This window comes from Lactuca virosa, chromosome 5 (assembly GCF_052849685.1).
Source record: "Lactuca virosa cultivar CGN04683 chromosome 5, Lactuca_virosa_CGN04683_v6, whole genome shotgun sequence".
In the NCBI taxonomy this organism is placed as follows: Eukaryota; Viridiplantae; Streptophyta; class Magnoliopsida; order Asterales; family Asteraceae; genus Lactuca; species Lactuca virosa.
Window position 1 is genome coordinate 415,129,047 of NC_136430.1, and position 72,089 is coordinate 415,201,135.

General features: G+C 36.7%; 3 protein-coding genes across 4 annotated transcripts; 1 reads left to right on the plus strand and 2 right to left on the minus strand.

The window, feature by feature from the left end:
* The first annotated feature begins 1,875 nt into the window (after nt 1-1,875).
* LOC145112116 (Leucine-rich repeat protein kinase family protein) lies at nt 1,876-4,964 on the plus strand. 2 transcript variants are annotated; one of them, XM_079048328.1, is made up of 2 exons: nt 1,876-3,348; nt 4,056-4,964. In XM_079048328.1, exons 1-2 carry the CDS (start codon nt 2,043-2,045, stop codon nt 4,691-4,693), a joined length of 1,944 nt encoding a protein of 647 aa, XP_078904454.1. In that variant the 5' UTR covers nt 1,876-2,042; the 3' UTR covers nt 4,694-4,964. The 2 variants fall into 2 exon arrangements, with proteins under 2 accessions (XP_078904454.1, XP_078904455.1); XM_079048329.1 differs by having other exon boundaries at nt 4,062-4,964.
* Nucleotides 4,965-9,287: 4,323 nt separating this feature from the next.
* On the minus strand, nt 9,288-13,811 carry LOC145114013 (DNA mismatch repair protein MLH1-like). Its single transcript, XM_079050037.1, has 11 exons — nt 13,767-13,811; nt 12,967-13,036; nt 12,745-12,874; nt 12,532-12,626; nt 12,331-12,439; nt 12,001-12,166; nt 11,728-11,889; nt 11,506-11,656; nt 10,916-11,018; nt 10,530-10,638; nt 9,288-9,317 (listed from the first exon to the last, which is right to left on the minus strand). Exons 1-11 carry the CDS (start codon nt 13,809-13,811, stop codon nt 9,288-9,290), a joined length of 1,170 nt encoding a protein of 389 aa, XP_078906163.1.
* A 10,966-nt stretch (nt 13,812-24,777) lies between these two features.
* Nucleotides 24,778-27,978, minus strand: LOC145112121 (FT-interacting protein 3-like). Its single transcript, XM_079048332.1, has 2 exons — nt 27,727-27,978; nt 24,778-27,336 (listed from the first exon to the last, which is right to left on the minus strand). The coding sequence occupies exon 2, from the start codon at nt 27,334-27,336 to the stop codon at nt 24,994-24,996; it is 2,343 nt and encodes a 780-aa protein (XP_078904458.1). The 5' UTR covers nt 27,727-27,978; the 3' UTR covers nt 24,778-24,993.
* Between the last annotated feature and the right edge of the window lie 44,111 nt (nt 27,979-72,089).

Below are 72,089 nucleotides of genomic sequence, written 5' to 3' on the forward strand. Positions count from 1 at the left end.
AAACCGGCTAGTTTTGTGGATCAAACTTTTCCTTATCATGAGTGCTTACTCAAAAAGTTTTTGTATGAACTTAAACAAGCTTACCGAGCATGATATGCCAAGCTATCCATGGCACTATTGTCTTTTGGGTTTACTCAATGTGTTACGGATACGTCTCTTTTTGTAAGTTCTACTCCCAATTCTACCACATATGTTTTGATTTAGGTTTGATAAAATAATCTATCACCGTAAATATAACAAAATGTTGGTGAATTAATTCAACGACTTCACCGGAAACTAATTTACTCTTATAATAATACTATATTAATAGATGATGGAACCTGCTAGTTCCTTCCACTATCTTGCCATGGTATTTATTATTTAACCTAATTTGGTTAAAAACAAAGACGATGAAAACTCCGAAGAACAAATATCAAACACCATGAATAAAAGATAAAATGAAAACCCATATGTCTAAGTTTTATAAAAACTTACACACAGTAAACTAAATTGATCTCGAACCCAACACATTATAAAAAGGTTTGAAAGCCCATGCTTATTGGCATTGTAGCGTACTCGTGTCATGCTTTTTGGTGGGTCGTACTTCATAAGAATTCAAGTGGAAACTGAAAAGCATGGTTTCTCTTGTCCTTTTCATTGGCTTTTTTCCAACACAAAATCAAACATTTATATTTTTCAAAATTTTCTAGTCAATTAGTTGTCTGACTAGCTTTATAACGTTCGAGTTCATATCATACATATCTTAATTGTATTTTTTGTAAAAGATATCGGGGCAACCCTATGTTAAAAAGTCAATGTTGTTGGTTCCAACTTTAATCAGTTTCTAAATTTTAATTATTTGAATTCATGGGATTTTGTTGATAACTCTTTTCATATAAATCTTTGATGAAAAATGTCCAACAATGCCCTTAAATAAACGTTTTCGGGGTCAATGTCTTTGGTTTCTTAAAAGTTATGCAATTATGATTATGTTTTGTAGATGAAAAGCTAAATAATACGTGAAAAACTAGTTGTCAACTCATAAAAGGTAATTTTAAATAAATATTAACCGATAAACTAATGAAAAATATAAAAATAACTTAAAAGATATATGGAAAATTATTCAATATGATAGGATAAATAAGTGATAGATTTTGTTAAAAGTAAAAATAAATTTTAAATACTAATATTTTTCTAATTATTTATTTTTAAGTGAATATTTTTGTTCATAAAAGTAAAGTACTTTCAAATAAATGCTCATAAAGTCAAGGATTGGAAAGATGAGACTTCATTGACGAGTTTTCAATGAAGAAATAGTATATATCCTTTGTTTTGCGTTTTTTCAATACATGTGTCGAATTACAAAATACTTTAATTACGTTTTTTGTTTTTGCTCTCTAAATAATATTTGATTTCGAATATCTAAAATATACGTGCATATTCAAGCAGTTTTAGTCTCTAATTTCTATTCTTAAGGATATTTAAAAAAAGTAGATCCATTTTTTTTGTCATCTGTTTTAGTTTTAACGTTAACGACGCGATCACTTAAACACCTACATAAGAAGACATCCACTCTATATGTTCATCTAGACCCCCTCCATTTTTCTCTATTTGCAAATATACACGACTACTTATTAATGTTTCTCGTAGATGCACGACTACTTATGTTGAGGTTTGTTCAATGTCCAAAATATTATTGTTTTGACAAAAGATAAATTATCTTGACTTTATTTAGATATATGAGAGCAGCTATCATGTGGTTTCCTAACATTAGAGGGGTAGTTTTGATAGTTTTTATAATCAAGGGGTTTGTATGGAGTTACAGTAAACGTTTAGGATCTAAGTGAAGTGTTGCCACTTATCCCAATGTTCTTTATAAACACCAGAAAACCATTAAAATTCAAAAACTTCTTAAACCCCATGTTACTTCACCACCAACCTCGATTAATCCACCAATAAATTCAAATTTCTCAGATACACACTCTTCTACCATCATCTTCCTCCGATTCATCGTAACCCCTCGTTGCATTATGAATCGATGATCATCAGTTGAATCCAACGCCATGATTCCCATCAAAATTCATCTCTTCTTTCTTTTAATCTGTTTTTCTGTTTCGTCTTCATTGAACTCCGATGGGCTTTCACTGCTGGCACTCAAGGCCGCCGTCACAGATGATCCTACTAAATCACTCACCACCTGGAAGGAGACAGATTTAACGCCGTGCCGCTGGACTGGCGTCGCCTGCAACTCCGACCACCGTGTCACTAGCATTTTTCTACCCAATAAGAATCTCACTGGCTACCTTCCATCGGAGCTCGGTGCAATCGTCTACCTCCGCCACCTCTCCCTCTCTAACAACAACTTCTCCAAACCCATCCCGGATCATCTCTTCAATGCCACCAATCTACTCTCTATAGACCTCTCCCACAACTATCTCACTGGACCAATCCCGGAGAAAATCACAACTCTCAAGTTTCTCACGATTTTGGATCTATCTTCAAATTTCTTAAACGGGTCTCTGCCGGAGTCTCTCAGCAACCTCACAACCCTCTCCGGTACGCTTAATCTGTCCTACAATCAGTTATCCGGTGAGATTCCGGCGTCGTATGGGTTGTTTCAGGTAATGGTTAGTCTAGACCTCCGTCATAATAACCTCACCGGAAAAATACCACTCGTAGGCTCTCTGCTTAACCAAGGGCCAACGGCATTCAACGGAAATCCATTTTTATGTGGGTTTCCATTAGAAACACAGTGCTCTGATCCGGAAGCTCAGAACCCTAGGGTTTTGTCCAATCCGGATACCCCCAAAGACCCGGGTTCTTCAGTCGCTTTACCAGGCAAAACCAATGACAGTTCTGGGTCTGTTACAGTACCTTTAATCTCCGGCGTATCCGTAGTTATCGGGATAATGTTTTTCTCCATGTGGGTTTACCGGAAAAAATGGAGGTCTCGCGAGGCCAAATTAGGGCAAAAAGAAAAACAGGAGAACGAACAGATTACAGTGATAACGAAGGAAGAAGAAGGACAAGATGGTAAATTCGTAGTAATGGATGAAGGGTTTGGTTTGGAATTAGAGGATTTACTGAGGGCATCAGCTTATGTGGTGGGAAAGAGCAAAACAGGGATAGTCTACAAGGTCGTCGCCGGACGTGGTTCCGGTGCGGCGGTGGGTGCGGTGGTTGCCGTGAGACGGTTGAGCGAAGGCGACGGCACATGGCGGCTTAAGGAGTTTGAGGCGGAGGTAGAAACCATAGGGAGGGTTCAACACCCTAACATAGTTAGGTTAAGAGCTTATTACTATGCAAATGATGAAAAGCTCTTGATTTCAGATTTTGTCAGCAATGGGAGCTTGTACTCTGCACTTCATGGTAAGTACCCTATCTTCTATCCAACAATTATAGATAAATAATATATTAATTGTGATTTTACTTAATTGACCAATAAGAAATAAAAGATTTGGTGCATCTTGTTTGGGTAAATTAGGATAGACAATGTTGTTCTTTTATGAACTTGTTTGCAGTTTATATGGTATTTTACTAAGTGGAATAATGCTCTCAATGCCAAAAATGTACTACACTATATAAGAGCTAGACAAGACACAACTGTTGTACATATATCATTTATTTTGTAAAGACAGAAGTATAGTTTTGAATGAATTTTAAAACATTTGATATGTTTTTTATAGCCAAATTTGTTAATACTGTATGATAAATAAAGAGTCTGAATAACACCATTTCAAATTGCACCTTCTAGTGTTTATTTGGTAGGAATAATTAGGTGATTTGATTGACATAAAATTGGACCCCTTTTGAAATGATGGTAAATTATGGGCATGTGAACCACCACATTCACAGTTTGAAAGAGACACAACAGCTAAAATGGTAAGTACCACTTGTTGTACACACATCATGTAGTGGAACTTGTACCTTACCACATAAAATTCATAAAAAAACAACTATCATTCTTACAAAAAGTGCAAAAATAAAAGTATTCTAGAACTATCTTTTATTTTATTACTTGTATAAACTTTAAGGTTACCTATGACATTCTGTCTAATTGTATATTCGGGTATAAGATGTAGGTGGGCCCGCGAACCCGTTGCCGTCATTGTCATGGGCCTCAAGGCTCAAAATTGCTCAAGGAACCGCAAGGGGTCTGGCCCACATCCACGAATGCAGCCCACGAAAACACGTACACGGGAACATAAAATCATCAAAAATCCTTCTCGATGAAGATTTACAGCCTTTCATATCCGGGTTCGGGTTGACCCGTTTAGTAACCACCTCCATCACAAAATCCACTTCTCGAAAGCTAAGCGGGTCGAGCCAACTTTCATTCACTAGCTCAAAAAGCTCTTTTTCATCAAATTATTATGTGGCTCCAGAAGCCCGAATTTCAGGCCAGAAAGTTGGCCCGAAATGTGATGTCTACTCTTTTGGGATTGTGTTGTTGGAAATGTTAACGGGCCGGGCCCCAGATGGAGTCGGGCTCGATAACGATGGGAAAGGGTTGGAGGGGTTTGTGAGGAAAGTGTTTCGAGAGGAAAGACCGTTGTCTGAGATTATTGACCCGGTGCTTTTACAAGAAGTGTATGCTAAGAAACAAGTGGTGGCTGCATTTCATATCGCGCTTAATTGTACTGAAATTGACCCGGAGGTTCGACCCAAGATGCGGATTGTATCGGATAGCCTTGACCGGATCAAATTGCAGTGAGTTAGGTTGACCTAATTTTAGGGGGATTTGACTCGAGAGTAGGAGTATGGATTAAAGAGTAGACTTTGTTCTTGAAAGGTTGATTTTTTGGATGTTAGAAGTTGCTCTTTGTTTTTTGGATACTCTTGGGATGTTGTAGACTTTTGGTTATAAGTGGAGGAAATATGTATGTTTTAGGTTTTGTAATTAGGGTTAACTTAAGGGATGGTAGTTGTAATTTTGTATCAGGTAATTTGATCTATTATTCTATAGATGATTTTAGTATTTGTTATGTTATGGTTTCAAATGTTAGAAAGTTAAGAGGCAAAAGATTGCTGATTGAATGGTCAAAAATGTTAATAAGTTGCTATTATGCTAATAACCGACTGAAAATAAAAGTTTTTAAAATTAGATAATTGATGTAATACCATATTTTTTATGATTATATTGAATATATTATAATATTTCTATAACTAAAAAGGTGTTTTGCGGGTCCTTTTAGTATTTTTACCATGTTTATGGAATGGTGATTGTTATTTTGTTAAAATATTTTGAATTCTTTTTCTATATATGAGGACAAAATTAGAACTTTGCTCCGTAACTGAAATAGGGACAAAGTGGGCTTATCTCAGATCCAAACAACTGGAAGATGCGATGCCAATTGCAAATTGCCAAGGGCCCAAGGCCCTACCTTCCAGTCTTGTTACTGGCAGTAACCAGAGGGAATTTTTATTATGCGAATAGACTGTAGAGTAACCCGTTATTACTTTTATAATAAAATAAATCATCATTTTGTAAAGAATATTTTTCTTTGTTGTGTAGCAGGGGTTAAATTTTTGTCGTCTGATACGTTTATTTTTAAGTAAATTATATTATTTGTTCCTTTTAAAAAATACAAAATCCAAACAAAATAAAAATATAACGAAATTTCAAAAGGAGTTTAAAAAAAAGGAAATATAGAGATGTCATTTTAAGTCAATTATTTTATTTCGTTTAATCAAAAGTATATAACCTGTATAACTTTTGATAAATGTTTAATCACTAAAAAATAAACATAATAAAAGCAGTTGTTGCTCAGAAGGCATGTGGATGGTGTGGTCGTACGGAGCCTCCTAGCATAAATGGTCTTTGAGCGTTTTTTTTTTAATGTCATATTACAAAAAACTTAGAAGACAAAAACAATAATACATTCATTATAATTATAGTTGTATACTAATAACCTAATTCATGTTTGATTAATAATTAAAATTATTTTGTTAAATATATTATTGATATAACTTAGAAATTTAGATACCAATATAAATAGATTTACATATCCATGCCATTATCGAAAGCGTAAGTTTGAGAGCTATAATTTCTGATTGAGGAATTGATGCAATATTTGTTTACAAAAAATTGAGAAAAAAACATTTTGACAAGAGCGACAACGAGTTATTGGTATTAGTACAAAAACTTTCATTTCAAGAATCATTAAAGGTTCAATATTTTTTGTATATAGTTGATCAGGACGTTGGTTCATTAGAGTGAAGGTTTGAGCAATACAATTAGTATGATGGCATTTTTTGGTTTTTTATTCATTACATATTAATTAAAGTCGTTGAATACTAACGAACCAAATGCAACATGCAAAAATCTTTGAGAGGTTACAAAATGGTAACATTGATGGTGATGATTTACAATAAACTAAATTGTTACAAAAAATTTCCAAATGAAGATAATAAAAGTAACAAAATAATAAGTTTCTAATTATAAAAACTTATTAGTTTCTTGTCTACTATACAAAATATTGTTGATTGTTCTTATTATTGTTACATCAACGGAAATAAGTTTTTCAAAAGTAAAATTTTTAAAATATTATTTGCAATCTATACCGTGTTTTAAGAGATTAAACATTTTTACTTTGATTCAATTGAAAAAAAATTCTTTGAAAATATTGATTATGAAAATATAATGGATAAATTTGTCTAAATAATTTTCTAGAAAATAATAATGCGTTCGTTGTTTTGTTGTAGTTTTTGTTTATTAATAAGTGACTACCTCCATATGATGCTTATCATATGCATAGGTAGGGAATTTAAGTGATGTTTGTTGTCAGTTTTTAGTTTCAAATTAACTGGTAGATAATTTTTACAAAAAAATAAATATGGCTCCTCAATTTAATTTTGGGAAAATGGTATATTAGCTCAATAATGTATTTCGAATTTGCCCAATCAATCATTTAACTTATTTGTGTGGAGTGGCGGACGGAAGGGGGCTGGCCAATGCTTTGCCCCCCCCTAACTTTTCCAATAAAGCTTTATATATTTCAAGGAAATCAAATCAGGAAACTCCTTTACTTCCAAAATATAAAGGAGAAAAGAAATCAGGAAAAAAAATGGTAATAGCAATTACTAATTATGTGGAATTTACAAAGATATAGGGAATCGAATTCACAAAATAGAGGGAATAATCGTATTTTGACTTTTGAAAGGAACATTGAAAATTTTGAAACATCTAACTTCTAAAAAGGTTTAAAACCCCCAAACCCAAAATCAGTAAAAAAACTAAAAATCGAAAAACCTTTCGTCTCCGTCGTCACTCCCCAGTCCGATTCACCCCCTTCTTCGCTTGACAGCCCATTGTTGACTCTCTGAATGTCCGAGTGAAAACTGTAACAGAGTCGGCTATGCCTCTTGCCTCCGTCAGCCTGACTATGGATCAAGCTCTGTCGGTCCTCGATTGCCCTCTCCGTCGCCGGTGACCTCTGCATCTCTGCCTCTTGTTGTGTATTACATAAATTTTCAGGCTAGGCTTACTTTTTCTCTTGTGACTCTCTCTCTCTCTCTCTCTCTCTCTCTCTCTCTCTCTCTCTCTCTCTCTCTCTCTCTCTCTCTCTCTCTCTCTCTCTCTCTCTCTCTAACATAAGTACTTACATAGTATATTTATTCAAGATGTGTCTTTTTTACTTGAGCATATTTTTGCAATTTTGTCTTTATTCTTCTTAACATAGTTTATTTACTTTTGTCTATATGTGGTTGAAAATCATTTATATTATTAGTTTATTTGCCACTCATTCAGATAAAATGATAAAATACACATAATTAATTCTATTGAACTTTATTGATTTTTTGAAGGTTAGAATATTTTAGTTTATTAGCTTCTTATACGTTTATGAAATTTACTTTTACTAATTTGAGGGCTACTCTATTAGTTTTTTATATGTCTATAACTATATCTTTATTAATTTTGGGGCTGATTGTATGTGCTAATTTTAATTATACAAGTGACATCATTATCATTATTTCACAAGGAATGTTTCTTTTGGGTTTAAATCTGACATAAAAATAAAAACAATTTTGTGTATAATTTAAAATCTTCAATATATGAAATAATGAACCTCACAAGACCAAAAAATAAAAAACAATTTTGTGTATAATTTAAAATCTTGGATATACGTATATGAAGATACAAACTAACGCTAGTTAATTAGGTTCGATATACGTGTGCATGAATTTTCGATTCGCCGATACCTTTTATATGATCAAAACTAGTTTTAATGCGTTTAACGTAAAGTGCCCCTATGTATTTGAACCCATTTGTCCGATTTCAGTTAATTGTTAAGACGCAAGCCCCCTTTAATATAAAATCCTAGCTCCACTCCTGTTTGTGTGCTTTATGAGGGAATAAAATTGTTTGTGTCAGGTCTAATTGGACTATTTTGACAAAACAAAGGGGTAACCCGGTTACCCTTTATGTCAGCTCATTTAATTGGTCTAATCATTTATTTGTTTCTTATAAGGGAAATGACACGTCTCTCTCTCTCTCTCTCTCTCACACACACACACACTCACCGGTCAAACTCTTCTTTAAGAGGGGGTTCGTCTTCATGTTCTCTAATCCCTTAAGTTCATCTTCAAGTTCTTGAATATTCATTGCAGCTCTATCTAGGGTGTTCATGGTTTGGTTCAAAACCATGAAACTGGACATCGGTTTGGTTTCGCGGTTTGTATTTTTCTTTACGGTTTGGGTTACAACTTTAAATTTTCGAAACCGTAGTGAACGGTTTGGCTTGCGGTTTCAAAATTTTCTAGCCGTATAAAACCGAACCGAACGGTAGGATATATATATATTCATAGTGGTGAGATCGGTTGAAAACTCATAGTTTTCCGAGAAGCCGACAACTAAAAGTGGAGCGTTGGATCAAAATTAATTCATTAAGGTCATGATCGTCATCTTACCAATCTCATTTAATGTTTAATTTTTTGTGTTATTGATCATATTAATATAAATGTTTAAAAAGTTACATAATAAATCAAATTTTCGGATTTTTTTAAAAATTGAATTTATTGATTTTTTTAAAAAAAGTGCAGATTTTTTAATTTTTTATAAAAAACATGAATTTATGAAAAAAAATTGAAAAAAATATTTTTTTTCAAAAAACTGCAATTTTTTTTAAAAAACCGTATTTTTTTCAAAAAAACTGCATTTTTTAAAAAAAAAATTGTATTTTTTTTCAAAAAAACTGCAATTTTTAAAAAAAAAACTACAATGTTTTCAAAAAAACTGCAATTTTTGAAAAAAAATGCACTTTTTTTAAAAAAAACTTCATTTTTATATAAAAAAATTGTAATTTTTTTCAAAAAAACTGCAAGGTTTTTAAAGAAAGCTGCATTTTTTTCAAAAAAAAAAAACTGTATTTAAAAAAAACTACAATTTTTCAAAAAAACTGTACTTTTTTTAAAAAGTAAATTTTTGAAAATCAATAAATTAAAAAAAAAAAGAACTAGAATATTTAAAAAAAATACTCTTGTTTTTTTAACAATAAAAATCAAAGTTTTAGGTGCATATATGCATATTTTTTCAAATGCATATATGCATATTTCTGATACTATAAAATTCGTAAGTAAATCATAAAAAATCTCATTTTTATTAATTAATCTATAAACATAATATCACAATTATTTTATTCGATACAAAATAAAATATAAAAAATAAAAAATGCTACAAATTTCAAAGTGTTTTCATGTCTTCGTGTCAATATTTCCTTATTTTCTTTAATTTATCATTTTTCACATCTTCAATATTCATCAAAATTTCTTCCAAATCTACAAGAAAATTTAAAAAAAAAATGATTGATGCAAAAACACTCACAAAAATACATATGTGATTTTCATGTGATTAACATATGAATCACATGCGATTCACATATGAATCACATTTACATATGTCATCATATATAAATCACATGTAAATCCCATGTGAATCATATTTAATTCATATGTGAATCACTTGTGAATTACTTGTGAATTACATGTGATTCATATGTAAATTACATATGAATCACATGTAACTCATATGTAAATTACATATGAATCTCATGTAACTCATATGTGATTCACTTGTGATTTACATATGAATTACATGTGATTTACATGTGAATCACATGTAATTTATATGTGAATCAGTTGTGAATTAAATGCGATTAATATGTAAATTACATATGAATCACATGTAACTCATATATAATTCACTTGTGATTTAAATGTGAATCACATGTAATTCATAAGTGATTCACTTGTGATTTACATGTGAATTACATGTGAATCATATGTGAATTACTTGTAATTCATATGTTATTCACTTGTGATTTACATATGAATCACATGTAATTCATATGTGAATCACATGTAATTCATATGTGATTCACGTGTAATTCATATGTAATTCACTTATGATTTACATGTGAATCACATGTAAGTCATATATGAATTACATGTGAATCACATGTAAGTCATATGTGATTTACATGTGAATCACATGTAATTCATATGTGATTCATATATCATTCACTTGTGATTGTTTTTTTTATACCATTTACATCACAAAAATCTTTACCACATAAAACTAAAGATGAAAGGTTAGGATCAGCAGCAATAAGTCCATCTTTTACTTCATTTCCAAGACTAATGGCATCCAGACCACTCAACCTAAAAAAGGTCAAAACATTATCTAACAAGAGTTAGTACTTAACAGATCTAAGTTCTTCACAATATCACACAGAATTTAGAACCAGATTAGCCAATCATAACAACTAATTAACTAGATCATACCAATAAAAACATATATATGTCCACTATGAGAACCAGATTAACCACTGCACTATACTTTTATATGAATCAAATATGCATTAATATATTTATGATTCACATTAAATTCATCACTGCCAACACATAAATAATAGAGATCCATTTAGAAAAATAGGACCTATTCTTTTTCAAACTAAAAAATAAAGCACCAATAAGAGATGTTGAATTTGTTGAAAACTTGCATTCTTCTAGAGAACGGAGTAGCAATTGATGGTTTGAAACTGTTGCTCCATAAAAGAAGAGTTGATTTAATATACATAAGAGTTTCCATGTGAAAAATTCATAACAGAAGTTCTTTGAAGTGTAACCTATTCTTTTTCAAACTCAAAAATAAAGCACCAATATTTTCTAGCATTAATATTTTTGTTTAGAAATCGCATTATATTGTTCTACACAAAGTTTCAAATATATCGATTACTTTTGGTATTTTCAAACTGATTTTTTTTAAAGTACAACGCAACAATAGAAAAAAATGGCCCTCTCTAAAATATATCCCTATCTTTTGCATTTGTGCCGAAATCCCCCTGTGAAATCCTTACTTCCACTAAAACGAGGGAGATGGACCTTGAATGGGAAAGGTTGAGGGGTATTTAGTTTTGTAGTTGCATTTTCTCAAATATCCCTTCTAAGGTCTTTTAACTCAAAAATGGATGTAATGTACACAGATCAAACAAGTTAAAGGAACTTAGAGTGCAAAAAAAAACGTACCTCCTGAAACATTTCCTTTCCCTTGTCTTTTATAAAAATCTGAAACTCCTTCACCTGATGGATTTGGCAATAGAGATGGATGCATAGCATAGAAGTTTCCAAGAGCAGCAGCAATTGTTTGAAAGCAAACTTTCTCATCATTCCATGTCACCTAAACAAGATATAATGATGTATTTATATTTGTGCATAATTGTATTATATACATTTTGGTGTGTAGCTTACATCATTTCCCAGACAAAGAAGAAATTCTGGAGCACGGTCCATGTCAGGTGTGTACTGGTCAAGTATGACAGGAAGCCTTGACAAACTGGCTTGTGGATCCACATGAATGCCAAAATATTCATCCAGCAATTCAGATTTCTCGCTTAGTAGCTTAGCATTCATCTGTATACATATGTAATTAAATGATGATAGTAATGCTAAAACCAGAGACTCAACATTAGTAGCTTAGCATTCATCTGTATACAGGTAATCGTGATCCACTGAAAGACTTACTTGAGCAATCTTTCCTTTTAAGTCATCATTCTCAACGCCTTGTGAATCTGGATCTTCTTCAGTTAGTGCCAGCATGATTAGTTCTTGCAATGGAGCAGGCTCACTTAACTGTATTGCATTGAAGTAACTAAATCCTTGCAGAACCAGTTGATACATGAGCTCTTTGCTACAAAAAGAAAAAAAAGGAATTTAGTTCCCACCCTATAGGAACTCTGCAAAGCTAACTATTATATATATATATATATATATATATATATATATATATATATATATATATCAAGTACTTAGCTGGAACAGATCAGAAAGGAGAGGTAGTATGTAGTATATTACCTCAAATTTACAACATTGGCAAGATATAGATGAGTATTATGGTGAAGGAGAGCAAAATCATCATCAGCCATACCAACATATGTGCAGTTCCTTACAGTGTCCAAAAGACCTAACAGAAAGAACCACATCAGTGACCAGACATCAAAAACACAAGAAGATTATGCATATATTGTTCATAATGAATGTGGTGATGAAGGGTACCAGAGTGACAACCACGTTCAAATTCATCAATAAGTTCCTGAACACTTGTAAGATCAGCAGTTTCCTTAGGATTCCTTCTCTGTCTGATGGAAGACCTGCATTGCAGACACCTTTGATTGTAACAAGTAGTAGGGCATGAATACTATGGTCCAACTTCATGAGGAGTGTTACCGATTGTTTATATGGAAAGATAGAGAGAGATCCTATTCCTACTTCAAAGAATTCAAACCAGAATTGCTTTCATGGTGTCTAGAAGGCTTAGCTTGCAAATAAGCATGCATTCTCCCAGAAGGATCCTGTGAATCTGTCTGCACCATCTTATTTACAGGTATTTTTTGCGACCCTTGAGAATATAAGAAAACAAGTTAGAACATGAAGAGATATTTCAAGTGAAAGCAAAATAAAGAGCATCACTTCACTTGCATAGTTGCATACCATAAGTTGATGTATTTACAAAAGAAGCTTTGTTTGCAGCTACTGAACTCACAGGAGAGCAATCCACTGCCTGTTAAAATTCGGTACATTAACCCAAGAACATTATTTTCGGGCTAATGCATGTCAATTAAATCAGATTATAATGAAACCCAAAACTAGAAACAAATCTGTACACAACAGGTGAGATTATAGTGTTCTATGGAAATAAATTAGATAAGTAATGGCAAAACCTGAGGTGGAGCTGGAAATAAATGAGGTTAGATGAGAAGCGGACATCCCATGGTCGTACAGTTGCAGGTTTAGGGCAATAAATTAGATTACCGACTTCTTTTAAATCTAGCGATTAGGTTTTCTGATTGTTAATGTGCGGAGGGAGGCGAGCAGAGAGGGGATAATCGATGAAGAACACGAGAGCGAGAGAGATCGTTAACTGATCATTTAGTTTTTATCATATCAAAAATCGATGCCATGGATGAATGGAAAACAAATGGCGTAGCCATGACCAATAAGGATGAGCTTATAGTTCTAATTAGATGAGATCAACGAACCATAGCATCAAACGATAATGAAAAAGTCAACCTCCCAACATAATTGGGAACTAGATTATACTTTTGAACACCATTTAGTGATAGAATCAATATCAGAAGTAGTCAATTTCACCACAGAAGTCAAAATTAGATCCATATCAGATGCATAAACACTTAGAAGAATTAGACATTGATGTGTAGATGATGCAAAAAAACAGATTGCAAATAATCGATCTATTAGTGGAGATCTAGTAGAAAATAGAGACGACTTACTTTGGTATCGAGCATAACTGCACAAAGAATACCGGTGTTATCCATGGCAGGTTGGAGATTATCAAGCGTTTCATGATGATACTCATAAGATCCATGCGAGAAATCGATTCCAATTTCCAGATCAACGACGACCAAAGATAACGACGATGAGGAAAAACATTAGCGAAGGGCCGTCTTTGGAGGCGATGTGACGCTAGGAGGTGGGATGAGAGAGAGAGAGAGAGAGAGAGAGAGAGAGAGATGGACAGGGTTTACCTGATTCAGGGTAATTCATCACTAAAATGCCCCTGAATCATTTAATTATCATGCCCCCGTGTTGTTTTTCCCAAGTATTTACAAAAATGCCACAGATGATCCTAGCCTTTTATTATTTTGATTTAACGGCCCTGATTTGGTTCTCGGGTTCTCGGGAAACTTTGAGTTCTCAAATGATCATTGCTCTCTCTCTCTCTCTCTCTCTCTCTATATATATATATATATATATATATATATATATATATATATATATATATATATATATATATATATTAAATTTTTTTATATGTAACCGTATATAGTTTTATTACATATTAAATTTTATATATAAATAGTAATAATTTAAAACCCACATAGCTTATGTCTTTATTCTTATAAACAAAACTTACACAACTTAATCTTTGTGTTGTGAAGCACAATCGTTGACACATTTTATATGGTAGTTTTTTTTTTTTTTTTTGATAAATTAGTCTAATGGGCTCGACTCAGATAGGTCTAAGAAGCTCCAAACCGTGAAACCAAACCGGAGTCAAACCGTTAGTAATGGTTCAGTTTGGTTCGATTTTAATTTTCAATGGTGCGACTTCAGTTTTCGATTGACACAAAAAAATAAAAATAATAATAATAATAAAAAGAAACCGTGACTAACGGTTTGACCTATAAACCGTAAAAATCGGACCGTGAACAGCCCTACCTCTATCCATCTACTCAACATTTTTGAGATTAGTTATACACCAAAAACAAAATAAAAAGCTCTTATTTTGATCCCACGAGCTAACCCAAGAACAAATCTTGCAACTATTTTCTAGAAAGTTTCTATGGGTATAGCGTTCTCTAGGAGCTATCTTATTAAATACTTAATTCTGGTCTTGATCCCTTATGCAACTTCATTTACCTGTTTGCCAGATATCGGCCCAAGCGATCAGAACATTGAAATAGTAACGGAAGGTGACGGAGCTTATATCTCCAACAGTGGAATCCATGTAACCTTAGATGAAAATGGTGTTGATCGGAGCCAGAAAGCAGGTCGAACCATATACTTCAGACTGTTTCATCTTTTATCTTTTGGACAACGAATCTAATGAGCTCGCAAGCTTCTCTACAAATTTCACCTTCGTTATTAATTCAAAAGGGAGTCAAGATTATGCCGATGGCCTCACATTCTTCCCCGCTTAGAATAATTTTGTCATAAGTTTTAACAAATATTACTATTGTTGTATTATTATGGCTTGGAATTGGCATTAACGGAAGAAGTAAGGAAAACATCGATTTCTCTAACAGCTTGATATTCTTCATCTTTTTTACTTATCAGTGTCTATTTCCATATGGGTCGCTTCGGTATCCATTTTGACACTAGCATTGGCATCATGAGCATGAGGGATAGTGTACGAGGGTTGTTCAATGTTAGTCCTTGTAACGTCCGCGTTTCTGGCTAAGCATTAGTATGATGATGTAATAATTAGGGTCAACAATTGTAACCTCTTTTAAAGTAATGAAGAAGAATTATTTGAGTATTATGTGATTTATGTGCAATATACATGCTTATAACGATGTAATATAATAATAATAAAAATATGTGTCAAAAATAAAATAATAGATAGACCCAATATCTATGAAGAAAGTTGAAGTGGTCGTAACAAGGATTTCAGGGATATAAGAAACGTTGAAATCCCACTTCTAAGGAAGAAGTTATGACCCGTCGAAGTTTTGCGACAAAACCGACACGATGCTGTGTATCATAAAAAGTGAATTTGGATTAAAATACTTTCTAGCCTTACCGATCTAAACGAAATTCGTAGTGTACGTTAAAACGAGAGCGCACATATAGAGAACGTCCAAATCTGACTTCGTTAGAGGAAGTTGTGATTTTTCTAAGATTTAGCATAGTAGTGCACAGCCCGGAAATCGAATTTTAGATCGATCGATTTTAGCCGACACAATCTAAATGAGAATCGAATATCTCATTAATAGGAGTTCAGCGATATAAAGACAGACGAAAACGGACGTCAGATAACAAAGTTATGAATTTTTAACGGACTTTATTTGTCTAGGCCTGTTTAAATATAACTTCAAAAATAAAGTCAAAATTAGCCGACAGAGTCTAAACGAAAGTTGTAGATCACGTCGCTACCTACGCGTGGATATAAATAACGTCAAAAACGGAGCTCGTATGCAAAAGTTACGGAATTTAGAAGATAATTAAGTTTTAGGTTAAGCTCCAAAGCTGACACGTGGCAAGATATGGACAGTTGCTTCCTCCCCACGCCTTGCCACTGGATTGCAACACCTGTCCCGCGTACGCCCATCGTACTCTGAAGTTACGCCCCGCATACTCATGATTTCCAGCCTATAAATAGAGGCGTAAATCACCTTATTTGCTCACATCTTTCCCATTCTTTCTCTCTTGGATACCCTCCTTAGCTCCTCCCCTTCCCTAGCACTTCCCAAGTGTTAGAGGCGAAGCCCGGAGCGTCAGAAGGCTCCGAGAAGAAGAGTTTTCGGCTCAGAAGTTCTGGCCCTGCAGAGCCCGACTCCTAGCTAAAACCCCCTTGGAAGTGAGTTATGATTACCCTACTTTAAGTATAACTTATGTTTAAGTTCATTATCGTTATTTTGAACCTATAAACAATACATGTGCTAAGTATCATAAATTATACAAGATGTTATTATAATACATTTTAACTGCTCACGGTACGAGGAATCTGGTTTGAAGGGCCGCATAGAGTTGTTGGATTTCAGAACAGCTTAAATGCCAAAATGGTCCTGCCCTCCGGTGTGTCACACCCCCACGCCATGTCAGACTTCGTGGTCAATGAGTCCCTGGGCCAGGTGTTTGGCGCTATCGAATGTAGTTGGGTTAGAAGACAGTACATCACCTTGAATCGGGGTAGATAAACCCCAGATGTATCTTTCTATCTTCTTACTCTCTGGGGTAACCATCCCGGGGCATAGGTTGCCAGGTCGCTAAACCTGTCAGTGTAGGTCACTATGTCTAAGCCGATCATGGTATGCTCCCATAGCTCTTGTTCCAGCTTTTGAACTTCGCCTCTAGGGCAGTATTCTTCCAACATCATCTCTTTCAGGTTCTCCCAACCTATTGAGTTAGCCACTGATAGGGTCAGTGACTTAACATGGCTATTCCACCATGTCAGGGCTCTGTCGGATATGGTGCAGGCAGCAAACTTCACTTTTCTCCCTTCTGGGCACAGACAGATTTCGAAGACCGAATCTATTTTCTCGAACCATCGCATCAGAGCAATGACTCCCCCGTGTCCATTAAAGGATTTGGGTTTGCAGTTCATGAAGTCTTTATACGAACACTCCCGTGGGTGTCCGTGGGTAACTCCAGGGTTGGTTAAGTGGGTACCGCTACCAATTCCGTAGGTACCACTTTCGCTGATGTGAGTTAGAGCAGTTGCCACTGCGGCTGATATCGCTGCTTGGAGAGCAGCAGGATCGAATTGTGGAGGAGGTAGTGGAGTTTGAGTTGGAGTTATCGGAGTAGTGCGTCTCGCTGATCGACGTGGAGGCATCTTGTTAAAAAGAATACAAAGATGAGATGGAAATAAGTCTATAGTATTGGTTATAAGCCAAAAGCTGAAAGACTAAGTTGTCCTAGTTCTGAGTGTATATGGTTCTGACTTTCATAGGGTTCTGGAAACAATTCATAAAGGAGTCTATATAAAATAAACTCTATGAATCAGAAGTGGCTATCTTCGAATGAGTATCTGTGAATTGAATAACTGTTATCAGTTTCATGAAAAGAAGAAAATAACCCTAACACATAGTGTGAGTAGTGTATTCACTAGCTCACTAAGTCATTCATGGGTATTATTTATTAGTGTGACGCATAATACGTTTTAGTTTCTCTGGCTGATCACTTCTTGGAACTCATTTTGAATCTCTTTTTGTTCCTCCTTGACTCCTCTGCTGACTGCTATGAGGGAGTGGTTACACCTATCTGGGTTTGTCGTGCGAGAATGGAAGTGTCTAAAGAATCTATGAGATTTAGGTGATACATTATGGAGTGATCCTTACTGGGTCCTCCTATAATTGCGCAATGTATAGAAGTTGTATATAATTTAAGATTAAATAGACCTTCGAATAAGTGATCCTACTCCAAAACCACAACCAAACAAGGAACAGTTAGTGAAGCATAGATCACAAATTCTAAGTCTATAAAATCTCAATTATATAAAACCTTGAAAGTATACACTCCGGAATCATAGACCTACCAGAAGGGTCTTTAAATGATCACATAAGTTATTTATATAGTACCTAAAATACTCTTATAGTATTTTAATATAATGTACTTGGTATGTTTTAAACTTGTTGTTGTCTTATAGTATCATAAAATACTCCCATAGTATTTTAACTTTATGTTCTGATCTAGAAATCCTTTGAATAGAGTTAGGTAAGTTTTAAGACTGTTGCAACACCACATCACTCCCAAACACATGTCGGTCACATCTCGAATAAATATAGTTGATCAGGCTATATTGATCCCAGATATGATTACATAACTGTCCAGGTTTGACCGCAGTGTTCAACCTTTAAATACTTATGTTCTGTTCTTCTTGTGATACTTGTTCTAGTATGTATATATGTATAAGCACGTAGGTATACTTTTATAAAGTATTGTTATATTTTTAAAATATATTATTATCCAGAGCACTTCGGACCCAATGTATTTATAGTTGTATATCTTTTATGGGTTGATATACTTAGTTCACTATAAACAATGCTTTGATACCAATCTGTCATACCCCCAAACCGGAACGGCAAAAACGTTCGGGGGCGGAGGACTTCATGTTTAGTATCACAACACATGCATCATAGTAATAAAAGTAACAAGCAACCATTGTATTAACATTAAAGTGTTTACAAAGTATGTGGTTCACATAAGATAGACTCCAAAAGTAAATAATAAAACAAGACATGAAGCTACTATGCTCCATCTTCTGATTCCCAGCGTGCGTACATGTCTACTAGTTTCCTGAGAATACAAGTTATTTTGAAAGCGTAGATCAGCATTTAAGCTGGTGAGTTCATAAATATTTTAGTGATGTAAAGTAAGTTGAAAGTTCTTTTAGAAAAGTTCGCTTGTTCCTCCAGAAGATCCTATATCTTCCGATATGATGAAAGATAAGTAAAAATGACTCTACAATCCTTTCTATGAGTACTAAATGGATACAAGTTATATAGAATCCAGATCAAACAAATAATCGATTGTGTGAATCTGACCTAAGCCCACAACCAAACAAGGAACAGAGAATGAGGCGGAAGTCACACATCCCATTGTTTGTTAGATCTTCATTGTATATAACCCTGGTGTATTCATTTGGTACTTACGGAGTTAATTGTAATAGTTCCTTTATATTTGATGAAAAAATTCTTTAAGAAAAACCCTTATTTCCTTTAGTAAAAATGGTAACCACAATAGTTCCTTCTATAATCACTTAGTTTATACTAGCTATGTATAATCTAATATCGAACGGATAGTTAGTTGTGTGAATCTGCCCTAAGCCCACAACCAAACAAGGAACAGGAAGTAAGGCGGAAAGCACACATCCAACTGCCTATCGGATATTAATTATATATAATCGTGATGTATAAACTAAGGTATTATAGAATTAACCACCAAAGGTCCTTTTAGTTATACTGGTTTAATAAAATGGATTAAACCCTTTACTGATAAGTTTCTAGTTTAGCCTACTAAATGTTCTATCTGAAAAGTATGTTTTTGTACTAGAAAACAGTTTATTGAATTTGTATACTATGACCTGACCCATACTTGGTACTCCTTATGATTTATGGGTGTATACGGAATATATATTTAGCTAAGATCGAATAGATAGTAGCCTGGGTGCATCTGCTCTAAGCTCACAACCAAACAAGGAACAGGAAATGAAGCGGAAGGCACACATCCTACTATCTGTCGGACCCGATTAATATATATCCCTGATGTATCTACCGATAAATCATAAAGTTAGCATTATAGGCCCCCTTCTAACTGAATGTACTAAGACTCGACTGTTCTGTTTGTCCTTTGTAATAATGAAAGTATTCAGTAATGTTGTAAAAAGTGACTACTGAAGCACTAACTACCTTAAAACCAGTTTGTTAATTAAGGTTAAAATGTGATGTGGTTATAACCATACTGATACGACACGTGTTTAACACGACGACCTAATGGCGCCGAAACTGATGTGATATTTGTCACCCATAGACTTGCAAGTCCCACTGTAGCTAGCAGCAAGGTGTGGGGTGTCAATCCCGTATAGATCTATACACAAACTCATGCTCTCCCTCCAGGAGACTCTGGTTACAAAACGCGACCTAACAAGTATATTGCTAAGTCGTGAAGTAGTGGTTTCACATTATTGTTGTAGTATTCTTGTATTTGTATAGTATGTTCCTCCCTGTTTCTCTTTATAGTATGTTCCTCCCTGTTTCTCTTTATAGTATGTTTGAACTCCTAAACTATACCTATTATAGTTTACTAGTATGTTTACTTGAACTGTTTCTGATTTGTAGAAAAGACTCGATTATCTACTGAGTTATGATTGCACTATAAAAACAGAGTTTTATAAACGACAAAGCAACATAACTTTAAAAGAGTTTTTGAAATGATTTGATTACTTATAAGAGCATAAGAAATCCTTTAATGTGATGGTTATCACAAATAACATTTACACAATTATCATTGTGTTCAACTTGTATTCCCCCCCCCCCCCTAAAAGCATTTAAAAGATTGATTATAGGGGTATGAACTCACCTTATGTGGGCGATTCAATTGCAGGTTCGCGTAAGGATGAGAAGTTCCACGAATGAATTCCCGAGACACAAACGAGTCCTAAATGACATATAATGGCATATATAGGCATGTAATTAGTGTTTAAAACAACTAACATGCAAGGAAACAACCTTAGGGACTAGGAAACACTTGAAATGAAGTATTGAAATCACATGTGATTGATCAAAGGGAGTTTACGGCCCAAGGGAAGTGTGTTCACGGCCTAGATGAGTTCACGGCCAAGGTGTTCACGGCCATGGGTGTTCACGACCTAAGATGTTCACGGCCATTGATGATCTTGAGAAGGGTTTACGGCCAAGGGAGATTGCATGGTCGTAAACTCTCCAAAATGATGCAAATTTGGATCTTGGTTCAAGCTTAAAGAGTGTTTGTTTCATGAGGCTTTGAGTGCTTCTAGTGGTTAACAAGATTATGGAAGAAGTACTCACCTTTGGAAGGCTTTATGGAGTTCACGGCCACCAAGAACAAGTGTGTGTTCTTGGTGTTATTGGTGAAAGATGATGATCTTGAAGATCTAGACCAAAAGTGATGAATTCATGGATGAAATCAAAGGGTTTCACAAGATCAATAAGGATATCAAGAAACAATGGGAGAATAACTTACACTTTTGAAGATCAAGGAGGATATCCTTGATGATACTTGAGAGAGAATGGAAGTTCTTGACTTGAAAATGGTGATAAATGATGAAAAATGAAGGGATGTCATCCTTATGGAAGGAGTTCACGGCTAGGAGGGTGTTTACGGCCGTGAATAGAGTTTACGGTCGTAAACCCCATGTGGTTAGCTTTCTGGTTCGGGTGCAACCTTCTGATCTCGAGCTAACACTTCCTAACACTCAATCCTTAAGTGTACTAGGCTTAGAACTCATTAGAATGACCATTAACTAGGCTAGAAGGCAATGAAATTAAGTCTGACTTTTGGGTGATTGGCTGGGCTTACAAGATAAAAAATTTCGGGTTGTCACACGGTGTTTCATGGTTGGCCCCTGTAAGTAGTTGAAAAGTATTGTTTAACACTTATATAGTACAAGAAAAACAATATTGCTCGTAGATCTTGAGTTAATGATAAATCTAGACTAATAATTAGTCGCAATAAATATTAGACTAAAATCTAGTAAAAGGAAAATAAAATTGTTAGAAGCGAAGTACTGCCCGAATTGCGAATCGTCACTTTAACAAGTGGGTGCATAGTTACTTTCATCTTACACATAGATATGAAGTATTAAATATAAATTACGTGCTATGTGTGCATATTATCTGTGTTCTTGATATTTATGTTGGATGAACAAAATATACATGTTTTATTCGATTTAAACTGTATATGTATTTTATACCTATAATTATGATGGATAAAGATGGGTAGATGATATAGATGATGAAATAAATGATGAGAGGCCTCGATGTTTAAGTTGATTCAGTCATCTAGCGGAGTATAGATGACGACCACGGGTTATTCTAGACAGTCCAGTGAAACGCTGGCAGGCTCGCAACCTGTAGGTGTTTTTTTGAACTACGTGTTCACCAGGTGTACTCCATCCCCCTCATGGTTGCCTTTTTGACATATATTGCTAAGGAATCCCCTAAGCAGTGTTGTCCATCCTGATGAAAATCACTAGGCTAGGTCTCTTAATTTAGATGTTTTAGGGACAGAAAGTGAGGATAACGGGAATGGGTAATCGGGTTAATTAATTTGATAAAATTAATAAACTTAATTATTGTGAGTTGAAAACCCTATGTGTTTACCAGACTCCCAAGTCTGACCCACTCAGTTTCTTGTATTACAGGTAGTGGCTATAGAGCACAGGAGTGATGATCTAATGAAAGATCAATGGATTATAGGCCATTAGAATAATAGATGTTGTAAGGCCTGTACTATTTCTGTTTATGCTTATGTACTGTATTGACAATGACATCCCAACGATTTTAATATAATGAAAACACATTTCTTCGGAAATGTTTTGATAATTTACTTATCATATTTTTGTTCCGCAACATATTTCTTCAAAATGATACTCTGATTTTCAAATAAATCATAAACAAATCGGTCTTTTCTGGCCGTGAAATTGGGGATGTCACGGTCCTGGAATAGACCATGGCAACCGGCGGCAACAACTTTGAATCTTCTAACTTCACCACATAAATAGAGGTTGGATTCAAATCGGATGAAGGAATTGGTGCTTCCCGTTCGTGTTTGGGTCTAAACATGGAATTCTTAGGAACAAACTTTCGAGGATTTGTGTTAGACGAACCATCAAGATGGTTGAAATCCATGTGTCTCTGTTGTACAGAACTATAGAGAATCAATATTTTCTAAAAGTAAGTCTCAGTGGTGCTATGCGGATTTCAGTCAACGTTACCACCTATGTTCCCGCACACCCATTTGTCGCGGTGGAGTTTGATACTTTTCTTAACCCAGGGTGGGATCTAGGAGACTCTAACAATGCTTCAATGTGCAATCATGTAGGCATACTATTAGTTATTTTACGTGTCTTAGGTATTAGAAATTGATGATTGGATACCCAGAATAGAGGGGCAAATGAAAAGGAATCTTAGCTAGTTGAGAGAGAGAGAGAGAGAGAGAGAGAGAGACTAGGGGTGTGATAAAAAACCAAAATCGAATGATGTTTGGTTTATTTGGTTCGGGTTGTTCGGTTAATTGGTTAATTCGATTTGGTTAACCGAATAGGGATACCTTATTTGGTTTGGTTTGGTTAAATTTTTATTATCTTGGTTAAACCGAATAAGCTATATAATTAATATATATTTTTACAGTTTTATATCTATAAATTAACATTTATATTTGATGGACTAGTTACTAAAAAAGATTTTGATAACTCGTTATTTAATTATTAACCAATATAATTTTAAAATTGTTTATACTGTATTAAAAAACAACAACTAATTAGCTAAATGTTAATTAACCTTCGGTCATTTTTTTCTTCTTCATATACGAGTAAAGCTATATTAAATTGTCTCTACAACTTGTATGACTACTTCGACATTTCAAGACAACATATCGTGAAAGACTGAATATAATATGTGATGTATTAATGGAATTTTTTTTTTCATTTGGTAAAATTTTAGTAAGTTTTTTTTTTTTTCTTTTAGTTTAATATTTAATTTTACATGCAAAATTTTATTTGGTTTAACTGGTAAACCGAACCGAATAATCCGTAACCAAATTGATCAAAACCAATTAAACCGAACCTTATTTTGTTTGGTTATGGTTGGTTTTAAGATATAAAAAATGAAAAAACCGAACCGATTAAACCGAAAACCGAAAAAAAAACCAACCGTATAACACCACTAGAAGTGAGGTGGATTTAATTTAACTTTTTTAACTATGTAAAAGCCATATGGTACATGAAACTAATAATTATATGTTATAGGAACCAAACAAGCAGGTCACTAACAACTTTATTCCCTCGTAAATTAAGAAAATACATTAAAAAAAACTAGGTAACTAACAATTTTATTCCCTTGTAAAACAGAGAAATAAGTTAAAAAGGCCTAATCAACAAATCTATCATTTTCCCTTTTAACTTTCACATAAAGGAAATTATCCTAATAAAAGTATGTAATAAGTAAAAATGTTTTGACTATTTCTTACAAGCCTACGAAAGAGTTCTGTAGAGGTGCACAAAAGGCGAGCCTTCATGGCCCGGCTTGCGAGCACGATTGATCGGGCTTTGAATAATTAACCGTCCCATCAGCTAGGCTTGCGGACTTCAGACAATCTCATTTTTCACAGGGTTATACATAGGCTTTTGCGGGCCTATACAGGCTTAAGTCGAGTCAGGTCATGTCGTCAGAATTTGAGCCCAAACCCTATGGACGTTAACTCGTAACCGGGTTGGGCTTTTGGATGATGAGACTAATATGTAGATAACCAACCCAAAGTGTAAAGCATGAATGCGATAAAAAAAAAAAAAAAAAGGAAGAGAATAAAACCAAATGGTTTAACTAACCATAACATACAAAGATCCAAATCTGCATCAGATTCACATCAAACAAAACAGAATCCAAAATCCTTCATAGTTCATACACATATGACAAAATCATCGATAGATCCAGATCAAACTCCACAACTTACAAAAAAAACACTAGAAACTAACATAAGGGGTAATCTTGGCAATAAAATCCAGGATCTTTTGGCTCACAGCATACAGTCAGTTCTGGCAGGTAACCTTCTAAAGAAGTTAAGGGGCACAGAAGGCAACCTGCGACGAAACCTCGGGTGTCGCAAAACATAAAACCCAGCAAAAATTGCAACAACTTGAAAAGGCGTCACGTAAAGAACAACAGCAGCAATCAAACAGAATATCACAAACAGTGAAGTAGCTCTTGGGTCTCTCCAACTAATCAGCGACTGAAACCTTTCTCCTTGTGTCGCTAAATCTCCAACCACTGTCTGCATCCTTCCAGCAATGCTTCTAAGCCGATCATATCTCATCCTCACGATATCTGGTTGTCGTGAAGTTGGGAACGTATCAAATTCTTCATCAAGTTCATCGGGATGAAGATTATCAGCACATGAAAGTCGGGTGTCCATGTGAGGTGGGTTTCTAGGTCTCCATCGGTAATACCAAAGTCCAATTAGAAAAAGGTAGAGAAAAATAGTGGGTAAAATCAGTTCAGGGTATAACACGAGAATCAAGAAAAGAAAATGGATAAGAACAGTGGTGATTGGGTTTTTCCAATTACAAATCTGATCGAACCATTTCCCGATTGCAATCAGTCCACCTAAAACCCCCATCATTCTTAAGAAATTAGCTTTGCTTCGTCTCATACTCCACATGTGAGAACCGACATCCAGCATGTACTCCACTATCTCCTTCCTCAACGGCGGCTCAGCCCTGCTCAGCCGCATGGAAACAATCTGGGTCGCCTGGTGTCGCAAGCTTTCCAACTGAGCAACTGTTAATGGATGAATGTAATGCATTTTGGGTAAAAGTGGTTGTGAATACATATGCATCATGTTCAGTAAAGAAGAACATGTGAATCGAACAGCTAAATGGATCTCCCCCATTTTTTTCACTCCAGATGGGTGTAAAACAAGAAGCGGATACGAATGGGTGTAAACCCGATCCGTTTCAAGTGTTGATAAACGGATCCTGACCTTTCCGATTCGAGAATCCCGGTTACCACCACCACCTGCCGCCTTGTCTCCTCCGCCTTGGAGGTGGCAGTTATCGAAAACTCCAATGGTTATCACAGTACATGGATCGAAAACTTCCCATGTATACTGTTCATTCCATTTGGGAACAAAACTGTCGATTATGGTTCTTGTTCTTACCCATTTTGTTCCATATTTAGCCACACAATATGCGTCAGTTGTTGCACGTCCGTCTTTTGTTTTCATTGGTGATAATCCATTAGCGCTCAAGATTCCAACTTCAAGAACTCCGATGCTGTTCTTCCATAGCTGTTTAGCAGTGGGTCTAAGATCAGAACTGTAATGTGTGGATTCGTCAAGAACATGATACCCACCTTCCAAACAGACACGCATGTGAATCCTGCTAGCGAATTTGACTTCCTTCTTTTTTTCACCTTCGATGATGACATGTTTTTCGAGATTAAACCACCGGGTGTTGATCGCTTTATGGTCTAACCTCCGGTCAACATACTGTAATGGGATTGCACATCTTCCGAGGACTTCGTCTTTGTTAGGCGCGACTCTGTCTTCTACACTCAAAATCAATGGCTCTTCAAATGGTTCAGCAGCTACGAACATTAAATCTTCATTCCATAATGGGTTTATCGTCTTGCTCGTTGAGATTCTGGTTCTTAAAGCCTGGTTTCCGAGGACGGCTTTTACGTAAACTTCGGGAAATCTGGTACGATCGTTTGGGATCAAATCTTGAGCTTCGATCACATTCACTCTAAGATACCAAAGTTTCGGGGAAAGATAAACCTTTGACCGGATACTAGCGAGACCATCGGCGCTAACGGCAGCGGCGTCGGAATGCCAGGCTTCCGGGAACGCTTCATCGGCTTGCGTACCCCACCAGACTGCTAACATTAACTCGCCTTTCAGTTTGTCTCCTTTTCGATCGGATAATCGATACCACTGTGGAGCAAGAGGAGAATCTGGTGGGACTCGTTTGGGAACCTCGTTAAGATCGAATAGAACTCCACCCATGATATCGTCTTTCATAAGATCTTTATCTTTTACTGTGACTTCGAGCATTGTGGCTTGAATTCGATCTTTGGAAAAGGAGAACACCTGGTTCCATTCCGGATTGGTTTTCTTCTCGAAATGACGAGTTGTTCCTTTGTAGTTCCCCATTCGAACCTCGACGTATGGGTCACAGCTTCCGGTGACATCTTTTGTGGGTAAATCTTTGGCTTTAACGACACGAACGTATAAGTATTGCATTTGTTCGACGAGGTCGTAGGTGCTTGTGAGCTTATCTCCGGTGACCTTACTTCCACCAAGGTGGGGTTTCGTTTCTTTGAGCGAGAAATCTTCATTAGGAGGTCTGTTCATGTTCATCATCTGGGGTTCCACCAAATTCAAAAACCAGTAAAGAATCAATCAAATAAAAAGCGGAAAATGTTTAAGCAGATTTGAAAACTAAGTAATCCCCACCTGATGAAATTAAATTAATAAAAAAAAGTATATTTGAAAGCTACAGATCTGAAAGCTCTTGTCCTGAACGAAAACCATAAAAACAAAAAAATCAAAAACCCTATAACATAAACTTGCATCCAACGAAATGAATCAACATAGTAGAGCCACATTCACTTAAAAAAACTGGAAGAAAAAAAAAACGGATTCAAATCAAAGTGCAGAAAGACCGTTCAAGCATTATACAAATTAAGAAGAAAGTACTAGAAGCATTAATGTATAGTACGTATATGCAGAGGGTGTGTTTAGTGTATATACCTTATGAGGAGTGAAAATGACACAGAGATTTGATGAAGTAGATTCTTGGGACGATTTGCAGGAATGTTGAAGGAATTTAAACGGGGTTTGTTTGTTGTTTTGCGGAATCAATGGAGGGGGGGTTTGGTTTTTAGAGAGAGAGAAAGAAGGAGGGTTTTAGAATTTGGAGAGAGGAAAGTGAAAAGGCAAAGACAAAGGCGGTAACGGGGATGTTTGTGCGTGTGTTGTTGAAGAATCGGGGTGTGTGTCAGAGCGTGTGTTTGTCTCTTTCTCTTTTATTATACAAGACCTCAAACAGAGGCAACCAATTTACTAGGGTTAAATGTTAATAGCGCCTATCGAAGAGGTGTCATATTTATCATCTATTAATTTTATAATGTTTTTGTAACATAAGATATGACAATATGACATGTTATTCTAAGAGAGGAGGGAGTCGTTTCCTCCCAACCCAATAAACTCACTGCCACATCAGTTTTTCTTTTTGATTTTTCTTTATCTTTCCCAACCTACAACACACGGAAATCCTATCTTTCTCAACTCATTCAATTAAAAAAAAATACAAAATAATCAAGGTAAAATCTTAATTAGCAATAGAGTTATCGTCGGTACCACTCCCTCTTTAGTTGGTTGTTTAATTGGTTTCACGAACCCACTTCATCCTCTCTTTCTACTTTCTCTCTCTCATTTTCTCTTGTACCGTGTGTTTTAAGATTTGTACCTTAATTGTTTAGAATTTTTTTTAATTGAGTGGGTTGAGAAATATAGGATTTTCGTATGTTGTGGGTTAGGAAAGATGAAGAAAAATGAAAGAGGAAAGCTGATGTGGCAGTGGGTTTCAGTGGGAACGACTCCCTCCCCCCTAAGATGGGTTAAGATTTGCTTTTCTATTTAAAAAAATTAATTTATCATGTTACTTTTTTTTGTTTTTTTATATATGAATAACTTTTTTATTTTTGTAAACATCTAAGTCACGAACTTATTGAAAGTGTTCATGTATGGCCATTATGACCGGATGTGGTAAGTTACAGCTGGTCATAATGGTCATATGTCAACACTTCCTGCAAGTTCGTTACCTAAATGTGTAAATAAAAAAGTTACCCGAATGTTAACAAAACGAAATGGTAATTATCCTGATAAGTCGATTTCCCTTTCTATTAAGACGGTCGATTATAATGTTTGCAATATTAATAGTTTAGTTAAATTTCCTTAAAACAATATTTATGTCCATTTATGAGTATTTAATTTGGCCATGATATGTTGGGAACCGTCTCTCTCTCTCTCTCACTCACACACACACACACACCTGGCCGGCGGCGGAAACGTCAGGTTGTGCGACGTTAGGATGTTGGATTTCATGCCAAAGACATACATTGAGTAATATACTGATATATTAAACAACGTGGCTATTTATTCATTAAATAGAATATGTTACACAGTTGTTCGAGGTATAGGTAGATCACAAAGCAAAGTACAAAAGTAAAGCACATAGAATTTGGGATGCATCACCGGGGTTACCTCATTTTTCATCCGGATTCATTCCCCTGAGAATACATGTGGTTTTGAGAGGTCAACATAATGTTGGTGAGTCCACATGTTTTATTGTTATAGAACGTTGTGTGAGTATTTTAGTTATCTTGTTTATCCTAAACTCACTTCCTCGAGTTTATGTGTACTATCGCTACTTTCTTATGTAGATTCCTAGTATTAGTCTAAGATAGTTAGTTTTAGTTTAACAAAATTATGATAAGTTCCTATAATCGAGCTATGATTGTTAATCCTGAAAACCATGACGCTTCATCGAACATCGCAATGTGTTTAGAAAGTTATGTCTGCTTCGACTTGTCGTTAGGTTGTAGCTAGCAACCACAGGTGGGAGTGTCAATCTCATATAGATTTATACATATTTCTCTCGCTTACTTAAGATTTAACGATTATAGGCCGGGAGCTAGCTGCAAATCTTTCAGCGCGTTGATGAATCGTGTCTCGTCTAACTCTTGCTATGGGGGCCTCCCCTGGTCGGTCGTGTTGTTATTCATGTTGTATTCATATGTATTTACTTATTATATATATTATTTATCTTATATGTATATATAATTAGTGTGTTTTACGTAGCCGAGTATTTGGGCAGAGTAACACTAGGTACTAAGCTTTCCAAATGGTGGCTATAATAACGATTCGAGTATCAGCGTTTCTTGGCAACTGACCAGCATAACAATTAGGTATGATCTTATCTATCATTGTGATTTAGTATAAAAACTAGGCATAATATTAGTTAAAGAGTTTGGGCAGGGTACCTACCATGCATAATATCATCCTAATGTTATGAGCATAATTATCTAACTACGGTTAGTAATAACTATGTATAGTTGCATTTTAACATGTATCCCCCCCTGGGAAAAGGTTTTTTGAAAATGGGGCTGTGAACTAACCTGTACGTTATGAAAACATTGTTGTAGGGTAGAAACCGAAAGTCAACACTTCGAGAGGTGCTCAGGACAGTGACACGAGAATCGATGCAGAGAGATAACGAGTGTGAGGGGTGAGGAAATGATCTTCTGAAGCTTGATATCTATAACAAGTTTTGGAGTATGTGCCACACTTTTGAACATGAGCAACATGGGGGGGTTGCCACGTGTCGCCATCTTCTCGTCCCACATCATCCCGTATCCAGGCGGATCGACTGTCAGAATGCGTGCAGCGCACTACGAGCACACGTGACGGTAAAAATTCAACTTTGAAATTCCATAACTCTCGCATACAAACTCCATTCTCAACAAATCTTATATATTCGTGTAGATCTCGTCGTTCTCTACAACTTCCCTTTTGGTCGTTTTGTTTAGTTTTGACTTTCGTTTTTTCGACTAGTTTTTATTACCGTTTTGATTTTATAAAAATCATAATTCTCTCGTACGACTTCCGTTTTAGGTGTTCTTTGCCTTATAATTCCTACTTTAAGTAGTACTACGATTGCCTAGTTGGTGACACTAGGTACTAAGCTTATCCAAAGGGTGGCTATAATAACTATTCGAGTATCAACTTTTCTTGGCAACTGGTCAGCATAACAACTACATATGATCCTATCTATCATTGTGATTCAGTATAAAAACCAGACATAATATTAGTTAAAGAGTTTGAGCAAGGTACCTACTATGCATAATATCATCCTAATGTTATGAGCATAATTATCTAACTATAGTTAGTAATAACTATGTATAGTTGCATTTTAACATGTATCCCCCCTGGGAAAAGGTTTGAAAATGGGGCTGTGAACTAACATGTACGTTATGAAAACATTGTTGTAGGGTAGAAACCGAAAGTCAACACTTCGAGAGGTCCTCAGGGCAGTGACACGAGAATCGATGCAGAGAGATAACGAGTGTGAGGGGTGAGGAAATGATCTTCTGAAGCTTGATATCTATAACAAGTTTTGGAGTGCGTGCCACACTTTTGAACGTGAACAACATGGGGGGCTGCCACGTGTCACCATCTTCTCGTGCCACGTCATCCCATATCCAGGCAGATCGACTGTCAGAATGCGTGCAGCGCACTGCGAGCGAGCACGCGTGACGGTAAAAATTCAACTTTGAAATTCCATAGCTCTCGCATACGAACTCCATTCTCAACGACTCTTATATATTTGTGTAGGTCTCTTCGGTCTCTACAACTTCCCTTTTCGTCGTTTTGTTTAGTTTTGACTTTCATTTTTTCGACTAGTTTTTATTACCGTTATGATTTTATAAAAATCATAATTCTCTCGTACGACTTCCGTTTCAGGTGTTCTTTGCCTTATAATTCCTACTTTAAGTAGTACTACGATTGCCTAGTTTGTGACTTTTTTCCTAAAGTCAACCATTATGTGATATCCCAAAAATCAAGGTAAAATTTTTATTTTTGAAACCAATCCAAAACCATAAGTATTTACAAAACATAGTTCCCAAAATTCATAAACATGAATCAGAGTATCCCAAAATCATAATCTCATAAAAATCCAGGATGATGTGCACGATCAAGCCTTCGTCTTGCCCTTATCCTCTGAAGTACCAGAAACCATAAATTCAAATTGTAAGTCAAAGCTTAGTGAGTTTCCCCAAAGTACCACACACACACAATAAACATATAACAGCATGCATATATGAACCTTCAGTCTGACTGGACCGCCTCGCAGGGCCTACATCCTATATGGACAGGCCTTCGGCCTGACTGGACCGCCTTGTAGGGCCTACAACCTATCCGGACCGCCCGGGGTGTCTTGGCCTTCAGCATAAAGAAGGACCACATCAACCCAACAAACGATAACATGTCGACATATACGATAACAATCAATAACCAGAAAGTACAGGTAATCATATAGATTTACCAGTCTAACACACAACCAGTGAATGCAGCTAATCCTATAGATCTACCAGTCAATCATATAACTAGCATAACATCATCCAATATACCAGGATACATAATCCAGTGGGTCGGCATTGGTGCCTTCGACCCACCAGTACAGTGAGGAACACTCACCTCACAGTCTGAAAGATAGCTGAACAGATCACAGCTCCAAATATTGTATCTACAATAAACAAGGACCTAATCGCAGCTATTATTCAAATTACCCAAAATTCCCCTAAGTCAAACTTGGTCAAATCCCTGGTCAAAGGTCAAAAGTCAAAAAGTCAAAGAGTCAATACAGGCTGAGTACTGTAACTGTGTAACACTCGGTTTCTGATTGCTTCATTATTCGGGGTTGTGGCCCAATCATCAGTTGTCATGAAGCTTAGGGCCTTAGGTAAGAAAGGATTTGGCCCTTTTTTGGATGTTAGGTGCTATAGTTTAAGTGATACGAGTGTTCGATGACGATTCGGAGCCCAAGGGTATGATTGTAATTTGTTAGTTCGGGCTTTTATGAATTTAGGTTTCTGTTTGGGAAGTTTTAAGGAAAAGGTGAGTTGACAGAAGCGTAGGGCTTCTCGTCACCTTTCTGTGGATATAAATTTCGTAGGAAACAGACCTAAGACGAGGGAGTTATGGCTGTTTGAATAATTGGCAGATATTGCCCTTAGTGGAAAAGGTTTGCAAGTTGGTCCCATGCATGCAAGGAGGGAAGGCGCGTGTTTGGCCGCGTACGCCCAGTGTAACGGGCAAAGTGCCAAACCCTAATTTTTAGGGCTTGTGCATTATTTAAACATCCTTATAAGCTCAAGGTTTTCTCATTTCTCAGCCTCCACTGATCTTAGAGCCTCATTTTGAACCCTAATTCCCTTGGTGGTGTATTCTTGAGTTTGGAGGTGATTTTGAAGGGTTTTTGGTGTTATTTCAAGGAAGCGGACCTTGGTGATCTAGCTTGGTGTGGCCTTGGGGTTGTAGATCCATAACCTTCACACTCTTGGGAAGCTTCAGGAGGTAAAAAGTTCTTATCTTAACTTCTTCTTATGTTAGTTTGAGTTTATGGCAATATTAGGAGCTTATATGGTGTATTAAGTTCTCCTTGTGAGTTTGAGCCACTCCAGGAGCTTGGAGTGATAGATCTTGCCCCTTTTGATGTTGTTAGTTCGTAAAAATGCTTGCTTGATGTTTAAGAATGGACCATGCATGTGTTAAGGTGCTTTATATGGGTCTTAATGGTTATATTTAAAAGATGGGTCCCATTAAGATATGCAAACTGCTAAAGTGGCCAACTTTATCAGTTAAGAACTTATATTGAAGGTTTTCTGAGGTTTGGATGCAAAGGAATTAAAGGATTAAGTCATAGTTTAAGTTTTGGAAGAGTAGCATTTACGCCCCGCGTAAGATGCAAGTACGCCCCGCGTACTGGTTTGAGATCTTGTCCAAATCATCGAGTACGTTGAGCGTACCAAGGGGGTACACCCCGCGTACGTTCAGCTGTGGACATTTGGGCTTGTTCATGTTTTGGGATTTGGTATTGGGTTTGGGCTTTGTGTGTTGGGCTTATTGGATAGAGGAATTTTAGAGTATTAGACTCTTGTTTGGGCTTGACTTGTGGGGCCTAGGATTTTGTATTGGGCCTTAGTGGTTTGGGCTATTAGTTGGCCTGGTTGGTTGGACCGTTTATGGGATTAGTGCTTGGAGCCATGGTTAATTATTAAAGAACGGTTTGGTTGTCTGGTTCAGTTTGTGGAAGTCAGTTCGCAGCAGCTGCAGCAGTTATGGGATTTGTCTGCCGTTTGAGGTGAGTCTCCTCAGTGTATTATAGGTCTAAGGCACCAATGTCGGCCCATTTGGTTTATGTATTACAAGAAGACCCGGGGTGGCCCTTGGCATTTGTATGAAAGACCAAGAGGTGGCTCCTAGAAATCTGTATGCAAGACCAGAGTCTGAACTCTGGCAATTAATTGGTTAAGTAGTTGTAGATTATATGTTAGTTGTCTTTGTGATGCTTGCATGTAAGACCATGAGGTGGCTCCTGGCACTTGTCCGTAAGAACCAGGGTTTTGGACCCCGACTTGGCAAGAAAGACCATGATACGGCTCGTGGCATAATTACAAGACTATGGTTGGCACATAACACCTCCTATTGTATGTTTGATATGTATGGATCGTATGGTATGTATGGTATGTGTTATTTGGGGAACTCACTAAGCTTTTTGCTTACAGTTTGTGGTTTATGGTTTCAGGTACTTCTGGTTCGCAAGGGAAGGGTCCGACTTGATCGCATCGCATACACCCGTGTTTTTTCCGCAATTCATGATTTTAGGATTTTACTCTGATAATTGTTTTACTATGGAATACCTTTACATGTTTAAATAAAGATAAATGAATGTTTGAAAATATATTAAAAATGAAAAGTTTACCCTATGATTTTCGGGATGTTACAAGTACGCCCTACGTACTTAATCACTACGCATGGTGTAGTGAGGTCCTTTTCCTGGTTACGAGGCTTCAGTTTGGTACGTGTTGCATACCACGAAGTACGCCCTGCATACTCGACCAATTTCCTCTTTTCCATTAAGTACTTATTCGTTTAAGACTTCACATCCATAGCTCAGATCTAGTCCCAAATATCATCATAAGTCATAAAGTTCCCAACTTTATGACTTTTCATGGCTAGAAGAAGTCCGAAAACCAAAACCCAAACTTATTACACAAACCAAAATCTCATAACCCTTGCATGGAGGGAATAAAGGGACCAATATCACATTTTTATGGCTCCTAACACTCAAAAACATCTGAAAGGACATCTCCTTTAGTCTAGAGTAGGCCATACTCATAAATACCAAGATTATGGGACCAAAATGCTCCAAAACTTAAGAACTAACATGATCTAGTGAAATATTTATCAAGTTCATAACTTTATACCTTATGGAGGTTGCTAATGAGATGAAAGTTCCAGATCCACAAATTTTGATGCTCCTCAAATGCTCTCCAATGGACTCCTTCCTTCAAGGATGAACACAAAACACTCAAAAAGCTTAAAATCTCTCAAATGGGGATTAGGGTTTGTAAAGGGTCATTTGGAAGGATGGAGGTTGAAGGTGGAAGGGATTATGAGAGTTAAGGTTGCTTAAATAGGGCTCAAACCCTAAAAATTAAGGTTTTCTCATCAGCCTAGTATGCCCAGCGTACCTCATGAGTACACCCTGCGTACTCACATCCATCCACGTCGTACTTTAATTAATTATGCCATGCGTATGCCCCACGTATGCATGCCATAAGGACCATTTTTGCAATAATTTTGATACTTTGAGTCGAAAATAAAAATACATGATGTCTAGGTGTTACACATTCTCCTTGTAGTTTTCGCCGTTGTAACTTTTTAAGTACGCTAGATATTTATTTACTATAAGGGTCATATCTCACCCATACCGAGTTGGATTCTTGTAGAATTTATATTTCTGGAATCGTGGTGTCTTAAAGAGTCTAAATATGCTAACCTACTCTCAAAGTGACGCGACTTTTTGCGCACTTATTTTTGAGCCTAAAGGTTGACGTAATTAATGAGGAAAAATTTTAATATATTAAAATATACCAGATTGTTACAAGGTTGTTCTTATTACATTTTCACGTTCTATCATTAAATGCTAATGGCGTTTGATGACGTATTTTTTGGGTTGTCACATCCTCTCCCCATTAAAAGAAATTTTGTCCCGAAATTTAACATGTAGTTGGGGCATTTTCAAATAAATGGGGATACTTGCTCCTCATTTGATCTTCGCGTTCCCATGTTTACTTTGGTCCTCGCTTAGAGTTCCATCGTACCTTGACTATGGGAATGCGACTTTGTTTAAGCCTCCTGACTTCGCGATCCATGATCTTGATTGGTTCCTCGACAAAGTTGAGTTTTGTGTCAATCTGGATTTCACCGAGAGGTACAACTAGCGTGTCTTCAGAGATACATTTCTTAAAGTTTGACACATGGAAAACATTGTGTTTGTTGTTGAGATCTTGGGGCAGAGCGAGTCGGTAGGCTACTGGGCCTAAGGGTCTCAAAAGGTCCTATGTATCTCTGGTTAAGTTTTCCCCTCTTTCCAAATCTTATAACTCCTTCCCAAGGAGAGACTCTTAACATGACTCTATCTCCAACTTGAAATTCAAGTGGTTTTCGTTGAATGTCTGCGTATTTCTTTTGTCGATCACTAGTCGTTCTCAATCGTTCCTTAATTTTCATGATCTTTTTGGTGGTTTCGTGAATAATCTCTGGCCTGGTTAGCAAAGTGTTCCCTACGTGTTTCTTTACTAGTTGGGTATCACCGACTTCAGCCCAACATAATGGTGAACATAACTTTCTATCATAAAGTGCTTCAAATGGTGCAGCCTTTTATACTCGTGTGATAACTACTATTATAAGAGAACTCAACCAACAGTAGGTGGGTATACCAAGCATCTCTAAAGTCTATCACACATGCTCTGAGCATATCCTCCAAGTTTTGTATGGTCCTTTTGTTGGATTATGTGTCTAAATTCATTATAATTGGTATAAATTTCAATTTATTTTATTAATAAATTGAAATAAATAATTACTTAACTATAATTGGGTTGCCTATAAAATGGTAGTTGAATGGGTGCCCACTCTCACCCACCGCTTCCTTGATTAGTGGAGGGTCGTTAGCCGAACAGGTTTGATAAGACAAATTATTTCTCATTAATAAGTATAATGAATTAAAAAGTAACTAAACCTTTTATTAAAATTCTCAATCCTAGTTACTTTAGGAAAAATGTGAATTTGTATGCTAACCCATGGAATTACACATTGCACTTTATAAGTCGTTAGTGGAGCATGTGTGGTTAACCGACACACTAATAGGGACTAATAAAGAGTGACAATTGGTGTCTCAAAAATTTATCATTGATTAATGGAGCGCGTGTGGTTAACCCATACATTAAAATGATATGATAAATGACATTGAGAGTACCAAGCTAATTTGCATGGTTATTCACATCTTATTTGTGATCCTCGGTATCCCAGTCACAAATGGAAGAGCATAATCGAGATTAAACATGCCATTGAAGAGTTTCAATGAATCTCAAAAGATCTAGGAATTTCATTAAAACCTAATTCGTTCAAATTTCGTTTTCTTGTGGTGAAATTTGTAAATTGTCATTTACCTACACATCCATTTTCTAAGCTGTGAATTATCTAGTTGGATCCTAGCCTCAATATTCCATGTTGGGTGTTATATTGAGGATTGTTCTTATCTAAGTAAAACTATCTTTCTTTTACAGATGTCTACTCCAACTGATGTTTCTGGTTCCTCCTCCTCCTCCAACAACAACTTTTCCTTGTTGAGCATCTTCTCTAAGGTGCAATTAGATGGAACCAACTACAATGATTGGATGTGCAACATAAAGATGACCCTTCGTTTTGAGGACAACGAATATGTCCTTGAGAGACCATTGGATGAGATTGACGAAGAGAAGGCTACTCTTGAAGAAATGGTCGCCTACAAGAAACACTATAATGATGAAACAAAAGTTGCTTGCATCATGGTGGGCACAATGACTCCTGAATTGCAAAGACACTATGCGGATTAATGGTCGTACGAGATGAACAATGACCTTATGGAAAAGTTCCACAAGCGAGCTCGTTAGGAAAAGTACGAGGTGGTAAATTTCCTCATAACAAGCAAAATGAAAGATAGAGAGTCTGTTAGCAGCCACGTGCAAAGGATTCAACGATATGTGGATCAATTGATTAAGCTCAATGTGAACTGTGATGAGGAATTGGCTATTGATATAGTCTTGCACTCTCTACCCAGTTGTTATGATCAGTTCATTTTGACCTATCATTTGAACAACAATGAGACAACTTTGTCTCAACTATAGAACCTCCTGCGAACAACTGAAGCAGGAACGAAGGGAAAGAGTATTGCCTCCACTCCTGCTACTGCTCCAGTAGTGGCCATAGGTCAATGGAAAGGGAAAAAGAGGAAACGTCCTCCTAAGCAAAACTGGAAGGGAAAGTCTCAAGTTGGGTCATCAAGTAGTGGACCCAAAGGAATATCCAGTTTTGATGCTCCCCTTGTCTCTGATCCTAAAGAGGTGATTTGCTTCTACTGCAACATCAAAGGGCATTAGAAACGAAGCTGCCCAAAATACTTGCAAGATATCAAAGATGGCAAAGTGAAGCCAACTTCGGCATGTATATACAATATCTTGTCTAATAACTCATCATGTTCTCGTTCTTGGGTCCTTGATACAGGATGTGGGTTTCATATTTGTTATGATTTGCAGGGGCTAAAAAGAAGTGAGGATGTGGAGCACGGAAGGAGAACTTGATCATGGGGAATAGGCGATCTTCACATGTCACCAAGATTGGAGTTTATGGCTTAGTGTTTAGTAATGGGTCAGTATTAGATTTAATAAATTGTTGCTACTCGTCAGGAATGACACGAAACATTATTTCCTTTCATGCATTGTTTAAACAAGATTTTAGATACTCTTTTAATGATGAGAATTGTTCTATTTCTGCTTATAAAAATGGTGTTTTTTTTAAAGCTTTACCTTGTGATGGTGTGTATGAAACTGTGATGATTGTAGACAATTTAGGTAATAGTGTTTTTCAAATTGATTCGTCTAATGGTTTAGACAAAGCATGCTTGTGGCATTGTCGTCTTGGACACGTTAACAAGAAATGCATTGCCCAACTCCAAAAGGATGGGGTGTTGGAATCATTTGACTTAAGGTCGGATGATACATGCAAATCTTGTCTATTGGGTAAGATGACAAAATCACCTTTCATTATATCTTATGAAAGAGGTGAAGGTTTGTTGGACCTCATACACACGGATGTGTGTGGGCCCTTCAGATCCACCACAAGGGATGCAAATCGATTATATGTGACTTTTACTGATGATTATAGCAAATATGGCTATATCTACTTAATCAATCATAAGTCAGAAACCTTTAAAAAGTTCAAAGAGTTTAAGCAAGAAGTTAAGAATCAATTGGGCAGGAAGATAAAGATGCTCAGATCCGATAGAGGCAGTGAGTATCTTAGTATCGAGTTCCACGACTACCTCAAGGATTGTGAAATAGTTTCACAATTGACTCCTCCTAGGAAACCACAACTTAATAGTGTGGCTGAGAGGCGTAATCAAACTTTATTGGACATGGTTCATTCCATGATGAGTTGAGCTTCTCTTCCAATTTTGTTCTGGGGGTATGCCTTAGAGACTGCCGCCCATATTCTTAATATTGTCCCAACTAAGAAGGTTACCAAAACACCTCACGAGATGTGGACAGGGAAGGTTCCCTCGTTAGCACATATCAAGGTTTGGGGTTATGAAGGTTTAGTTAGACGAGAGACTCACGACAAGCTTGAACCTCGTAGTGAGAGATCTATTTTCATCGGCTACCCACATAAGTCCTTTAGATATTTGTTCTACAGACCTAGTGAGAATGTGGTCTTTGTAGCACGAAGGGGAGTCTTTCATGAGAAAGAGCTCATATGTAAAGAGGACAGTGGGAGTACCATTGATCTTGAAGAAATTCAATTGTCAAACGATGAAGGAACCTTTGAAGATACTAGGGCTCAACCTAAGGAAGAAATTCCAGTTGAACCAATTGAAAAATCATTACCTCTTAGGAATTTCACTAAAATTAGAATGCAACCTGAGTTATATGGTTTCCATATCACTACAGATGGTTATATGTTTATCAGTGATAGTACACTGGTAATTTTGTATGAACCAACTAACTACAAGGAAGCAATGGCAGGCCCTGAGTCAGCCAAGTGGAAAGAGGCAATGGACAAAAAGAAAAAGTCCATGTATGACAATCAAGTTTGGAATTTGGTTGATAATGTACCAGGCCGTAAGACAGTTGGGTGCAAATGGATCTTCAAGAAGAAGACCGACATGGATGGAAAGGTACACACTTTCAAGGCTCGACTGGTTGCGAAGGGCTTTACTCAAACCCTAGGGATTGACTATGACGAGACCTTTTCACCAGTGACTAATATAAAATCTATTAGGGTAATGCTAGCCATTTCATGACGCAACATATTTATAACAAACTAAACTCTTGTGTCTACAAAAAGACATTAACACGAGAGACACCTTCCATCGTGTGTTGATATGTATTAAATACATGATATTTTGTGTTAACAACCTGTTCTTTCTTCTTTTGGTCAAGGTAGAACGACCTACAACCATATCACAACATGTATCATCTCTAGCTACTGGTTGCTCAGCCCTAACAAAGGCTACAATACTTCTGTTGATCACTTCGATCAACTTTATCTCGCATATACTGACTAAAATCGGTTATTACACAAGACATGGTTCTATGAACCAATTAACTCACTTCGTAGATTTATATTAATCGAACTCGATCCTTTATGACCACTTGTGTCTGAATCAAAACTATTTTCCTAGTCATCACCATAACGATTGTAATAACGGAAATAGACAAAGCAAACTCAACAACTAGTGCCTTAGTAATCATGTGACTCCTCCTGATCCAAGTACGAATCATTTGCTTCCAATAGTACATGCCGATACTGCCTTTCACACATATGCATACTTGTCCCAAAAATTGCCTTGCGGTTCCCAAGTCACTTCACATGATAACCACAAAACAATTTAACACATAAATGTGTCCAAATATGCACATATAATGATTTCCCTAGACTCTAGGATTGTTGTGTCTCTTCAAGGCGCTCTAATAATAACCACGTGCCTTATTGAGCATATATTAAAGTTTCATAGAATTTTCTTCCAGTATTCTTCCGGCGTATATGATCGATCTAGCATATCCTAACACTTTTTCTTAGTTCTCTTTGAAGTATACTTCCAAAATCTTCGCATTTCTTCAGGTATTGTCCTATTCTGTAGGGTATATTATATATGAATGCACTCTGTTGGTATGGAGACAAACACTCTTTAATTATTTACACGAATTTTCGATACTTGGAAGTCACCATGCACATCATCATATCTCTTCACTTCATCATCCTTTACTTTATAGGAGTTAATCTTAAAAATCTACATTTCAGATGTACCTCCGCATGTTCTACTACATTTCACGTAGTTCTTTGTCATATACTGACATTAAAACTTTTCCTCGTGCAATACTATTGATGCATCGCCTCTTCAGCTAAATACTCGAGCTTTATTAAAGAGTAAGTTATTTACCACTTCATTGTGAATAACTAATTTCACCATCCTAGTCTTGTGTGTTTAAGTCGGTTTAACATACCATGGAATCTTGTAAGGATGTGATAGAATTTATTTGTTAATCAATATTATTAAATACCAAGTCAGAGCATTCTTTATTTGGTACAAATCAGCTCTTAACACACCAGTCTAACTGCATACTACATCGCAATGATAGACAAAGTCTTAAGCTATTGAGTTTGGGGAACTTTGTTAGCCTCGAACTTTTATTCTTTCTTGAATTCTATGAAATCTTCATAGCATAACTTCAACTTTGTCACACCCCCAAACCGGAATGGCGAAAACGTTCGGGGGTGGAGGATGTCATATGTAGTATCACAACAATTGTAGCATAGCAATCATAGTAAACACAACCATTACATTGAATACATGAAAAAGGTTTACCTCTGTTTAATTCTTGTTTCTAAACATCAAAAGTATAGCAAAATTAAAAGACGTGATTATATATGCTCCGTCTTCTCAAAACTCCAGGAGGTACCTGTCTACTGATTTCCTGAGAATACAAGCAGTTTTGAAAGAGTATCAGCATAAAGCTGGTGAGTTCATAAACGATGTTTTGTAGTGAAAACTTGTTAATGAATCTTGTAAAATGTTCGTATGTTTCCAAGAAAATCCAATATTTTCTTTAGTAAAAGCATGATATTACCAGTTCCTTTTGTGAATGTTTATTACTGTATCCGGTTCTGTTTGAAAATCCTGGCTACCACCAGTATGTATAGTATGTTCTGTTTGAAAACCCTGGCTACCACCGGTATGTGTAGTATGTTCTGTTTGAAAACCCTGGCTACCACCAGTATGTATAGTATGTTATGTTTGAAAACCCTGGCTAACGCCAATATGTATAGTATGTTCTGTTTGAAAACCCTGGCTACCACCAGTATGTATAGTATGTTCTGTTTGAAAACCCTGGCTAACGACAGTATGTATAGTAGTCTTATCATTTAAATAAGACCGTGTGTTGTATCTATGGAATCCTCCGAAGTAATGCATAATAGTTCTATTAATTAAAATAAAACTAATGAAGAATGAAATCCCGTAAACAAAGGTTAGTTTATACTTATTGTGAGTCGTATAACCATGCTTGATATGACCTAGTGACCTTTTCGTCGTTCTTCAGGCGTCGGGCGTTATGACATCTGTCACCCCAAGCATGCCTGCCTAACTGTAGCTAGCAGTTCAGGTGTAGGATTGTCAGTCCTGAATAGATCTATTCACAAATATCACGCTCTCCCTCCAGGAGACTCTGATTATACTATGATAGGATTTAATTCAGTACACCTAAGGGTACGATTTTGAAGTAGAGTCTCACAATTCTGTATAGTCCAGTTTACGTGTAATTTTGTATTGTTTTCTTGTATTTGAATCCGTTGAATGCTGTATAAGGTAATAATTATACTTAAATAATTACTAATGTTGTACTCTTGTAGTAATGTATATCATAAACTAAATATGTCATAGTTTAAATGTTTAGCAATGTATAACTCTGAATTCGTAAAAGCAGTGTATTGAAAACCCCAAACTATACCTATTATAGTTTGCATGTATATTGTGTAGTTGAAGTGAGTATTGTTATGAAAACTATGCAATTATGGTTGTAAGTTGAAAACGTCCCTTATGCTCAACATAATACATCAGGGATAAAATAACTGAATATTTTATAAAATGTGGAAATCGTTTGACTGTATAAATTGCATAAGTTTTAAGTTTATTAAAACCCTTTTGTTTTAGTTCACAAAATCATTTGTGTTTGGCTTGTATTCCCCCTGAAAACGTTTAAAAACCATAAAAGAGTAGGGGTATGAACTCACTGTTAGTAGTGTGCAGATGTCGAATCAACGAACTGAAATGAAGACCCTCGAGTTGTAGCGTGCGGCGCTTAACGGAATCCTAATAACAATTAATCACATAATGTATCTAAATTAGCGATTTCGTTAGATAAAGTGTTAGGAAAATGCTTGCTTTTGGTTAAGGAATGTTACCGGGACTTGATTGAATCGAGGAAAGTGGGTTTTCAGCCAAGTGCTCCACTTAAAAAGTGTTTACGGCCGTGAATGGGGTTTACGGCCGTGAACAGGGTTTACGGTCGTGAAGAGTTTACGACCGTGAACTGGGGTTTACGGCCTTTGAAGATCCGACGAGTGTACGGTCGTAAACTCAAGAACAGGGTTTACGGCCTTTGAAGATCCGATGAGTGTACGACCGTAAACTCAAGAACACAGATGTTGATTTCGACGTGAAATGTGCTCTAGATGCTCCGAAATGACTCCAAATGGTGTTTCTCGATGATTTCCGAAAGAATAAGGGTATTTTTGGTGTTTACGGTCAAGAGTTTAGAGAGAGAAGAAGAGAGTTTTCGGCCAAGAAGGTTAAAATGAGGGTAGGGACACGTATTTATAGGGGGTTTTCGTGGTCGGTGGTGGGGGTCCACCCGACGCTGGCCGTAAACGAGTGTACGGCTGTACACGGGTTTACGGCCGTAAACTCACTAAGGCCGAAAATTGTTTGATTTTTTGAGAGATTCGAGTTTTCGCGTGATTTGGTTCCGACTCGAATATATAATTTTAATTATATAAAACTAGATGATTTTCTAAATCAAGAAGTTTGACGGAAAAACGAATAAAATTCAAATTTTATTAACGTAAATCGTATAACAGAAACGGAAAAGTTTCGGGTTCTCACAAACTTCGATGTTGTTGAATTATTTTTCACCATCTTCGGTACTTCTAAATCCATAAGCAATACTTGCTTCAAACTGGTCGGCGGCGGAATGGCCAGGCGGTAAGGTAACTTCATGGATCACGCCAAAAGTCTTATCATTCCGTCAATTACAAATGTACTTTAAACGTATGATAACTTCCCAAAGGTACTATCACTTCTCCAACACACTCTAAAGGTACGATACAACTATGTTGGTATTTATATACTATTTACGAAGTTACCGATGTTAGCTATCATAAGTGTTCTTATCTCTTCGAAAGGTTACATGCTAGTTCTAGTACAGTGATTAGAACCATGTATAGGTAAAATTTTCTTTTCCAAATCAAGGTCGACAATATATCTCAAATTCCTTCAAATAATAGAATTTAGGTAGGAAACTGAAGCATGCTATAACACATACCATTTAGTACATATCAACACATAAGGTATTACTCCTAAAGTATGCTAGTGCGTCTAATAGCAAGTAAGGTGTAACACCCTGTTTCACGTTGTTTCTTAATTTGGGATTGTGGACCAAAATTCGATCACGAAACGGCTTTGGGCTTTGAGAAAGTAAAGTTGGACCTTATTGAAGGTTGATAATGTGGTGGTGATATCTAATCCCTTTATTTGTGTGTTGGAACCGATAGGTAGAAAGGGAAAAAATATAGATCAGGCTTCTTGCGTGGATTATGGTTTTATTTCGTTATGTGATAAGCCAAAAGTAACTTCATAGGATTGTGGGGCTCTTCAATACCTTTACGTGTATATAAAGAATGTCGAAGATGGAGTTAAAATGTAGAAGTTATGGTTGTTTGAAGTTGAATGGGAAAATAGGTACTTTTGATTTTGCATGGCGTAATTTAAAGTTATGTAGGGCGTAATGAGGATTTAATGAGTTATTAATTTTGAGGTCTCTAGGGCCTTGCCCGAGGTAGTGCCAGTTGACTCACGGGACTCAAAAGGAAGAGATTGTGATGATCGACTTGAGGATTGCAGCCGAAGGCTGAGAGATTTGCAGATGGATTAGGATGTCACTATCTATGAAGAGGATTATGTTCTTCCAGCTTTTCGTGTTCGAAGAAAAGAGAGAGCATATATGTGATTTTCAGAGTTGGGATGCAGACCCAACATGGGGCTAGATAGTTGCGGTTTTTGGCGGGATGTATGGCAGTGTGGGAAGCACAAGAGGAATTTTGTGGTGGTTTCCTTGAGATGGGATCAAGGGTCTGCTTTCTTTGAAAATAGTCAGGTCAATTTCTAGTTGATTATTTTAGGTGATCAGGGAAGTGAATTGGGAACGATATCTTTTGTTGTCTCTGATGTGTCCTGACTAAGAGAATGATGCTTATGGTCTTCATGAATGATGCTCCGATGAATTGTTTGTTGGGGATTTATAGCCAGGCTATTTGGTAGGTAAAGAATCGATGCTATGAATGGACCGTCAGAATTATTGCTTGTGCATCTGCAAGGGAGTCTTGGTGTTAGGGGCAGTTATGCTTGGTAAGTTTCCGAGGTCTTCATCTGAGATTCGAAATCTCTTTAAGGTTGGTTGGACTTCATCTGGAGGATCATCTTGCATTGTGTTATACATTCTAAAGGTCAGGGATGGTATGCATCGGGTTAAACCGGTCAGCTCAGGAGGCGACGATCAGTAATGGCGTGAGCACTATGTAGGAGTGAACTGAGTGTTTTGCTTGGAGGATCAACAACCATATTGATTTTAATGGTGTTGGTGTAATAGGCCGGAGGAGATTGTAGTGTAAGTTCATCGAATTTTGGAATTCAAGATGGTCAGGATCTTTCGAGGTTGAAAGGTATAAGGGATTGGTTAGCACGCAGGTTCAGGATGAGTTGGTGTCATATTCATGTTTTCAGGGATGTGTGTATGGTCCTCGCATCGGAGGTTTCTAGGAAAAGATCTCATTGTAGTTAGTTGTCCCTTCTGGGACAATGGAGATAGAGTCTAGTGGTGCTTGCGTCGCTCAGGTGGGATGTCAGTTGTAGGGTTGGTTAGCTCGTTGGATCGATTGCTATCGCTAGTAGGGTAAGAAATGTTGTGTTCTATCAACTTCTGGGTTTGGGTGATGCATTTTTGCATGAAGTTATTCAGTGGTTGAGATTTTTCGAGGAATTCGGTTTCTATTATGACCGGTAAAGGCTGGAGTGGGTGTCAAAGATCAAATGGGTGTCGTTATGGGCCGACTAGGAAGTTCGAATGGTTATGAAGACTGTTAGAGTGTAGCTGAATCCAAGTGGGGGAGAAATGTTTGGGAATTAATGGAAATATTTCCAATATGGTTCAACATGGAATTTCATAAATAAGGACAAATGAGTAACCGGCTAGGTTGGGGTATGAGTAAGGGATTATGAAAGGGATAATGTCAATGGTCAGTTGTAACCAGGGAAGAAAAGATTGAAGATTCATGGTTATCTTGTTTAAAGACATGAAGCAGCGATAGTGGCGCATGTCGAATTCGTGGCTAGTCTTAGGTTAGGTTTGTGTTAGGAACTCTCTACCTATTCTTGTCTAATGAAGGCCTTGAGGTTCGAAGCATGACCCAAACGTATGTTGAGGATTAGTAGATTATAGTTTAGGCTTGTATTGATTCATGGCTAAGTTTTCTTGGTGATAGTTGGGAAGACCATGGACTGGATCCATGGCAGTATGAGAGTGTTGTAAGACTGCGGGGTTGCCCGTATCATTCACTAGATTAATAGGCAGTGGTAGAAGTGTTGTAAGACTACGGGGTGGCTGTAGCATTCACTAGATTGACAAAAAGTATGGAAGTGTTGTAAGACTACAAGGTGGTCGTAGCATTCAGTAGGCTGGCAGAAAGTATGAAGTGTTATAAGACTGCGGTGTGGACCGTATCATTCACCAGGTCGATGAGTAGTTATGATAGTGTTGTGAATCTACGATTTGGATCGTAGCCTTCACTAGGTAGAGTTAGACCATGGCAGGAAGGGTTTTGAGATCGTAGGTGGGCCACAACATTCATGGGAATGAGGAAGGTTGTAGGCCGTTTTAGGGTCGGGTGTGATGTAAGATTGCGGCTGGGGTGGTAGCCTTCATCGGGAACGGAGTGGATTATCTAATGTTCATGTGTGGATTGGTTATGTCGTCCCTTGAGGACTGTTGGAGCCATGTTGGAGAGTAGGCTAGGATAACTTTTGTCAGATAGACTCTTGGTCGTAGTCTCGTGGTGTGGTCGTGTGAGAGGCTATCAGCTTCAACAACCGGTTGGAAATCTGGTACTTTAGTTTATTGGTAGGTAAGTACGAGACTCAGGAGATCTCAAATAAATCAAAATGTGAATGTTGGTTAGCAGAATGCGATTTTGTGTTGGTATGACACCAATGATTGAGACTCATTTTGGGAGTCGCCTTCTTTTTCGAATGCGAGGTTTCAACAACGATGGATGGTCAGGGATTATGTTTTCCAGGTATCACCAATATGATTCTAGGTTGGAAGGGTTCATTCAGTAGAGGTTGCAAATTGGAGACTTTATGGATGTGCGTTGAGATGATTTCATATGTTCAGAAGTTAGACATTGTTTAGGGTTTTCAGTTTTCGAGCATAACAGTTGGGTTTTCATTCGTTGGTTGAGGACAAAATGATAAGGTTCATTTCTTCATCAGGATGAGTGAATTTTGCTAACAATGGGCGTTAATAACAGTATTGGAAGAGGGTTGACTAGTATGGCAGTGGAGGTAATAAGGAATGATTTCGAGGACGAAATATAATTTAAGTGTGGGAGAGTTGTAACATCTTGTTTTTGTTCGTTTCTTAATTTGGGATTGTGGACTGAAATACGATCATGAAAAGGCTTTGGGCTTTGAGAAAGTAAAGTTGTACCTTATTGAAATTTGATAATGTGGTGGTGAGATCTAATCCATTGATTTGTGTGTTGGAACCGAAGGGTATAAAGGGAAAAGTTATAGATCGGGCTTCTTGAGTGGATTATGGTTTTAGTTTGGTATGTGATAAGCTAAAAGTAACTTCATACGATCGTGGGGCTCTTCAATACATTCCCGTGCATATAAAGAACGTCGAAAACAGAGTTGAAACGAAGAAGTTATGGTTGTTTGAAGTTGAAGGGGAAAATGGGGACTTTTGATTACGCATGTCATAATTTAAAGTTACGCATGGCGTAATGTGTAACGACCCGAAAATCCTACCGTAAACGACGTTAGCTTCCGTTACTCGAATAATGATTATTGTAAATGATTTTTAGTTTTTATGATAATAAGTTAAAATAAAGTGAGTAAAAATGATGTTAATTAAGATCTAAGAGAATTAGTTAATATTTAAAAGAATCAAGCAATTATTAAGAGGTATATGATATAATTAAATTAATCATAGTTGGAGGGTTTAAGTTGATAATGTGGCAAACTATATAATTCTAATTATAAGTAAGGGTTAGAAATAATTCAAACAAAAATAGAAGGTTGATTATGAACAAAGGAGCATACATAGAGGGCTAAAGTTGTAACTTGTTCTTTAAAAGCCAAATACAAACGATGGAATCAATTAAAGCCTCGTAACCCCATGTCGTTTGTTTCCTTCGTCCATTTCTTTACGAGTCTTTATGGGTATTAAAAAAAAAACGATCGGCAACTACTACTTCATGGTGTACTTCGATCGATCTCAATCCAAGAACAAAAAAAAGAAACCGAACCCTCTCTTGATAGGGTGAGTGTGCGACGCAAGCAACAAGGAAGAAAAAAACGATCGTGTGTATTGGGAGGAGGAGGCAGCGACGAACCTAGAAGAGAGGGGGTAGAGAGCTGCGATTTTGGATCAATTTTGGGTCTAGGAATCATCCTTGGTAAGCCTCTAATTCCCTTCTTGTGAAATTCATTAACCAATTGATGATAGTTGGTGAATTGCATTGTCAATTTTTCTCTTTTTGATGTTATTGTTCATTCTTTCTTCTTCCTTGAAATTCTTCAATGTTCTATTGGCTAATTCCATTCTCATTGAGTGTGTTTTGATGATTCGTTGATGCCCAAATCATGTTATGAACACACTCAAGAATGATTTGGATATGTCCTTGAATTACTCTTTTGTTGATTGTCAAAATTCACGTTTTTGTTATCTCCTATTCATGAAGGAATTTTTGGTGAATGTTTATGTTTTGGACTCTTCAAAAGATCATGAAAATAGCTTTCAAGTATATTTAAATATGTCATTTAGTGGGAGAAGTTCAAACCCACGTTGGTTTTCTTTTTTTAACATCATATGTTGTCTTTCCTTTAAAGACAATGTATTTTAGACCAAGGTTGGAGGGTGAAACTATCTTTTTACATCCATGACACATTGCTACTGTTTTGGATTTGTTTTTAAGCTATTTGGTCGATTTGGGTGATGGCTTAATGGGTTAAGTGGTCAAAAAGTCTTTAAAACCCCAAGCTGGAAAATTCAGCAAAAATTACCAATCTGTCCCTGTCTTGGAAAAATTATAGAAAAATAACCAGGAATCTAATTAATGATATGTAAACTCTCAAAGTTTCCATTTTGAGTCTAGTTTATCCATGAATGTTGCCAGAACCTGTTGTTGCTTCTAACTTAGGTGAAAATCGCCTTTTTCACCAGCTGGTCAGAATTTAGCTGGATTGATAGGCAGATTTGTAAAAATCATATAAAATTGTAGAAAAATCGTTTGGACCTTCAAAAGTACATTCTGAAAAGATAAAAGTCTTAACTTCTGTAATATTAAATAAAAACGAAAGTTATACAGGTTATAAGGTTGCTAAACTAGCTCTAAACAGGTGGCTGTTTTGGGTTCAAAACTAGGAATTTTACTTGCTAGTTGATTTATGTGTTTGGCTTATAAACTTGTCATCTTTGGCATTGTAGAACTCCAATAACCTTGTTATTTGAAATGTAATAGGGGCAAGGGTGATACTTCAACCAATACAATATTTGAAGTGTGAGTTGGTCATATTTTTGGCAAAGGTGAGTCAACTTTGTGGTTTTAAAAGTACATTGTTAGGAGTATCCCATATCTTAGATGGATTGGGATGAACCTAGTTATCTAGGATGCATGTGCCCTTTTGATGATTGATTGTTATGCCATTATTGTTGAACTTTTTTATGTGTAATGACATCTAGGGTGTTGCATGCTAGACTCTTCCTTGTTTGGTGTGAGATGTGAGTTAGGGTCATGCTAGATTGAGTGAAGTGTATAAACATTATGTGATATGAGCATGTTAATTCTTGTTTGAAAATATTTGTTTAAAATGTTTTAGGACAAGCATGCTAGTGTTGTATTAACTTCATTGATGTGTTGTGTATGGAAGTAGTGTGTAATAACTTCATGAAATTAGATGTTTGCATGAAAATAACCCTTAAAGAGGTAATATGTTAATAAGAGAAAATTCATAATATTTACATGATTACTTGAAAGGGTAAAAGTATAACTCCTTATTTAATTAATCATTATTAAATTAAAACGGGGAACACACTAGTGGGGTGAAGGGTAGAAACCTAGACATAGGTAAATACCCAATCCGGATATTATGATGGCCTAGTGGGTTGAAAGATACCTATAGGAAAAAGCGCTTAAGCCAACTTTGACGCCGACTGGTTTTTCTAGACAACCACTCGGGACATGGTCTTGGTACACCTTGGTATACTGGGACTGGAGTGATGTTGGTCAAGCGGTGGGACCAGCGCAAACATCATGTGGGATTTGGGAGGTGTATCTGTTGGTATTGGCACCGCTCGTACCAATCCTGAATGACAACGCATGTATACGTATGTGCACCGTCGGAGTAGCGAACGCAGCGCGCCGGGGGCAATGATTACGGGTGAGAGTCGCACCTCACTTAGTGCATTGGGTCGTGCCGGTCACGTTAGTAGCGAACGGGGTCTAGCTTTGGGGAGGTTTTTGCGGTGAATAAATAGACCCTAACTAGGAGGTAATACTTTAATAATTACAACGATGAGCGGTGAGTGATTATTAATGTAAAGCGGAGAAACAAAATATTATATATTAATATTTAAGCGGTGAGATTAAATTAGTTACAATGGCGTTGAGGAGAGTAACTAATAAAACAAGCTCTAACTGAAGAACTAAAATAAATTGAGCTAAACATGTGTTTGTTATGTGGTGTGATGTTGTATGTCTTGCTAGTGAGTCAATGACTGTGTGTGGATGTTTTGTGTGAATTCATCTATGATATGAGTGTTCTCTTAACACTGTACTATATTGACTCACTTAGCTTATGCTAACACTTGTTCTTTGCTTGTTGGTTTCTATGGAATGGAACAGGTAGCTTGACATGATGCCTTGGTGAGGATGGGAATCTTTGGGTAGTATAATTTAGTATCTTTAGTTATGTTACCATTTGGACATGTTGGGTTTTCATCATCATGTTTTTGTGAACTTTATATTTTGATGAGTTTATTTTGACATGAAAGTAACATTGGTGATGTTTCTGAAACAATCATAATAAGTCTTCCGCAACGTATTCTGTTAAATAAGTGTTTTAAAAAAATAAAAAAATTTGGATGAAAAATCGCGATGTTACATAATGAGGGTTTAATGAATTACGCAGGGCGTAATTTATGTTACGCATGTCGTAATTTATGTTACGCATGGCGTAATCTGGGCAGATCAAAACCCTAAATCTTCGGTTTTGAGCCCTATTTAAGGGCTCTATCTTATGGGAAACCTTCTCATTACCAACCTCCATCACCTAAGATCATTCATTGAGAAAGCCTAGGATCCTATCACTTGTTTTTTAGCCTTGACATCATTTATGAGCTTATTTTTCCATTGAAAGGTTGAATATTGAAGAGCAAGGTGGTGACAAAGTGTATAGAAGAAGAGTTCAATTATAGATCCAACAAGATTACATCATTCCTGGACCATTGTGAGTAAAAAGCTTCTAAATTGCTCATTAATTTAATAGATTTAGTTGTTTGTCATATTTGCCACTTTTTGGTCATTTTAGTGCATAAAGTTTAAATCTTGAAAGTTTGTGACCTTGTTATGGATAAAGTTGAAAACTTTATCCATCTAAACATCATATTGATTCAGATCTGAAGGTTGGAGACTTGGAATAAATGGATTAAGTTAAGAAAGATGCATTTTTGAGTCCCTTTGAGACTTAAACTCTAGATCTTGGTGGTTTGGAACTTCTTAATGGATACAATTAGAAACTTTATCCATTAAAACATTGGAAAGGATCAGATCTGAGCTTTGGAGCTCTTGAAATCAGAAGAAAATGGACTAAGTTCGTTTGAGTTATTCAGACCAGTCCCCACAACGTAGCCTTAGGCTGCCAGGGCGTGACGATTGGGGAATCAACAATTGTTTTGGACTTTTGTGCCCACGACGTGGCATAGGAAGGCCACGACATGGATGGATGTTGTTGGAAATTCTGACCTTAGCTTTGACCGTTGACTTTTGGCATGTGTTGACTTTTGGTTAAATTTCTATTTTTAGATGGTAGACTTAGGGTTTACCTTCTGTGGATTGTTAGGGGGTGTTTAGCACCATCTTTTGGTGGTGAGAGTTGTTAGTTGTGGTCGGCACGACATTGAGTTGGGATTGTAGTCGACTTTGTGAGTCAGGTGAGTCTCCTCACTGTACTTGTGGGTCGAAGGAACCAATGTTGGCCCAATGGATTATGTTATATAGGAAGACCAGGTGGTGGCCCTTGTCAAATATATGAAAGACCTGGATATGGCTCCCAACAAATTATATGCAAGACCAGGGTCTGGACCCTTTCAGTTCTATGTAGGATGCTAGTTATCTTTGTGATGCTTTCATGGAAGACCAGGAGGTGGCTCTTGGCACTTGTTCGTGGGACCCGGGTTTTGGCCCCTGGCTTGGCAATGAAAGACCATGATACGGCTCATGGAATAACATTAATTGTAAGACTATGGTTAGTGAATACGTTCTCCATTATTTGTATGGTATGTGGTATTTTGGGGAACTCACTAAGCTTTGTGCTTACGGTTTCATGTTTATGGTTTCAGGTACTTCCAATTCCAAATGGAAGGGTCCGACGTGACTACACAACATCCCCCAAAGTTTTCCGCATTGGCTATTTATGATTTTTACTCCGATTTTAAATGATATATTCACTTTGATGGGTTTTGGAACAACTTGTTTGTATGGTTTATTGTTTTTAAAATTAAAATTTTACTATGAATTTTTGGGACGTTACATAAGGTGTATAACCTAACGCATGTTATAAAATAACTTTATTATCACATAATATTAATTAATGCATTTACCCTAATATATTGTAGTGTTTGTGTCTTTGTAATGTTAATTTAGGTAGACAACCTAAAATATACTAGACACCTCTCATCATCATTGCTTAATCCCTAAGTTTAGGTATGGAAATAATCACTATTCCTAGTTCACTTAAACTAATGATATGATACCAACTGTGACATCCCCTATTTTTCAGAACCAAAAAAAATTGTTCTTTACGTTTTAAAATCATAGTATTTTTGTCTATGGAAAATCCCAATACAATAAAACATTTTGTGGAAACTGTTTCATTTTATTAAAATATCTTTGAGTAAAGATGTTGTTTCGAAATACAGAAACTCTAAGGATGTCATAATCAATATATAACATTGTTACAACGTAAAGACCTAATGATCCTGAACATTATTGCAGTTTATCTCTTAATCACTCGGCAATCCTAAACAAGTTATAGAAGCTTTAATCATGTTACCTATGATACATTTAGTTTGAGTGGGTGGGGTCGGGAAACTTGATGAGACACATAGGGTTTTCAATCCCACAATAATATTATGATAATAATGTATAATTATCAAACCTGCAAAACCAACTATTACCAAACAATATAGATATATCCCATATCTTAGATATCTATAAACATTACACCCATACATACCCATCCCAACCGATTCTAACAAATTGTAGTCCACGAATATCAGGAAGAATCGGCTCGCTTGATGAAACGTTTAGAGTAAGGTTTTAGTACACAATTAGGGGCTCCCTTGGCTGGTATAAGTCATAAAGGCGCTTAAGCCATCAAAGTATTTGATGAATATGGTATCCCATTTCATTTACGTCTGTGGGTAATGAGCCCACACTAGCAACGTGATTCACAAGACTATCCAGAATGTCAAGTGTTGTCATCCTACCATGTTAGATGAACAGACATACCCTTCAGTTTCCTTATCGGACCCACCATATATGGTTATCCAAAGGAATACTATTTCGTACTCTGGTACGTAAACCGTACATCGACATGTGTCATATAACAGAGCTCTACTCTCTGTTCCTATCACACACACCCTTAGTATGATGCTACCCAATATGCAAACTTAGTTGAACTAAACATTCCTTTTAAGCCTTGGTGTATAACTAGACAAGATTACAATCCTTGTAATCTGTGACATCCCCATATTTTCAGAACCGATTAAAACTTATTCTTTACTCTTTAAGTTATTGTATTGTGGAAAATCCCAGATTAATTAAATCAATTTGACATAACATAAGTTGTTTCATTATATTAAAATACCATGGATGTCACCATTAATATCCAAATATTGGTTACAATGTAAATACTAAAAAGGTCCTAAAATTATATTATAGGCTCATCTCTTATTTCACTCAGCAACTTAATTAGTTTCCAACAGCCTTAGTTTTGCTACCCGTGATGCATATAAATTGAGTGGATCAAGTTTAGGAAACCTGGTGAGATGCATATGGTTATCAATTCCATAATATTTTAATGATAGTTAAATCATAATAACATTTTTGCAAACAAACAATATAGGTGTATATAATTTGATGCAAGACCATCTACCCTGCCCAATCGATTCTCACAAATCCTAATTCGACGATCATCTGGAAGAATCACCTTACGGATTTACCTGATGAATCGTTTGAGCAATTGTTTGACTACACAGCCAGGAGAGTCCTTGGCCAATGTAAGTCATATTAATGCAACCAATGTACATAGTATTTGATAAATACGGTATCCTATTTTATCTACGTCTGTAGGTTATAAGTCCACACTAGCAATGTAATTCACTCGACTGACTAGAATTGTCAAGTGTTGTCATCTACTTTGGTCGATGACACATACATGCTTGCCAGTTGTCTGATCTGAGCCCACCATTTCTAGTTATCCAAAAATAGAAGGACTATTACACTCCACCCTAATCTCATTTGAGAAAATTCTGGACCTTTAGGGGTTTCCTTTTTCAGATGTTGTTGGTTAGCCTCTTTTAGATCTAGGTTTATATGCTTCTTGTTCATGTCCATGATGTTTTGAGTGGTTAGATTCAATAAAGTTGGTAACTTTATTGGTCATTGAGGTCCCTAGATGGTTAGATGTTCAAGATTTGAATAGTTATGTAGTTTTGAGTCCATGCATGGGGGTTTTTGATGGATTTTGTAGGTTATAATTCAATGCATGAGGCGGAATAACTTAACTCTTAAGTTCACATGTGACCTACTTTGGATCTAAGTTTTCTCTATTGATAGTTATAAACTATGAACATCAAGAACCCTAATGGTAACCTATTATAACCGATATATATATATATATATATATATATATATATATATATATATATATATATATATATATATACATGATTAGGGTTATATACCTCTTGATTATTGTAGCAAATAATCACACCAATATCCTTATTGAAAACCTTGGAAAGCAAACACCAAAAGTTTAGTGCCTCTAATTGGTTGTATCCAAAACCCTAAAAACCTTAGAATGATGAGCAGAGAGAGGGAGGAGAAGGAAATTTCGTTCCTAAACCTTATAAAAAATATATGAACGAAATTTGTTGGGCTTCGGGTCCTATTTATAGTTTAGGTAACTTGCAGACAACACAAGATTTGGATTAATTAAATAATAGATTTAATTCCAATTCAAATCCTTTTCTTAACTGCATCTAGGAGGCTTCCAGAACCCCTATAAGAGCCTCCAAAACCATCCAACCTTGGATGGTTCTAGAATTGTCTTCTTTTGTTCAACTATTGAACAATTACAGTTCACCCCTTGCACGTTTAATTAGTTCCAATTAATCCCAAATTAATTCCTGATTAATTATGATTAATAAATAATTAATTCTTATTTATTTTTTATTAATTTATTAACCATATAAATTAACAAATCAATTATTTAAATATTGATCTCATGTTAATTTATTAATCACGTAACAAATTAACAGACCAGTTCTCTATTTCCAATTAATATATTAATCACATAATATATTAACAAATCATCTCTCTCTCTCTCTCTCTATCTCTCTCTCTCTCTCTCTCCTAATATCATTTCTTGTTATTTATGGTTATGAGGGCAACCCAAAAAGGACTTTGATTAAATTTGTAAGTTTATATCAATTTAGTTATGATCTTAGACACCTTAATATAATAGTATACCACTTGAATAAGTCTATAACTACAATTGCAAGTATAACCAAACAACAAAGAGTGCTTTCCAAAGCCACTGCCGAACTCTGATTTAATCAGACATTGGCCCTAAGATAAGTGATCAAATATTCATTCGTTCTACAAGATATTGTATGGACATGAGACATGGATTATAATCAATCTCATAGTCCAAAATTTTGTTTCTTGATTTCCTGATTTATGACGACTGAATTCAGACTACTATTGAACACATCAATTCAGCCCGGGCTCGGCCAAGCACTTCAGATGTTGACAACAAATCATCGAGGGGCCCAAAGATATCGCTTTTACCGTTAGGGTAAAAGGAAAGAATAAACTTTGACATATATGCTTGTATTTTTTACTCACCAAATCATGCGTGACACTATGTTTTATGACATCACGTTACTGATGCATTTTCGCAATACCAATGCACAACTGATTTGTAAATTATAACTCATATAACTCCGTTTTAAGAATAAAATACAGTATCGTCTCACAATTACTCGTGATAGAATCCATGAAGTAATTCTCTAAGCGTGAGTTCATCCAATACTCAAATATCCATTTTTCTAAGTACTCATGAACATTGTAGCAATCTTATTGCAATGTTTAATCCCCATAGACAATCTACAATTCAATTCATGACAATATTAATTCACTATTTACTTCCAAAAGTATGAGCGACCATGGAATTCGAATAATCAAATCATTCAGGAAGTAAAACATGTAAAGTGAAATACAATAATTAACTAATTAACTACGATCTCAAAACTATTGAATAAAAATAATCTCTATTATTCGATCACTATAATAATTACGACTTTATTTATTATATAATGTTTCAAGTAATCAACTAACCATTTGAATTAATCATTAGTCATGCCATGTTATGAACATGCATACTATGCCTCTCTATGGTCATTCCTTTGTGAACAGATCATCTGGGCATTATTCCAATGATACCCATTTCACAATTCCAAATTCTTATCACTATCCAGGATGTGATGGAATTCCAACTTAACATGCATTAATCTCCTATGATATCAAGATTCCAAAGTCTCAAAGACCGAGCCTTTGATATTACAAAATATCTGATTGAAACTTTGTTACTAGAAACAATTCCATGGTAATGAAGGTTCTAATTCAAGGTACACTCCTTGAATACTTCTCTTACGTTAAAGTTTCCAACTCACATGTAGACTTTTCAACCATCTCCCATTATGAAACATTTCCATATTTGCATATGACCATCAATTCTGATCAGGAATCATCTCAATCCATAATAATGCAACTATGGTCCATCCAGATTAATATCATACTTCTAATTGTCCACAAACAACCAGTTTTTTGGTATAACCTCAGAATGTTCTTGACAGTTGTTTAACAACTTTAGTCACACAAAATTCTAGTCCTTTTTCTCATAATGCTCTGAGCATTTGAAAAATTAGAATAAGTGAATATTACAGCATATGCAATCGATCATATATCTGAATCATATGAGACTCGACTCATTATATATTATATAAGGATCTCATATATGTTCAGTCACTTGCAATAATATTTCCATATATGGAATTTCCTATGTTAAACCATTTCAACACGATATTCATATACGTTTATGACTAAGTTCTATTAAACTATACGATCTAAACCTTTAGATTCAAAACGAAGTATGAGTGCCCTCTCCCTTGAGTCTACTAAACAAAACAATTCCCAAACATTGTAATAAATTGGAAACATTGTTCCCTACAAACAATATTGTCAACATGCAATACTAGCATAAAAATTATGCTCCCACTAGATTTGACATGTACCCGAAAATCAATTGGACTTCTAGAAATCCATACACTTGACATTCTTATAGAAGTACAAATTTTTGTTGTGTGATGCTTCAATAAGTCTCCAACTAGACTTCTTAAGCGTATACAACTTAATTTGATAGCATATATGTGTGTTTAAACCCTTCAAAACTGACAGATATCTCTCTCGAAAGTTCAAACAATTCCTTGCCATTCCTAATAATTTGAAATGTGAAGAGGGATGTAGTAATCATATTACGAATTTGAGAATGCAATTAACACACCCAATATCCATATTAATTAGATCTTTTAAAATATGTTAGAACAAATATTTCCCCATAATCCTTCTCATAAAATAGAGAGAAACCTTTTCCACCGAGATTTTATGGTGCATATTCCCATCCATCTGAATATATCATTTCCAACCTACAATCATAAGACAAGGTTTAGAACAAAACCAAATTCAAATTTAGCTTTCCTTCATGGACTAAAGTTTGTTATTCTAAATTCCATGCCCTTTGGTGGATTAAGGGCCTACCAGTGCTTCCATGTTGTTAGTAAGTCACCCATATTGATCAATACACTTTCACTGACCAACGTGGTTTCCTTTTGTAGTTAAATGGAAAACATAGAACTCATAAGCATTGCCAACTCAACTAGAAGTGCACAAAAATAAGAATGTGTCAACCAAACACGATAGGTTATCAACCTTAGGTCGCGTGCTAGTGATAACTAAAAGGTTAATTGTCGGTTGACTCTTGAAACTCTCAAGATCAATACGAATCCCAATGACTTCTTGACATACGAGTTTTCTCTCAAAGAACATAAATTTGACGAGCTAAAAGAAATATTCAAATGTTTGTGTGGATTCCCGACAAGAAAACACTTCATAAAATTGTTTTCAGATTATCTTTTGTTTCTTGATCAACAAAAAACACCAAAACTCCAATTCTTAAATGTGTTAGAGTAAGATAACATTATTACTCTACATGTTATCAACCTTTTTAGTATCAAATGAGTTTCAAGATACGATTTGTAGTTACTAGAGTATCACTCTAAAACTTGATTGGAACAAAGTATGACTCATCTATGAACAAACCATTTCCAACAAGGTTTTATTCCTATTCTTAGTTATACAATTGCACTAAAATGTTCTTGGAGGAGTCAATTATGATACGATTTCACAATTACTAAGATGATCATAAAACATGATAATAAATCATTCTCCTTTCTTTTCAGATTGGAGAATCTTTTATCTTTCTGCCTAACAGATTCATTCATTAATTCTGCTGGTCTTTGAATCTTTTCAAAGTATTAGAATTATGCTTAATCTCAAAATCACAACCATATTTACTGAAGCATCAGTAAATCATGACAAATAGAGTTCTCGTCCTTTGTAGTGGATCTGAATAGTCCATATCAACATGTACTAAATCCATCATTCTTTCACTTGCCTCACATAAATGGATTCTTTCGGGTTAACACATGGAATGATCCCAAAACTAGCTTTTCTCTTTATCATACGATCAAACAGTTTGATTTGGGATGACCCCTTTACATTAGGAAGAGAAATATTTTCTATACCACCATTGTCACCATTGTTAATGTCCATGGAAACCTTGGAATTAGACCCTCTAATCACCTTTGCTTCATATGTGCTCTTAAGCATTTATGATTCAACAATTATCAACATTTGGGTCAGATCAATTAGGGTCACATCGATATTCTTCATATAAAAGTTCTCAATGAACTGATCGTATGACTTTGGAAGTGAAAGAAGAACCAAATCAATGGCTTGCTCCCTTGGGAAAATGACACCCATTCTATCCAACTTGTAAATGCACGATTTCATTTTCACAACATGCGCACACGCATAATTTCCATCTTGATGTCTACATACCAATAGGGTTTTAGTAGTTTTGTATCTTTCAAATTGAGGAAAACACGACGTTGGGAGAGTTACCGAAGGAGGAGGTGGAAGAGTTGAAGAAGAATGATGTCCATTTCCACCATTACCCGAAGATGGGAAAACATTTTCACCTTGATCAGAATGTGGAAGATCAACTTCAGAAGGAAGAGGGAAACCATTTCCAAGAGAACGGGGAATACCATTATTGTCTTGATTCGACATCTATAATTGGGAGAAGATAGAATTCAACTTAGTTGGTTTTAATCCTTAATTATTAACCTATACATTTAAGTGAAGGCTAGGATCCATATTTTCGATTAGAACTTTGAAGAGGGATGTCGTAATCAAATTCGAATCTATTTTAGGTAGGTAATGTTTTACCAATTTCAATCTTATGAAACTCCTATATCTTTTGAGATTCATTATATCTTATCAATGACATGTTTAATCTCAGATTATGCTCTCACTTTTGTGACTGTGATGACGAGGATCACAAACGAGATGCGAATAACTATGTAAACCCGCTTGGTAATCTCAAGGTCTTTTATCATCTCAAATTGATGTGTCGGTTAACCACACACTCTCCATCAACATTGATAATTTTCGAGATCGTACATCATATCTCTTTATAGTCCCTATTAGAGTGTTGGTCAACCACACACGCTCCGCTAACAACATATAAAGTATGATGTGCGTTTTCATGGATTAGCATACTTTTCACATTTTTACTAAAGTAACTAGAGTGAGATTTTTAACGAAGGTTCTAGTACTTTTATATCATTATACTTTTAATAAGGTTATATCCTATCGAACCTATTCTGCTAACGACCATCCACCACACATGAGAGCGATGAGTGAAAAAGACACTCATTCAACAGTCATTTTATAGGCCGTTTCCTAATACCCACTTAATAACATGGCTTCGTGAATGAGTCGTATTAACGATTCGACTGACTTTCTCTTATACATATAGTAATTAACTTTTAATATATATATATATATATATATATATATATATATATATATATATATATATAGTGTATTTTAAAATTTTCAAAACAAAAGGTTTAAATATTAAATATCTAAATTAAACTTTTAATTTAATTAAATTTAAATCAATTATGATTTAAATCTTTATCATTTAATAAACTTTTAATTAAATTAATTTAAATCAAATATGATTTAATATTTATCTTTTAATTAAACTATTAATTAAATTAATTTAAATCATTTAGGGTTAAATAATTATTTTCTATTATGGAATTAATTAAATAATTCAAATTTAATCCTAATCCATAACCTATCTAATTTTCCAAAATTAGGGTTTGGGTTATCCAAATTTAATCCTAAATAATTATGGCATTTAAAACAATAATTAAGGAAACTAGAAAACCCTAAGGAACCCTAGCGATTTTCGAAATTTAAGGGGTGAAGGCTAGGGTTTCAACAAACCCTAGCTTAGTCAAAATTTCAAGCCTTAATTTTTATAAACCTTAATTTTGATATATTCACTATTATGAACAATCAACTAGAAAACTATGGCTCTGATACCACTAATGAGTTTTGTAGGTTATAATTCAATGCATAAGGCGAAATAACTTAGCTTTTAAGTTCACATGAAACCTACTTTGGATATAAGTTTCCTATATTCATAGATATAAACTATGAACATCAAGAACCCTAATGGTAACCTATATATATATATATATATGTATATATATATATATATATATATATATATATATATATATATAAACTAGATGTGTGCCCGCGCAAAACAGTGACAATAAATGGCTCTTTTGACGAATAATTATTTTATGGGGAAATAATTATTTGATTTATTATTAGTTATTATGTAATAAAAAAATTACCACTTTTAAATAAAATATTAATATTTAGAACTTATATTTATATTTCCTGTCTATACATATTATGTAAATTAATTATTTTCAATGTGTAGTTTAAGAAATGTAAATTAATTTATATTGATGAATTTAATATTTTAAAATTGTCATTTTGCTCCAAATTAAATTTCTTAATAACCTTAATTCAAGTCTTCAAACTTTTGGCAAGTATTAATGATTTGTATCTTATACCTCTTAAAATTCAAGATATGACTAATATGCTTTATAATATATATATATATATATATATATATATATATATATATATATATATATATATGATTAGGGTTACATGCCTCTTGATCATTATAGTAAATATTCACACCAATTTCCTTCTTGAAAACCTTGGAAAGCAAGCACTAAAAGTTTAGTGCCTCTAATTGTTTATACCCAAAACTCTAGAAACCTTAGAATGCTGACGAGAGAGAGGGACGAGAGGGAAATTTCATTCATAAGCCTTATGATAAAGGTATGAACGAAATTTGTTGGTTTTAGGGTCCTATTTATAGTTTAGGTAACTTGCAGGCTGTAACGTCCCAAAAATTATGAGGAAAAAATTTCATTTCTAATTCAATCAAAACACTAATTACTTTTATTCAAACATTAAAAAGTATTTCATAGTAAAACATTCATCAGAGTACAACCCCAAAAATCACCATAATTCGAAAACATGGGAGGATGCGCTGCGATCACGTCGGGTCCTTCCCTTTTGAACCGGAAGTACCTAAAACCATAATAATAAAAACCATAAGTACAAAGATTAATGAGTTCCCTAAGATACCACATACCATTGGGCCTAGCCCTCACATTGGTCCCAACCCGCATATTAGGCCCAGCCGACCATAATGAGCCTAGCCCTGCTAAACCAATGGGGCTAGCCCGATCATACAAATGCAAAAGTCACAAAGACGTTTAACACCTACATAACACACAATGGGCCTAGCCCTACATGTAAATGGGCCTATCCCATCATACAATGGGCCTAGCTCAACATACGAATAGGCCTAGCCCGACATTCCATGAAAGAGTCACAAACACATCTAACATATCAAAACCTAGTGGGCTGGAATTGGTGCCTTCGACCCACAAGAACAGTGAGGAGACTCACCTGAATAACAAAGCCAACTTCAGCTAACTGCTTTCCTGCCAAAGACGGGCGCTCGTCACCTCCTATCAATCCACACAAGGTAAACCCTAAGTCTACCTTCTAAAAATAGAATCTTGACCCAAAAGTCAAATCAAGACATAAGCCAACGATCAAAGTTGAAGTCAACAACCTAAAGTCAACTTGCCCACTCTCATGTTGTGGCCAATCGTTCGTCATGTCTTCAGATCCCACTCAGTCCGATTCCAACTCATCACGACTCACCCTGGCCAACTAAATCAAGAAAAGTCAATGGAGCTGCCCTCACGTTGTGAGAACCCTTCTCTCAAGTCGTGTGCTCCAAGAAGATAACCAGAAACGGGATTACTCATCCCTCACGTCGTGAGACCCCCATGTCTCACGTAGTGAGAACGGTCTGAAGCAAAAGTCCATATTTTAAGTCTTTAATCCATTAAGCCTTGCACTCCAACTTTCCATACGGTCTTATAACTTCTTAATACACAAGAAAGTCGATGATTTTAAGACATATATGTCCAATAAATGTCTAGATCTCATTTAGGTCCAAAGTTGAAGAAAAAGGCATTCATCTTTCATTCAAGGTTCCAAAACTCAACCATTCCCTATATCTGAACTCCAAGACATCCCTAAGGCCCTCATAGCGCATAAAGTTTCCAACTTTATGGTTTCTATTCATTACAACAAGCACAACCAAGAAGAAAAGTGGGACAAAACATGGATCTAGCCTTATATAACCATAAAGGTAGAAGCTTTATCACTTACAGTGGTCCAGAAACAATGTAAGGTAATGTAGATGATGAGTCCTTGCAAGACACAACATAAGACCACCTTCTTCTTCTTCTTCTTCTTTCCTCCTTCTTCCAGTCCAAGAAAAGCTCCAAAACCACCGAAGATGAGGTGAAAGAGGGTTTGGGGTTGCTAAGAAACCCTAAAATGACGTTAGAGATTCTTAAATACGAAGGAAACCCTAAAAGATTATGGGCTTAGGCTGCAACGCTCCTCACGTCGTGAGCTCTTATTGCTCACGTCGTGAGCTCAGTCCCGGAGAAAATCTTCATGCAACTCATCTCACGTCGTGAGCCTCCATGCCTCACGTCGTGAGGATCCTTTTTCCTCCAAAATCCATCTTTTGACTCCTTGAAACCCTAATTCGATTCGTTCTGGAAAAACGGGTGTCACAACTCTCCCCCACTAAAATTAGATTTCTTCCTCGAAATCACTCCTTACTATCTTCCAGCTACTTCATACAACTTTGACACTTCTTCCACAACCCAAATACAGACGAAGGATACAAATCAAGTATACAACATCATTTCCAACTGCAACTGAACCCAGCCTTGGCAGGGCTCTCGACGGACGGATCTTACCCCACTAGCGTTCACCCCTAAAGAATAACTATCACTGCTTTGCTCGAAGACTGAAATCCTAAAACCCTGTCTGAATCCTCGACAGATAACCCACTCTAATTCGCTGCCACTGCAACTCCACTTCGGATTCCAACCGATCATAACACTTCCAACCCTTGATTATCTTGTAGCTGCCACTGAAAACAGAATCACTGACCATCTCTTGTTGCCAAAAACTTTTCATTTTACAGAAGGCTTAGATAATCCTTCAAGTCAAAGACTCATCCCCACAACGGTTAGACTCAAACGGGAGCTGGTCAGTAGGGTTAAATCAATTACTTTGGGATTGTTTAACCCATGCACCAAGTGACTTAACATATCTACTTAATAATAAGCGAATACTAACACGAGTCCCAATCACTAGTACCACCTCAGGCTCATCTTTCTACCCCATAATTACATTCCAGATGCAACCGAGACCTCCCTGGTCTCATACTCACCTACCAAATAACTAATATACCGGATTCCCAACTGGTTGCGGAGACTAATAGCCTCACACAGTCGCACCATGTGACTTTCGAACGATGGTCTCATCGGGCATGAGCTGTCCTAGCTTAAATACCATAATGGCTCTAACGCCCCCCCTGATCCAACCGAACATAACTAACCATCAAACTTGATGCAACCAAATGCACATGCTAACAATGAATGCTACAAGCCTAGCTATAGTCTTATATCTCAACCGGCCTCATATGGCCCACAACCTCCCTTAATTCCATGAACGTTTTAGCCTTCCCATAGTGTCACGATCTGCCTTTCCATGTTCTACACCCACCTAGAGTAACCACGAGCCAAACATAGACATACCAAGCCCCCACAACTGCTCAAGAACCAAGTGAATACTACGGGCCACCCCGCAGTCTTACAATACTACCACACGGTTACCAACCACTGACCATAGAGTCATCCCACCTTAAACGTGATTCAATGCCTTACTCAATCCAATCTCCACCGGGTCTCACGCACTTTATCACAACCAAATGGGCCTCGCCCATGGGTCCAACGATCCTCATTCCAAACAAAGAGTAATCCTCTGATAATATTGTCCGCCTCGACCCAGGCATACGATGATCCTCTTTCAGTCTAACGGTCACTCCTACAATGGCCTACCTTATTTTGGTGAATGTTACGACTACATCGCAGACTTACAACACTTCCCCGACAACCTATCATTCTTGTGTATGCTACGGCTACCCCGTATTATTACAACACTTCCATACCGCCATGGTCCCACCAATGGCCTTACCGTTGTAACACTCAAAATTTTTAAATAATTTTTTTCATTTTTAAATCCATTCAAAACACAATTTAACATCTCTCATATCCAAATTATGAATGTTCAAAACCCAATCATCAAAACTGTTTGTCACATATCCCTGAATCCTCAAAACATAAATCAACAAGCTGGTGTGTACAATCATGCCGCCTGCAATCCTGAGATGTAGCTGAAACACATTTCACACAAAACTGTAAACACAAGGCTTAGTGAGTTCCCCAAAATACCACACACAAATAATTAGCCTCTCATGGCTATATCTCGATAAGGACCCTCCGGTCATGTGTCTCAGTGAAGACCCTCCGGTCTCACGAATCAGTTTGGACCCTCTGGTCCTATCTCAATAAATGCACAAAATAATATACAACATAAATCACAAAGACATAAAGCATAATATAACATGTCTCAATATAATCACATAAGACCCTCCGGTCGCACAGTGATTACCACTCATGTAAGTATAGTGAGAAAACTCACCTCGTAAGTAAAACAAGTATGTCTCGTACTCAAACTGTTAGTCTAGACCCCGCCTACATATATCACAATCATCTCTAATTAACAATTTATATTATCACTCTAAGGATGTGAAGCTAACACCTCTACTAAATCTCATAAAGGGTGAAAGACCATTTTACCCCTCCATGGTCTCCAATGTCCACAACTTGACCAAACCCTAAAAGTCAACGAAAGTCAACACTCAAGTCAACAGTCCATGTTGACTCAACTCGTCGAGTGCATCTATGCGACTCGTCGAGTTCCTTCTGTTCTCAGAAAATCGGGAAAATTCGAGTCAACTCACCGAGTTGTCTCACCAACTCGTCGAGTTTGCATAGTGTCCAAAATACTGGGGAAAACTCTAGCCAACTCGTCGAGTTGGCTCACCAACTCGTTGAGTTCATTCAGACCTTTCACTCATTCAGACGCCTTTAAGCGAGACTAAGGCCCCAATCTCTAGATCTAGCCCTCTAGGGCTGAGATACCACGTAAAGTTGCATGCTTTACGTCCATGCATGGCATTTAGGGGCTAACTTTGCCAAAACAAGGCTCAACAAGGGGTTTATAGCATGAAGATTGGCCAAAGCTTGATAAAGTTTGAGTCTTTAGGCCTAAAGGGCCTAATAGTGTCCAGATCTGAAGTCTTTGCTTCAAAGCATGCTCAAAACCAATAATGACTCAAGAAGAAGCTAGAAATGGCCATAAACTCTGTAATGGAGAGATCTAACAAACAAGTGATCAAGGTAATAACTTTTTACCTTCAAATGACTGCTACAACTCAATGGATGTCGGATCTAAAGACTCCATCTTGTTCCAAGCCCTTGACTCTTCAAGTTTCTTCAAGGAATGCACCAAAAACACACACTCTTAGCCTTACACACCCTCAAAATGGAAGATAGCTCGATTAGGGTTTGTCTCTGGATGATAAGGTGATGAGGGAGGCGGGGTAAAGGACTTCCAAAAAATTAAGGTTTTCATACTCAGATCCAACTCGTCGAGTTCGGTCCACCAACTTGTCGAGTTCACTCTAAAATCACGCGGCCAATCTCAGTCTCTACTCGACGAGTTGGGGCCTCCAACTCGTCGAGTTGCCCTATCAATATGAATATAATAAACAATTAAATTTATACCTGGGAGTCAGGATGTTACAATTCTCCCCAACTAGAATCATACTTCACCCTCGAAGTCATTCTCTGGGAACAGCTCCGGGTACTGCTCACGAGTATCAGACTCCGGCTCCCAAGTCCACTCGGATCTTTACGATGCTGCCACTGAACTTTAACCAAGGGCACCTCCTTATTTCTCAAGATCTTCACCTTCTTATACAAAATCGCCACCGGCTTCTCAATGTAGTTCAGGCGATCATCAACCTGAATGTCCTCTAAAGGGACCACTGCCTTCTTGTCGGCTACATACTTCCTCAGCTGAGATACATGCAAAGTGTTATGAATCTGGCTCAACTCTACAGGCAGCTCTAACCGATAAGCTACCTTACCCACTCGAGCAATCACTCTGAAAGGACCAATGTATCTAGGGCCCAAATTGCCCCGTTTCCTGAATCGAATCACCCTTTTCCATGGGGATACCTTCAGGAGGAAAAAATCGCTGACCTGGAACTCTAGCTCAGAGTGTCTCTGATCTGCGTAACTCTTTTGAAGACTCTGGGCCGTCAGCAACCTCTGCCTAACCTGCTAGATATGCTATGTTGTCTTGAGCACTATCTCAGTGCTCCCCATCACTCTCTTCCCTACCTCCCCCCTAACAGATGGGAGTCCGACACCTCCTCCCATATAAACACTCAAAGGGAGGCATCCCAATACTGGAGTGATGGTTGTTGTTGTATGAAAACTCAACCAAGGATAGGTAGGAGTCATTACTCCCACCGAAATCCATAACACATGCGCGGAGCATGTCCTCGACCGTCTGAATCGTCCGCTCGCTCTGCCCGTCTATCTGCGGGTGGTATGCGGTGCTGAAATGTAGCCGGGTACCCAACTCCTCATGAAATTTCTTCCAGAATCTGGAAGTAAAACGTACATCACGATCTGACACTATCGATGTTGGCACTCCGTGCCGTGGCACAACCTCTCTAACGTAGACCTCAGCCAATTTCTCCATAGAAGAGTTCTCACTTATAGCCAGAAAGTGAGCACTCTTTGTCAACCGATCTACAATCACCCATATCACGTCGACACTCCTCGCAGTCCTCGGTAATTTGGTAATTAAAGCCATGGAGATATTTTCCCACTTCCACAGGGGAATCTACAAAGGCTGCAACTGGCCATGGGGACGTTGGTGCTCTGTCTTGACCTGATGACGGGTCAAACATCTCTCGACTACCCATGTCACATCTCTCTTCAAACAGGGCCACCAATAATCATTTTTCAAGTCCAAATACATCTTGGTGGCCCCAAGATGGATCGAAAATCTCGACCTATGGGCCTCCTCCATCAAAATCCGTCGGGCTCCACCCGTATATGGCACCCATATCCGTCTCAAACTCAGAAATCTGCCCGATCACCCGCTCTCTTACGGTTCTCTGTTCTCATGTCCACTGCTTGGGCCTCTTGGATGGTATCTAAGACTAGAGTCATCACCGTCATCCTCATACACACGTCTCGAAACGGAGCACTCGCTGCTCTACGACTCAGGGCATCGGCTACCACATTAACCTTTCCAGGATGATACAAAATCTCACAGTCATAGTCTTTCACTACATCTAACCACATCATCTATCTCATATTCAGGTTTGGCTGATCCATAAGGTATCTCATGCTCTTATGGTTTGTGTATATGGTACATCGGACACCATAAAGATAGTGGCGCCAAATATTGAGGGCAAATACCACCGCCCCTAGCTCCAAATCATGGGTGGGATATCTCGTCTCGTGAGGCTTCAGCTACCTCGACGTATATCCTACCACGTGTCCCCTCTGCATCAACACGGCACCCAATCCGGATATGGATGCATCACAGTAGACTATGAAGTCCTCTACTCCGTCCGGAAGGGCTAGCACTGGAGCTTCGCACAATATCTGGCGAAGAGTCTCGAATGATGCTTGCTGCTCATGCCCCCAAGCAAAGATAACACCCCTCCTGGTCAATTTGGTGAGAAGAACAACAATCTTGGAGAAATCTCTGATAAATCTCCAATAACAGCCTGCCAGACCCAGAAAACTCCTGATCTCGGATGGGGACCTCGGCACCTCCCACTGCATAACTGCCTCAATCTTGGCCGGGTCGACCAAAATCTCATTCTGGTTAATGAGGTGTCCCAAAAATTGGACCTCTCATAACCGGAAATCACACTTGGAGAATTTGGCATAAAGCCTCTCCATCCTCAACACCCCAAGAAGCTCCCGAAGATGCTCGTCGTGTTGTTCCCTAGTACTCGAGTACACCAAAATATCATCGATGAACACGATCACCGACCGATCCAACATGGGCCTACACACCCGGTTCATGAGGTCCATGAACGTTGCCGGTGCATTGGTGAGCCCGAAAGGCATCACCACAAACTTGTAATGCCCATAATGAGTCCGAAAGGCCGTCTTCTGGATATCCTCCTTACATAACCTCATCTGATGATACCCAGATCTCAAATAAATCTTGGAAAACCAATATGATCCCTGCAACTGGTCAAACAAATCGTCGATCCTCGGTAGTATATAAACGGTTCTTGACCGTCAACTTGTTCAACTCCCGGTAGTCGATGCACATCCGGTGTGAACCATCCTTTTTCTTGACATAAAGAATCAGCGCTCCCCACGGTGAGCTACTCAGCCTAATGAAACCCTTGATGGGTTTTGTATACTACAACATCCTATGGTGCACATATAACCCTAAAAGCTTTGGATCCATGTTTTCTCTAATTATACATGCAATATTGTTTCCAAAGCCTTTAAGCCTACAACTAGCATACAATTGACATAATCAACATAAAATACTAGTTAGGAGTTTACCTCTTCATGTAGCTTGTAGAAATTGTTGTATTTGGCCTTTAAGAACTTAGCACCAATAGTGTGAATGCCTCAAATGGAATCACAACACACCTTGGACAAAGAAATAATTTTGAGAAAGAATGTCTTGCACCAAAAACGCCTCATATGAACTCATAAAACACTAGTCTATAAAGTAGCCAATTTTGGATGCTAAGGGGCTTCTTATATAGTGTGGCAAGATTAGGGTTACACCATGTAAACCCTAATGTGCATGACCTTCCATATTCCTTAGGCTCCATGGGTTTAAACCCCCATAGATCATCCATGGGTTGTAACATTGGTTTAGCCCAACCTAAAGAATCATGGATCATTGGCCCACACCATAAGAATGAATGATTTACCAAATCAATCCCCATATATTTAATTAGTCTCTTTTGATCACAAAATTATTTCTAAATTAATTCTTGATCAATACTAATTAAATAATTTGATTTCATATTAATATATTAGAACTTATAATATAATAATAAATCATAAATAACCTCTTCTCAAAAGTCCATCCTATCAAATTGTCTTAGTGATATGCAACCCAAATGGACCATGCTACTCTCGGGTCAATTACATACCAATTATAGTTATGGGCTTAGACACCTAATCCAACAGTCTCGCACTTGGATAAGTTTAATAAGTATTATTGCAAGTACGACTCCACAACCCGACTAGCGATCGTAGCTATTAAAAGCCGCTGTCGAACTCTGACCTAGTCAATGACGCGTCCATTAGATAAGGGATCATATATTCCTCCATTCTAGATATCATATGGACTGAGACATGGATTATAATCATTCTCTATGTCCATCTGTTGTTTCCCGATTTCTGATTTATGACGACTGACTAATTGAACAAATCAAATCAGTCCAGGCTTGGCCAAGCACTCAGGGGTGTCATCACTAAATCATCGAGGGGCCCACAGATATCGCTTTTATCCACATGAGGTAAAAGGAACAGATAAAATTCGACCCAAATGCTTGCTTGTACTAACTCACCAAATTACACACAGCAATATGTTTTATAACACCAAGTTACTGGTGCGTTTACATATGTCAATGTGCAACCGACTCACAACTACAACTCACATGTCTCTGTTTCAAGAATATAAGATATTATAGTCTCACAATCACTCGTGATAAAATCCATGATGTGATTCAGATGAGCGTGGGTTGAATCCAATACTCGAATCTTATTCCAGGAGTACTCACGAACACTGCAGCTATGTCTAAAATGCCTAGACAAACTACAGACCCGTTCATGACAGTCTTGCCTCAATACCTACTTCCAAAGTATGATTGACTGTGGATGGTTTGAATAACCTAGTTATTCGGGAAGTCGAAACATGCAAAGTGAAACACAAGAATAATACTAATCCTATATGGCCCCAAAACCTTTGAGTGCCATATTGATTACTCATTATTCATTGTATAATGTTTCGATTTATCAACTTAATACTTGAATTAAAACAATAGTTATGCCATGCTCCAAGCATGCACACTATGTTTGTCTATGGTCCTGACTTTGTGAAATAGATCAATTGAAAACATGTCAATGATGCTCATTTCTCAATCCCAAATCTTTATTGCAAGTGTAAGAATTCCAAACTCTTGTCACTGCTAAACTTTCATGTAATGCAGCCTTTGTAATGTCATGGTACCAAAAGTCACAAATATTTGACCAACGATATTACAAAACTTTCCACTGGAGATTGATAACAAAGCA

Excerpts from the sequence above, each read along its gene's own strand:
- LOC145112116 (XM_079048328.1), top strand. The coding sequence starts at position 2,043 with ATGATTCCCATCAAAATTCATCTCTTCTTTCTTTTAATCTGTTTTTCT. Across the intron at positions 3,349-4,055 it reads CTTGTACTCTGCACTTCATG|ATGTAGGTGGGCCCGCGAAC; the intron begins GTAAGTACCCTA and ends TTCGGGTATAAG.
- LOC145114013 (XM_079050037.1), bottom strand. The coding sequence starts at position 13,811 with ATGGATAACACCGGTATTCTTTGTGCAGTTATGCTCGATACCAAA. Across the intron at positions 12,167-12,330 it reads GCCAATGTTGTAAATTTGAG|CAAAGAGCTCATGTATCAAC; the intron begins GTAATATACTAC and ends TTCTTTTTGTAG. Across the intron at positions 10,639-10,915 it reads TTTAGTTTGAAAAAGAATAG|GTTGAGTGGTCTGGATGCCA; the intron begins GTCCTATTTTTC and ends GACCTTTTTTAG.
- LOC145112121 (XM_079048332.1), bottom strand. The coding sequence starts at position 27,336 with ATGATGAACATGAACAGACCTCCTAATGAAGATTTCTCGCTCAAAGAA.